Genomic DNA, 72089 nt, shown 5'->3' with positions numbered 1-72089 from the left:
GAGAATATATATTATTGATGTGACTACAGTATATTATTACCAATGGTTTATATCTTTTATATTGTTTGTTTTTTTTTAATTATTATTATTCCTTACACAATGTACAACATGAAACACTACTTTGTATTAAAATACAGGAGAAAGTGTTCAACAATTTGTATCAGTGCTTCCTAATAAATATTGTCAGAATACGCTCCTTTGCTTCAAACTATAATTTGGTATTGTTAATAACAACATTTATTTTAAGAAAACCTGGAATTATAAGGGCACCCACCTCCTTCAATTTTCTGCTACCATGTCTTTTTGGTTATGAAACATTTAATTATGTGTGCAAAATGTGAATTTATGACCAAAAGCAACATGTACCTCTATATATTTATAATCTCAGCGTGTTAACCACAAAATATGAGACATCAAAACAGATCAGGTTATTAGTTTGGACACAGCTACTATAAATGGTACCGAGTTAAAAATGAGCAAACAAAAAACAATCACTTTGTCAAACTGTTGTGTTTGAAAATGACAATAAAGATCAGTATATGCATGTTCTCTCATCCTGGGTTTTCTTATACACTGATTCTATAGTTGGTTAAATATATATATTTCTAAAATGCATAAAGTGCATGATGGCATGCAATGACCTACTGCTGTACGGAACAATGTACAATCTGAGTAAAATGGCCAAAAAGCATTTCAGAATGACTGTGTGATGTTTGACATTGGCTGAGTGCTCTCACTACAACTTTGCATTCAAAACACATTTGTTTAATAAAAAAATAGACATAAAGCACTATTTGAAAGACACAGGAATTCTTAAAAAGTCCAACATCAAACTAAAAACAGCACCCAACTGAGAGTATTGGACTTGCATGTAGTTTAGTCCATATGTGACATTAAGCATATTATACATCATCATCATCATCATCCATTTGTGCTGGTTCAATAATTTTCAAGCACTGATCAGCAAACTCCACAAACAGTGGCTCCTGCATGGCGTTCTTCACAGCTTTGGCTTTATCTTCAGCCGAGTCCACTGACATCATTACCTGTCGGAGATGCGGATTCCACAACAGAGCCTTCAGCGCCTCTGACTCACCTGAGTTAAAAATAAATAAATAGAATCTATGAAACGACAAAGTTTTAACCAAATGTTTGAGATTGGAGGGATGAATCTGCTTTTGAAAAACCCATATCAGTTGACCACTATAAATACTGATTTCCTCGTGTTCACTCACCTAGTTGCTGAAGTTTCTGTAACGGCACTTTGTCACTTTGACTGTCTTCATCAAGGAGATCATCAACAGTCCATGGCTGTTCAGCTGACACACATTTGCATGTAATTGCATAAATAAGTGAATACTGAGTTGCAGCTAATATCCATCCATCAAATGGGTTTCATATATATATATATATATTATATATATATATATACACACACACACACACACATATGCATTATTACATACTTATAATACATTACTAACCATGGCTCACAGGTGTTGGGGTGCTGACAGGTGGTGCTGTTTCTTTGAATGGGTGACATGAATCTGACAGGCAGGATAAACAAAAACTATTAGTTTATAATGTTAACAATCACATGTGGTTATCAATAGAATGTTGCAACAAGCAAGTCTTACCATCATCTTTGTGTCTCTTAAAGCAACTCACTGAACAACTGCAATGAAAAGAAAAACAGACGATGCCTGATTATTTGCTTACAAAACCAGGTGAGCTGATAAGGCCTATAGTATTACAACTCACTAAAGTGACACGATTTACTGCCATTAAACTTACATTACATTAGTAGGGTAATTTCTACAATTTGATGCCTTTTAAGTCCCCAGTGCAAGTTATGGCATTTGTAATGTTCAATTGCAACCTATTACAATTTTAGCCCTCCTATGGTATTAAAAAATTGCACCTTCCTTTGGTATTTGTGGTCATTTCTGACCGGAAGATTTAGATGTGTAACCCTCTTTTTTTTGTTTTTGATGATGATAATCATAATTTTTTTTCTTCCCTGAAGAACAATAAAATAATGCATTTCTTTGGGGATTTTATGCTATTTTTATCTTATTTACATGTATAATTCTACATTTTACCATTAATTTGCATATACAAATAAGCACATTAATGGTAAATGGTAAAAAAGTTTAAAATTCAGAGCCTACACTTCTATAAGTTGAAACATGAAGAAAATATGAGAATGTGACTTAAATTGGAGGCAGATTACTGCCATCTGGTGAACAAAATATAAATAACATGACTTGAAAACCATGTCATGCCAGTAACAGCCAGTAGATGACTGTAGACACATACTGTGTAGTCTGATGACTTGTTGTAAACTAATTTTATATTTTATCACAAGATGGATATATATATTTAGACATTATCAAACTATTATTTGTCAAAGTTTAACATTTTAAAATGGATTTGAAGTGTCAGTTTTTGCAGTTAATGTCATTATGCTTGCAATCAAACCTGACCATGACGTTACAAAAAGAAAACACAAAATAAGCATTTTTCTACCAATAATTTATTTCAAAAATAAAAATGTAATAACTCAAAAGTATAAGTAAAAGCAAAAAGTAAAAGCATAATAACATCAAGAAAATGAACATTAAGAAACTTAAATCCAATTTGAGAATAAAACAGAAAAATAAAAGTAAACATTTTGCAATTTCAAACTTTCTATAGTAAAAATGTATTTTGCACACTTGTGTATGTGTGTGTTCTGCATTGTGAGTGTGTTATGGTCTCAGCCCTTCATTTCAGACTGTGTTTGTTTAGCATTGTGTCTGCTGCTGATTTTATTGGTTTTATTTGACAAATGTAGAAAATAAAATAATAATAAAAAATAAATAAATACGTTGTGTCATAGGCTCACCAGTTCATTCTTGTGTGTGTTTAAGTGTGATTGTGTGTGAGTGGCAGTGGTGGAAAGAGTACTGATTTTTTTTTTTACTTAAGTAAAAGTACTGCTACTGAAGAAATAATTCACTTAAGTACATGTAGAAGTACTGAGAAATATTATGACTCAAGTAAGAGTAAATAAGTAGTTTGCCGAAAAACTACTCAAGTAAATACGTTACAAGTTACTTTATGAAAATTATATTATATACAGTATATACGCTTCCATTTTTAGAACACAAAGACATTTTTGTTCTTGAAAGAAATGGATGCTTCCTTTCACCATGGATGCATTACATTGATCAAAAATACTGCCAAAATCATTAATTGCTAATTATTATTACGGTTTGAAATAATTGTTTTAAGTGGTATTTATTTAATTTTTTCTTTACCCTTGATGGCAAACATGTACTGTGTCACCTATTCCTTACAAAAGTAGTCTAAAGTGCAAATCACAATATAGCTGAGGTACTGAGTTCTTACAAGTTGCTTTACACGTGCAAGTCAAATTTTGGTTTTAAAAATAGGCAAAAAGAAACACATTTCTCCTGAAATTCTATTTTCTCCTAAAGTCTATTGTTTTAGAGAGATGAAGGCTATTCCATGCATTACTGTTTTGAGGATCTCTAACCAGGATAGAGAGGGAAGTGGACGGCCCAGATGCACAAACAAAAAGACAAATAAATCACAGTCTCTATTTTGAGAAACAGACTCCTCACAGGTCCTAAACTAGCAGCTTCTAAATGCCAAAGACCTGCATTGCTGCAAGAGGATTCTTGGACAAACAGAACAAAAATAGCATAAAAATAAATTGTTTATAATAAACAATAACTTTCTTTTGTGGGATCTGACTCAAAATACCAAAAGATAATATTCTTTAAATGCATTAAAAATGTATGCAAGATATTATTTGTAATAAACATACTAATGGAATGACCAAAACAAATGGAAAACAGTCTTGGTATAATTCTGGCAAAAAGAAGCATTTCGTGTCAGTACTGAATTTCTTTCAATTGTCCACTTTGTTATGTCATGACCGGAAGTGACATCACCAATTAAAGGTGCACTCAGTAATTTTTTTTTTATGTTATCTTGAGCTTACACGGACACTTAGCAGCTTGGATAAAGCATAATTTAAAATCAATCGTTTTCAGTTGCCATCGTAGAAATTCTCTATTCACAGTCAGTCATGATTACTTTAATTAGTGAGTGAAAGTGTCCAATAACAAGACGGTTACTGAGATTAAGCAAGTAGTATTCGGCTGGTCATGTGATTCTAACATGGCAGCCCCCATGAGGAGACCCTCTCCATGTAGAATAAAACAGCTTTTATAAGGTTACTGATATGACTGGAGTCATCATCTTGTGTGAGTGCTTACGATTTTATACACGTTTCAAAATATCTATTAATTTCTTTAGACGTAAAACTTTTTAAATAAGGAAAAAAATAATGAGTGCACCTTTAAATCTTTTATTTATGTTTCCTTTATTTTATAATGTTAGTCATATGTGGTCAAGCATAACAAGTCCACCCTGTTATGAGAATATATAATGAAAATTAAAAATTAATAAGCTAATTTTTTTAGTCACTGAAGGCATTTAATTTTTTTTTTTTTTTTTTTTTAAGGCGTTTCTGATTTTTTTCCCCCCACACAATTTTACGTCATTTAGACGTATAAAATCTTTAACATGTCTTTTTAGGAAACATAAAGATACTTATAAAGGTATGTTTTAAAAAATAAATAAATAATTAAAATCGAAATGCCACCAAAATGTAAGAATGACAAAAACACATAACTTACTATCTTATTCTGCACGCAGGACATCTGTATTTTGGAACCTGCTCGCTACAAACTCCACAAAGCTGCATGTCTGATAATTAAAATAAATAAAACAAAATCAGCAATCAGAAATATAAAACAAAGTAAATATTAATCTGCTCGTAAGAACTGACTTTAAACTCGAACGGACCACATGGTTACGACGTTGACAAAGTGAAGGACTTTTAACTCATTTCCGGTTCTCTTTGACGAATGCTTCCGGTGTAAAGTGCCGAGGTCACGGTGTCCTTCCCCACGTGTTTGTCAGCGTAATCCGCGATCATTCGGGAAGAGCCGCTCTCTGTCTGTCTGTTACCAGGACTGTGAACCGATCCGACCCGCAGTCATGCTGAAGTCTCTGAGCCGCGCCGCTCACCTCGCAGCCCGTTTCTCCAGCAGAAGCGCTTCTGTTCCCGTTACTCCTGTCATCAGATCCGCGTTAAATCCCAGCAGCAGACCCTTCACCAGGTCCATCTGGAGCATGTGTCATAACGGAGCGGCATCAGGGTACAGGCCGAAGCTGCTCACTTCTAAGGGGCTTCTTCCTTCAGCGTCCTGCGGCTGTGGAGGTCTCCACACAGATGGTAAACATCTAATACACAACTGTATTATTAGTTTTTTCATAAGTTAACTTGGTGTTTACCGCAAACAAAAAAGTACAATGGTTGTATTACTGTAAATACTTCATGTCATCATTCAGAAGCACGGTACAGATCAAAGTAACGCGCGCTCTGATACCGTCACTGTACCGTGTAATTTCCAGGCTGTAAAACATGTAAATTAATAGAAAATTAAAAGTTATGTGATTTTTATTTTTTTATTATTTTTGTTTGTTTGTAATGCATTTAAATTTCTCTAGAATTGCGCAGGTCTGAAGTATTTCATCAGCGAGGAATTGCTCTTTTGTGAATGCACTCTATATAAAATATATTAAAATTCGTATGCTGTAAACGTTAAAGGTGCATTCAGTAATTTCTTTTTCCTCATTCAAAAAGTTTTACTTTTAAAGACATGAATTGTAAGTTTTAAACGCATGTATAAAATCACGCGAACTTACATGAGATGAAGACTCCAGTCATATCAGTAACCTTTTAAAAACTGCCATGTTGGCAGGGGCGGAGCTAGGGGGCAGCCAGGGGTGGCCGTGGACCGAAGCCTGGCCATCCTATTGGCCACCCTACTGGCAATTGCCATTTTGGTAATTTGCACCCCACCCCCCACCACGATGATACGATCAACACACCCCTCTTCATCCGACGACATGAACAACACCCACCCCCTCCGTCCTTCCAACGATACGAATAACAACACATTCACCGCTATGACGATACAAACAACGCCACCATCCAACGATACAAATAACAACACCCCACCCCCCCGTCCGACGATACGAACAGCACCGCCCCCCCCATGTCCGATGATACGATCAACACACCCCTCTTCATCCGACGACATGAACAACACCCCCCCATCTGTCCATCCAACGATACGAACAACAACACATTCGCCGCTATGACGATACAAATAACACCACCCCCCCGTCCGACGATACAAACAACACCACCCCGTCCGACGATACGAACAACAACATCCCCTCACATCCGACGATACGAACAACAACATCCCCCCCATCCGACGATACGAACAACACCTCCCCCCACGTCCGACGATACGAACAACAATACCCCCCCGTCTGACGATACAAACAATAACACCCCTCCATCCGACGATATGAACAACACCACCCCCCCATCCGCCAATACAAATAATAACACCCCCCCATCCAACGATACAAACAACACACCCCCGAACCACCCCGTCCAACAATACGAACAACACCCCCCTTCGTCCGACGACACGAACAACACCGCCCCCCCCCGTCCGACGACATGAACAACACCGCCCCCCCCCGTCCGACGACACGAACAACACCGCCCCGCCCCCCCCCCCCCCCCCCGACGACACGAACAACACCCCCCCCCGTCCGATGATACGAACAACACCACAGCACCCCGTCCGACGATATGAACAACAACATCCCCCCCCCCCGTCCGAAGATACGAACAACACCACCCCACTGACATCTGATGCAGTACTTGCATTTTGTGAAACAAAGTTAGATATTTTCATGTGTTTTTGATCAGGAAACAAACAAATGACCTTGACACTGAATGACAAATGTCAGGAGGACTTAAGGCTGAACTTCAAACAACCAATGAAACAACATCCATTCAGCATGGTCAAAATGTCTACCACTAGTGACATTTTGAATTCTTTTGTCATTTCAATTTGACATTTTACAATATAAGTTATACTGTTATCATAACAGTTTGAGTAAAAAGTGAAATTGAAATATTGACATTCTAGAATTTCTTAGTACTTGGTATGTTGCCCCTTTTGCACGCACTCAAGCTGGCATGGAAGATTGTGTAAAACCTGATGATCATGTTACCCAGCATGATTTGAGAGTTTTCCAAGAGCATCTTGTGTGATTTAGTGGAAGCAAGAAATTCTTCTCTACAAAGTACTTAACATGATCAATGTTTGATAAGTGACCTTGAAATAGTCTTAAATATTTCTTAATTTTACGTAGGGCTTGGCGATTATTTTTGATTTGATCAATTAATTCAAATTGACATTTTGAAAAAAAAAATCTTAAATCGAGGAATTGAAGTTTTTCATTAAAAATATTAGCAAATGCCATCCCCAATCAGCTGCATATGTGTGCATGCTCCAAATGAACATAACAGGTTAATGACATGGAGACTGATATGAAAGACACCGGTAATATTTCCAGTGCGATTGTTGATTGTAGCTCGACTTCGTTTATAATGCTTGCATAGACCGGCTTAATCAGACCGTAACTGGCCTCGGTGTTGTATGCATGCTGATGAACAAAATTGGCTCCTTTTCTTTAAATGCTCATAATAAAGCTTAATTTATGTGACAGTTACTGGCGCTTCATATAAAATCATATGGATAGGCTATAAATGTGAGAATCAAATATTCACCGCTCCTCGTTTTACATTGATGATTTAGATAGATCGCTAATTATTGCTTTGACCTGTGATGTGTTTCAAGTGTACTGCAAATATTGCCAACATTTGGGAAGCGATCATTTTGACTAACTTTGCAAGAGTTGAATTGTAATAATTGTCATTTGAAATTGCTGCGCTGCTCAGGGTGTACCACAAAAACCCACTAGAGGGTGCCGCGTGCTCACACAGCGCTGACTGAAATGGTGAATGCAGATTATCAGATTTTAAAATGCAGCCTTTTGCTGTTTAGCAATCACACAAGGCCATATTGCGATTTCAGTCTTAATTTAATAAATCATTCAGTCTTAATGGGTACCATATCGATGTCTGCAGGTTTTATGGCATTTTGTTTTGTTCCTTTTTCCATATCCATGAAGCAAGTTCATTTCCCCATTTCTAAACTGGATAAAAACTTATCTTGACTGAATTTTTTCTGATGTCTGGACTCTATCTGCAGGGGTTTGTGATTATACATACAAACTGTTTGATGTACATTGATTTATTTCTAGATAAACGTAATAATTTTAGAATCCGTGCATCTTATCACGTGGCTTGTTGAGCGCGTTGCCACGGAGACATAGCGCGTGTGGAGGCTTCACGCCATCCACTGCAGCAACGCCGCTCAACTCACCACGCGCCTCACTGAGAACGAACCACATTATGATCATTATGGTTACCACGACCACGAGGCTGGTTGCCCTCCCTAGCAACCAAGCCAATTTGGTTGCTTAGGAGACTTGGCAACTCCAGGGGTGGTAGCCAGCATCTTTACCACTGAGCTACCCAGGCCCCCTAGATATTTATTTCTATAAAACTTTCTAGATGGACTTGGTTTAGATAAAAAAAAAAAAATAATAATAATAATAACTACGTTGGCAAGAAGTATTTTGCAGTTTTCTTATTTTATACTACTATTTCTGAACATCTTGGCTATTTTAAATAAATTTGATTTTAATTGAATTTCCATTTACACTATGTTGACAACTTCCAGTTTGGTGTACTTTTGTTTTGCATTTTTTTGCATGTTTTTTTTTTTTTTTTTTTTTGCATTTTTCTTGCACACCTGTTTTCTGTAATGGATAGAATTGGATTTGCTAAGTGTTCTCACTGTACACACACACACACACATCCTTTCAACCAGCCACTACTAGTATTTTGTTGTTGGTAAAACTGTTGTTTTTTTATGTTGTAACGCTGTTTTTAATGTATGTTGATTCTGTCTTTATTCTTCAGGTGATAAAGCTTTTGCAGAATTTCTCACGGACGAACTCAAAGAAGAAAAGAAGATTCAAAAGAACAAGACACTTCCTAAAATGTCTGGCGGGTGGGAGCTTGAACTGAACGGCACGGAAGCTAAACTTATCCGCTCAATCGCTGGAGAAAAGTAAGGATGAATTACAGACAATCAGAATAATATATTATTAATTAAAAAAATATATATATTGGGGGCCTGGGTAGCTCAGTGGTAAAATACGCTGGCTACCACCCCTGGAGTTCACTAGCTCGCTAGTTCGAATCCGGGGCATGCTGAGTGAATCCAGTCAGGTCTCCTAAGCAACCAAATTGGCCCGGTTGCTAGGGAGGGTAGAGTCACATGGGGTAACCTCCACATGGTCGCTATAATGTGGTTCAATCTTGATGGGGTGTGTGGTGAGTGGAGCGCGGATGCTGCGGTGGATGGTGTGAAGCCTCCACACGCGCTATGTCTCCGTGGCAACGTGCTCAACAAGCCACGTGATAAGATGCGCGGGTTGACGATCTCAGACGCGGAGGCAGCTGGGATTCGTCCTCCGCCACCCCGGATTGAGGCGAATCACTACGTGACCACGAGGACTTAAAAAAGCACACTGGGAATTGGGCATTCCAAATTGGGGAGAAAAAGGAGAAAAGAAAAAATATATATATTAAAATTAATTTATTAAACAAATAGTTCCAGGATTCATTTGATTGGACCAGATTTATGGGATCCGCTTAAGAACAGCCATTACCGTGGTAAAATTACTGTAAATCACCGACTCTCGTAGCTTATTGCTTTATTTGCATTCTGCTTTTTTCGTATCTTACAGTTTAAGTGGATAATATTGGCCCAGGGATTTAGTCATTCTTATGGTACATTGTAATGAATAATACTAAAATGTTGTTTTGTGTCGTTAGAGTCACCATCACTTTCAACGTGAACAACAGTATCCCACCACAACTGGAGGAAGAGCCTGAACAGACACAGAAGGGACAGGAGAACGAGGTATTACTGATTCACTGATTCATGCTGGAAAAACTTGTGACAGAGGAGGATTCGGAGATGACTGCATGAAACGTTTGTCTAGTTTTGAGCACAGAAGTGTAGTGTATACTCACACTATGCTATAAATGTGCAAAATGGTAATGAGCAACAGGATATGATGTCATGCTCAAGTGCTTCTGTTTCATAATAGTTTAAGTTTTAAAAGAAACAAATGGAACAGATTCTATTGTGAGTGCCCCTTTAAAAGTGGAGCAGATTTCTAAATTCATGTAGTTTGTAGACTGATATATTGTTTACTTTATATCTGAGTACACATAAAGTCACATTAGATTAATGACTAGCTCTGTCTGTTTCTTCTTTGGCATTTTAATGTTTTTATTGTTTGTGTTTTAGCCTGAAATTGTCTCAACACCTAACTTTGTGGTAGAGGTGACAAAACAGGGAGCAACTAATTCACTAGTGTTTGACTGTCACTTTCCTGAAGATGAGGTGAGTTACCGCAGGATACTTTTACCTGATTGTTGCATGCATTTTGTGTGTGTGTGTGTGTGGTTTGACCATGTGTCCAGCAAATAGTCTGTGTATTATCGTCTCATTATAAAGTGTCACTCAAGTATTGGACATAATATCCAAAGTTCTTTGTGTCTGAGCAGACCAGTCACGGTGAGGGTGAGGAGGAGAGTGATATCTTTGCCATCCGTGAGGTCAGTTTTCAGCCGGAGGGAGACACAGAGTGGAAGGAAACCAGTTACACACTCAACACAGACTCTCTGGACTGGGTAAGACTTTATATTTCTCACTTAAAAAGACGCTAAAGAGCTTGTGTCATTAAGTGTTCAAACTGAACAGATACATCTGGAGGTTTTGATAAATTAACTTTTTTTGCATTGACAGTTGACAAATATGGATTTTTCAAATATGATTGTGTGTGTGTATATATATATATATATGTAGTATGTAGTTATTTAATTTTCATTAACCTTTTGAGGTCAGATGGGCCTGTCGAGACAAAAATAGTTATCAAAATATTAATAACTACAGTCTTGACCAACACAAAATAGGTATCGTTTTAAAGTTTAGAAGCTCAACTTTCCAATGCATGCAGGCATTATGACCAAAACTGAACAAGTGCGTTGAAATTTGCAGATAAATCAGAAGTGTTCCGTTTTTATAATTTATTTAAAAAAAAAAAATCTGTAAAAACATCGAACTGATCAAATAGTCATGTGTCATATGTTGTTGGAAAGCTCCCAAAGAGTAGAATACAACCAGCCTATTTGTTTTACTCTTAGACACAAATATAGACAGTAATAGCTAAGTATATGTCTTTGACATACATGTTACATATAAACAGGTGTCGCTTATAACGTCAGAAAAAATAAACGGAACATAAAATATCACATAGCATTGTTTAGAGGCGGCGATTATCTTTCAAACGAGTCCACACACAAGATAATCAGATGCATAGATCATTAGATAATCCACATGAAGCACAATGTGTACACATCACAATGTGCTATCTGGGTAAAAACACGTTAGCTTTCCTGGATCTGATGACTTCATCCGAATTGCTGAAATTAAAAGAACACTTGATGTGCACCCTTTGTATAGCGTGTGCTCAGAACACTGCAACGACCTCTGACCCCTTTGACTCTCTTAGGCATTGTATGACCATCTGATGGACTTTCTGGCTGACCGCGGCGTTGACAACACGTTTGCTGATGAGCTGATTGAGTTGAGCACGTCACTGGAGCATCAGGAGTACATCAAGTTCCTGGAAGATCTCAGCAGCTTCGTCAAATGCAAATAATCTGTGTTGTTTTTGTACAGTCTAGATTTATCCCAAACTTTGTGATGCTTCTGGTTCATGTGGGTCTCTAATGTGATGACTAAATGAAGAAAAAGACAAACATATTTAATTAAATTTTTCATGTTATATCAGCGCAGGATATGCACCAGGCTGTTAGTTGAGTTTTCAGGTCTTGACAGTCAGGAATTTAAAAATAGCGCTCCCAAACTGAACATTTTTCAGAATTGAGCCTCATTATTACTCAGCCAAATTAATGGGAAAACATCACATGTATATTGATGTTTGTCCTGCTTTACTTCACATTTAATGACAGTCTTTCTAATAAAAGCCATTGAAAAGTTACTCAAATGTTGCATCCCTTTATTCAGAAATATCATGTCACGATTCCAGTTTTGTATGATACATTGTGTGTAGTTTGTTTGTTGCAGAATTACACACTTGACTATAAATGAAACGAATGATCGACCATGTGTGTGGCAAACTAAACATAAACATACACAACATTTCTGGGGGGGGGGACCTACTGTTGATTGTGGCATTACATTTTGGTTATATCAATTAAATTATATATTCTGATTAAAACAATACAGTAATACAAAAATGTACATCTGCATAAAGGCAGGAAAACAAAATACAACCACCATTTAACTTGAGAATTTTGTTTTTCTTTTTTTTCGTTCCCTCGCAATAAATTTACCATGGTTTTACTACAATAATATTTTAACGGTTTTACTATACAAACACCATAGTATAATAATGGTTACTGTAGTAAAACCATGGCTTTACTATAGTAGTAACTACGACAGTTCCATTTTTTTTGGCAGAAACGATGGTTTTAATACAGTATACTATATCCATATAGTCACCATGGTTTTACTGTAGATTAACCATGGTTAATCTTGTGGTTACTATGGTTTTACTACAAATACCATGGCATTTGTAGCTGAACCATAACCACAAAGATTTTTAGTACCATAGTTTTCATTTTCCTGCATTATTACTATGGTTTTACTATGAATATCAAGGTGAAAATATGGTTACTGTAGTAGATCCATGGTAAATTTATTGCGAGGGCATGCAAAACTATTTCAGAAAAAGTCCTCTCAGAGGCTCCGTACTTTCTGGTAGTTTTAAAACACACAAGCTCATTAACTGATCCAAAACAATACAAGAGAAATAAAGAAAAGTTCAGTTTTTTTAATAACAGTTACATGATTAAAGCCATTTTTATTTATGGTTTGCTTAGAAACAAACAAATCAGTACCCTAGCGTAGTGAATGCTAAAGATTAAAAATAAAGTCTTTATTATTTCAAGGAAATAAAATATTCGATACACTTAAAAATATCCGCCCAGACTCTGTAGTGCAGATGAACCGCTCACAGGACAACAGACAGATAGTCACACACCTAAATCAGAAAGATAATACAAAGATTCATTCACAGTGAACACAGGAATCTAACTTTGGCCATGTTAAAACGCACTGTAGTGAAAATGCCTGTGAACTATATTAATACCTTGCAGCTGATCATGAGGTTTGGTGACCCGTCAGTGTTAAAGGCCATTGAGAACGTGGGGTTGTGAAGACAGTCCTCCATGTGCTCCGTGACGCGTCTTTCAAGGAGATTCTGCAAAACCTCCGATGTGATGTTCCTACCCTGGGGAGACATGGAAACAGAATCCCATTTTAAACTATTGTAGTTTAACAGGCCAAGCTACTATTAAACATTGTTGCTGTTTCAAACCCGTATGGCTTTCTTTTGTGGAATACAAGAGTAGATGTTAGGCACAATGTTACCATCAGTCACCATTCACTTTCATTGTATGCAAAAAAAAAAAAAAAAAAAAAAGCTACAATAAATGTGAATGGAGACTGAAGTTAACATTTTCCCTAAACATCTCCTTTTGTGCTGTAATAACTCACAATTGTGTTGACGTAAAGTCCACATGGACATGATGTAAAATGGCTGTTTACGGTCAGATTATTCCTGCAAAATTGAGAAAACCACAATGAGATCATATCAAAAACATAAATATAGCTGCAAGCAGCGATTAACGGGGTTCAAGCATTCTAAGGCCTTTAAGTGCATGTGATTAAAGATCTCTCATAATTAATATGGCCTTTTTAACATTTCTGACTGTTATAGCATCGCCTGTTGTCTGATCTCCAGCAAATTTGGGACACTTCTTCAGAATCACGTCACATTTGTGTCCTAAATTTGATGAAAATCGCATTTGTCGTTTAGGAGTTATAAGCTTTTGTGTAAACTACAGTGCATCCGGAAAGTATTCACAGCGCTTCACTTTTTCCACATTTTGTTATGTTACAGCCTTATTCCAAAATGGATTAAATTCATTATTTTCCTCACAATTCTACAAACAATACCCCATAATGACACCGTGAAAGTAGTTGGTTTGAAATCTTTGCAAAGTTATTAAAAATAAAAAATGAAAAAAATTACATGTACATAAGTATTCACAGCCTTTGCCATGACACTCAAAATTGAGCTCAGGTGCATCCTGTTTCCATTGAACATCCTTGAGATGTTTCTACAACTTGATTGGAGTCCACCTGTGGTAAATTCAGTTGATTGGACATGATTTGGAAAGGCACACACCTGTCTATATAAGGTCCCACAGTTAACAGTGCATGTCAGAGCACAAACCAAGCCATGAAGTACAAGGAATTGTCTGTAGACCTCTGAGACAGGATTGTATCGAGGCACAGATCTGGGGAAGGGTACAGAAACATTTCTGCAGCATTGAAGGTCCCAATGAGCACAGTGGCCTCCATCATCCGTAAATGGAAGAAGTTTGGAACCACCAGGACTCTTCCTAGAGCTGGCCGCCTGGCCAAACTGAGCGATCGGGGGAGAAGGGCCTTAGTCAGGGAGGTGACCAAGAACCCGATGGTCACACTGACAGAGCTCCAGCATTTCTCTGTGGAGAGAGGAGAACCTTCCAGAAGAACAACCATCTCTGCAGCACTCCACCAATCAGGCCTGTATGGTAGAGTGGCCAGACGGAAGCCACTCCTCAGTAAAAGGCACATGACAGCCCACCTGGAGTTTGCCAAAAAGGCACCTGAAGGACTCTCAGACCATGAGAAACAAAGACTGAACTCTTTGGCAAGCGTCATGTCTGGAGAAAACCAGGCACCGCTCATCACCTGGCCAATATCATCCCTACAGTGAAGCATGGTGGTGGCAGCATCATGCTGTGGGGATGTTTTTCAGCGGCAGGAACTGGGAGACTAGTCAGGATTGAGGGAAAGATGAATGCAGCAATGTACAGAGACATCCTTGATGAAAACCTGCTCCAGAGCGCTCTGGACCTCAGACTGGGGTGAAGGTTCATCTTCCAACAGGACAACGACCCTAAGCACACAGCCACGATAACAAAGGAGTGGCTCCTGGACAACTCTGTGAATGTCCTTGAGTGGCCCAGCCAGAGCCCAGACTTGAACCCGATTGAACATCTCTGGAGAGATCTGAAAATGGCTGTGCACCGACGCTCCCCATCCAACCTGATGGAGCTTGAGAGGTCCTGCAAAGAAGAATGGGAGAAATTGCCCAAAAATAGGTGTGCCAAGCTTGTAGCATCATACTCAAAAAGACTTGAGGCTGTAATTGGTGCCAAAGGTGCTTCAACAAAGTATTGAGCAAAGGCTGTGAATACTTATGTACATGCGATTTTTTTTTTTTTTTTTTTTTTTTTATAAATTTGCAAAGATTTCAAACAAACTTCTTTCATGTTGTCATTATGGGGTATTGTTTGTAGAATTGAGGAAAATAATGAATTTAATCCATTTTGGAATAAGGCTGTAACATAACAAAATGTGGAAAAAGTGAAGTGCTGTGAATACTTTCCGGATGCACTGTAGGCCAGGCCCATATTTTTTTTAATAGCCAAGCCAAATAAAAAAGGTCAACATACTATTAGGACTAGTTTGCATAAGTAGGTTTCTTCAATAATCTGAAATATTTTACGAACGATTAGATTGACACCAACTGTTCTCGAGGCAAAATCTTTCAAAATGGTGAGCTCTAAAGAGTTTAAAACACCGTAGATTATACAACCGTTTACACACATGTAAAACACGAGCGCCTCGCAGTGGCCAATTTTTTTCAATTTTGTACAGACCTCTTGGGCCAAGAGTCAAATAGGCCCACCATGTTTTATTCCAATCGGCCTTTGTAAACCTTGTCAAATAGCTGCTGACAGTTAATTGGTCAATGGCGGCCATGTTTTTCAAGATATGCGACTGTCCTCATAAACTTTGATGGCACCTTGGACAAAGTTTCAAGTCGATCGAACTAATGATTCCATAGTTAGAGCTACTTTTAGGTTTGTCATTGGTATAGCGCCACCACGTGGCAGAAGTGCACAATTTTTTTATTGTGTCCTCAGATTGAACCCATACACAAGTGTCCCAAATTTGGTAAAAATATCTCATTCTGTTCAAGAGTTATAGTCATTTAAGTAAAAGTGGCCACACACACACTTCTAACGGTTTGGCGTAACGTTGCGACTGTAAATCGAAAGTTAAAAGGATGTTTTTTGATAATTATTTATATTGGGACCCCAGCAAACACCCTAGTACTACACTGAAAAAGTAGATTTGCCAAAAATCCAATACAACAAATAGTTTATTAATGAAATCGGAGATATACATTTGAAGTCAGTAGTTTACATACACCTTCGGCAAATACATTTAAACTCAGTTTTTCACAATTCCTGACATTTAATCGTAGAAAACATTCCCTGTCTTTGGTCAGTTAGGATCACTATTTTAAGAATGTGAAAAGTCAGAATAATAGTAGAGAGAATGATTTATTTCAGCTTTTATTTCTTTCATCACATTCCCAGTGGGTCAGAAGTTTACATACACTTTGTTAGTATTTGGTAGTATTGCCTTTAAATTGTTTAACTTGGGTCAAATGTTTTGGGTATCCTTCCACAAGCGTCTCACAATATGTTGCTGGAATTTTGGCCCATTCCTCCAGACAGAACTGGTGTAACTGTGTCAGGTTTGTAGGCCTCCTTGCTCGCACACGCTTTTTCAGGTCTGCCCACAAATTTTCTATCAGATTGAGGTCAGGGCTTTGTGATAGCCACTCCAATACCTTGACTTTGTCGTCCTTAAGCCATTTTGCCACAACTTTGGAGGTATGCTTGGGGGTCATTGTCCATTTGGAAGACCCATTTGCGACCGAGCTTTAACATCCTGGCTGATGTCTTGAGATGTTGCTTCAATATATCCACATAATTTTCCTTCCTCATGATGCCATCTATTTTGTGAAGTGCACCAGTCCCTCCTGCAGCAAAGCACCCCCACAACATGATGCTGCCACCCCCATGCTTCACGGTTGGGATGGTGTTCTTCAGCTTGCAAGGCTCACCCTTTTTCCTCCAAACATAACGATGGTCATTATGGCCAAACAGTTAAATTTGTTTCATTATACCAGAGGACATTTCTCCAAAAAGTAAGATCTTTGTCCCCATGTGCACTTGCAAACTATAGTCTGGCTTTATGGCGGTTTTGGAGCACTGGCTTCTTCCTTGCTGAGCAGCCTTTCAGGTTGTTGATATAGGACTTGTTTTACTGTGGATATAGATACTTGTACACCCGTTTCCTCCAGCATCTTCACAAGGTCCTTTGCTGTTGTTCTGGGATTCATTTGCACTTTTCGCACCAAACTACATTCATCTCTAGAAGACAGAATGCGTCAACTTCTGACCCACTGGAATTGTGATATAGTCAATTAAAAGTGAAACAATCTGTCTGTAAACAATTGTTCCATGTGGTCTGATGTGTCCTGATTTACCCTATTCCAAAGTGATTGGCGCATCAGGGTAAGAAGGGAAGCACAAAGCGATGCATTAGTCATGCATAGTGCCCACTGTACAAGCCTCTGGAGGCAGTGTTATGATCTGGGGTTGCTTCAATTGGTCAGGTCTAGGCTCAGCAACGTTATGCAGCAATAAAATGAAGTCAGCTGACTATCTGAATGTACTGAATGACCAGGTTATCCCATCAATGGATTTTTTTCTTCCCTGACGGCACGGGCATATTCCAGGATGACAATGTCAAGATTCATCAGGCTCAAATTGTGAAAGAGTGGTTCAGGGAGCACGAGGAATCATTTTCACACACGAATTGGCCGCCACAGAGTCCTGACCTTAACCTCACTGAAAGTCTTTGGGATGTACTGGAGAAGACTTTACAGAGTGGTACAACTCTCCTGTCATCAATACAAGATCTCAGCCAAAAATTAATGCAACTCTGGATGGAAATAAATGTTGTGATGTTGCATAAGGTGAATGCATGCTATAATCAAAGCTAAAGGTGGTCCAAGGAAATACTAGAGTATGCAACTTCTTTTGGCCAGGCAGTGTATGTAAAATTACTTTTTAAGGTGTATGAAGCACACATGCACCTTAAGAAATATGACAATTTATATGACAATTAATCGTGAAAGCCCTAAAACAGACAATTAATCGTCATAATCAAACTTATTTGTATGACAAGTAATCCTCAGCCAAATTTCATAATCATGAAGGCCTTAGACGTGTCCATGTGAACAATTTTTGGAAAAATTACTCGTGCCATGCACAAAGTAGATGCCCTATACAATTTGCCAAAACTATAGTTTGCTAATATTAAATCTGTGGAATGGTTAAAAAAAAAAATTTGTTTTAATGACTTCAACCTAAGTGTATGTAAACTTCTGACTTCAACTGTACGTTTTGTGTGACATAAGGTTCAGCAGTTATGGCACAAATTGTGTGATTTACTTGATACTGTACTTCGTGCTTGAACCCCTAATAATTTTTTCTAACAAGCCTGAAAGCTTACGCGTGACATATAGGACATATGATCCCTCCACACTGCTCCATTCCCTCCAACACTGAATTTAAATACTGTTCTTCATACTGCATGCTGTTCTGATATTCCTCAAGAATCAAGAGCTCTGAGGAAGAAAAGAGCAAAGTAGAAATAGAGAAAAGTAGAAGTCTCTCTGATATTTTGGGATGCATTTAACAGGTTTCCACACCTTTTGACCAGCAAATTTCCATTCTTTGTTCAGTCATTCTTCACTACTGGATAAGGATTTTAAAAATCATTTGGATTCAGACCAATTCACTAATAAATAATTCAGACTGATTTGTGAACAAGTTTTACTGAAAAGAACCAACTTTTACTCTACACAAATATAACATTTTCGCCAATGAAATTATTTAAGCAGAGCATTACAAGAAAACTGTATATTTACTATAGAAATTTCAAAATGTATTTAATTTCAATGACTTTTCCAGTTTTGGAAATTACATTAAGATTCCCTGATATTTCCAGGTTTCCCTGACCGTGATTATCCTAATATAATAAAAGATTAAAGATGTGTGTAGGCCTGTTGCTATTATTAAATAATCGTCTGATCACAGTTATTTGATCTAACTGCGGATAACAGCGATTATTGTGCACTTGAAATTTCAAACACATTTTAATGCCCAAATAAGGGCATTTCAAGCTAATATATAAATGCCAAAAACGGCGCATTTGTGTGTAATTTAGTTGAACTCAGAGCGTCACTGAGCCGCACCGCAGACGTCAATCAGATCAACTCCTGTCCGGAAGAACGCATGAAGCGACTTGCACCAAACTACTGCGAAAATATAAACAAACAAATATAAACTTTGATAGTGAATTGTAGGGCTGCAACTAACGATTATTTTGATAATCGATTAATCTAACGATTATTCTGCGATTGCAACGATTAATCATTAGCTCAACCGATTATTCAGCTTGTGCCCGACTTAAGGTATTAAACGTGCTTACTAACAATAAAGAGGACAAAATCATCTTTTAAAAATACCTCTAAATAACATTTAAAGGTAAACATTTTAATAAGAAAATACTTTAATAAGTTTTATTCAGTAAAGAAATTCACTACAAAAAATCCTATTGTTATCAAGTGTTTTCGTCTTTTTTTCCATTAAAAATGGTCAAAAAATCCTAAAAACAAGATACATTTACTTAAGAAGCAATATAAGATATTTAGACTTGCTTTAAGAGAATGTATCTTAAATATAAGTGTATTTTGTTCACTTGGTTATACATCTGTGAGTGCAGTAAAGACAAAATACACTTATATTCAAGATCTATTCTCTAAAAGCAAGTCTAAATATCGTATATGCTGCTTCTCAGGTGAATGCATGTTTTTGGAAAGGTGGTCCAACAAAATACTAGAGTATGCAACTTCTTTTGGCCAGGCAGTGTATGTAAAATGACTTTAAGGTGTATGAAGCACACATGCACCTTAAGAAACATGACAATTTATATGGCAATTAATCGTGAAAGCCCTAAAACAGTCAATTAATCGTCATAATCACAATTATTTGTATGATGAGTAATCCTCATCCAAATTTCATAATCATGAAGGCCCTACACGTGTCCACTGAATAAATGCACTAACCTTGCGCTATGAGTTCCTGCTGAATTTCTTCAAATGCTGCCAGTTCATCGAATTCGTGCTGGGCTGTATACACCTGCAAAGTGAAAGTACACCATTAAAGGGATGGTTCAACCAAAAAGGAAAATTCTCTCATCATTTACTCGCCCTTATGCCATCTCAGATGTCTATGACTTTCTTTCTTTTGCAGAACACAAATGAAGATTTTTAGAAGAATACCTCAGCCAGAGGCATAGCTAGACCTTGGCTGATAGGGCTGAAGCCCCGGATCTTTTGTTAATAGCCCCGAATGTTTTTTGTGATGAGAAAAAAGAAAAAAAAAGTAAGGCTTAATGTTAATTGCATCAGGGTACAAAAGCAATAAGTTAGGCTTCAATTCTGGCTTCAAATGTAAATTAATTCCAATCAGTGAGCCCAACTTGCATTAACTGACAGTTCACACTTTGACTTTTATCTGCTGTTTGTGCTCAAGTTCATCAGACATGTTACGAACGCCTCGTGTGGGCGCTTTCTGTTTTCTCTCACGGGGGTGCAGCTTTTCTGTATCAGAGGCACTGAAGCCTTATTTCTAAATATATAATCTATAAGCCTCATTCCTAATCTTCATTTGTTTTTAACAATCCACACACTAAGTAGATTTTATTGCATGCACCAGTCAACTTGTTCGGTTATTCGGGTTTAGTCGGGAGTCGGTATGTGGGAATAAAGAATGTTTATTGCAATGCAAACGCAACTCAAAATAGCAGCACAGTGAGCTATAAGCGTAAATAGCACAATACATAGGTTTTAAAATGATAAAATCTCACATTAAAGTCAAACAAAAATGATCAAACACTTACCGTTTATCAAGCGTTGAAACTTTGCTTTGTTAAAAACAACCTGGAATCATGTTTAATAACAGTCATGAAACCCAACGCAGGTGTTTCATGATGCATTTATAAAAATTAAAGTTTTTTTTTTTTCCTCCCCAATTTGGCATGCCCAATTCCCAATGCACTCTAAGTCCGCGTGGTGGCGTAGTAACTCGTCCTCCGCCACCCAGATTGAGGCGAATCTCAGAAACTGGCAATCCGCACATCACGTGACTTGAGCGCGTTACCGCCGAGACGTAGCGCGCGTGGAGGCCCACGCTATTCTCCGCAGCATCCAGCCAATTTGGTTGCTTAGGAGACCTGGCTGGAGTCACTCAGCACGCCCTGACTCCAGGGGTGGTAGTCAGCGTCAATATTCGCTGAACTACCCAGGCCCACAATTAAAATAATTTTTTTTAACTTTACTCTGTGATCCCAAAATAGTGTTTTATTGGCACTTTAAATAATAATAATAATAATTTAAAAAAAAGATTTCGATAATAAAGCCGGAATATTTTGCAAATAAAATAAAAATGAGAATAATCTTATAATGCTGCAACTGTAAAGTCGTAATAGTTTGAGAATAAAATTGTAGCATTATGATATTAAATTTCATATGAGAACAGTCAAAATTATTAGAATGAAGTCGTAGCATTGTGAGAATAAAGTAGTATATTGTGTGAATAAAGTAGAAATATTAGAGAGAGAGAAAAAAAAAAGTCAATATTATGCTAAACAGAGCGTCATTATCACAACGACAGAACGGACGCCGAGCCAGCAGCTTCATTAATGCAAGAGATGGATTTGGAGGATATAGTTAAATCATACTTTAGGATAGGATTTAGCAAAAAATAAATCCTTGGTCTTTTGGCACATCAGCACAGAGTTATTCGGACTCTGCAGCGGTTATATAGGAAATTTAATTTATTCAGGAGAAAGAACCAGACAGACTCGAGCAGTCCAGATCGGCGTTGTTTTTGGGTTTTCCTCTCTAAAATAATACTGTATACTGAGGGGATATTATCATATACAATATCTTGATATGGACTTATATAACTCACAGCAGTTTCAATTATTTTTCGCTTCACTTGAGTGCGAGCCTATATCTCGCGCCTCCCTTGACAGACGCCCACATGTTGAAAACTCCTGTACTGATGCACACCTCATTCATTAACAGAGAGCTCTCAAAAACTTGTGACCTGTGGCAGGTCCAAAACTTTGAAGCTCAATAAAATCAGAATCAGAATGAGCTTTATTGCCAAGTATGCTTACACATACAAGGAATTTGTCTTGGTGACAGGAGCTTCCAGTGCCAACAATACAAAAACAGCAGCAAGACATAGATAATAATAAAAAATTGTTATACACATACGTACATACATACACACACAGACACACACATAAATACATACACATACGTAGTGCAAATCTAATATAAATCTGTTATCTGTTATGTACAGTGCAAAACATTTTTGTTTTGTTTTTCCCCAGAGGAATGTAATGGCAGAAGAGGTTGGATGTGTTGGATATATAAGAAAGACTAAACTGTGTATTGCACATAATTATTGCTCAATGGGGCAATTTAACCGTTCATGAGATGGATAGCCTGAGGTAAAAATCTGTTCCTGTGACTGACGTTTCTGGTGCTCAGAGCTCTGAAGCGTCGGCCAGAAGGCAACAGTTCAAAAAGGTAGTGGGCAGGGTGAGTGGGGTGCAGAGTGATTTTTTCCAGCCTTTTTCCTCACTCTGGAAGTGTATAGTTCTGGGCAGCGGGCAACCAAATAATCCTCTCAGCAGTCCAAACTGTCCTTTGTAGTTTTCTGATGTCTGATTTCGTAGCTGAACCAAACCAGACAGTTATTGAAGTGCAGAGGACAGACTCAATGACTGCTGAGTAGAACTGTATCAGCAGCACCTGTGGCAGGTTGAACTTCCTCAACTGGCGAAGGAAGTACAACCTCTGCTGGACCTTTTTCACAATGGAGTCAATGTGGGTCTCCCACTTCAGGTCCTGTGAGATGGTAGTGCCCAGGAACCTGAATGACTCCACTGCTGCCACAGTGCTGTTTAGAATGGTGAGGGGGGTCAGTGTTGGGGTGCTCCTCCTAAAGTCCACTATCATCTCCACCGTTTTGAGCGTGTTCAGCTCCAGGTTGTTTTGACTGCACCAGACAGCCAGCTGTTCAACCTCCCTTCTGTATGCAGACTCATCGTCATCTTGGATGAGGCCGATGACAGTGGTGTCGTCTGCAAACTTCAGGAGTTTGACAGAGGGGTCCTTGGCGAAGCAGTCATTGGTGTAGAGGGAGAAGAGTAGTGGGGAGAGCACACATCTCTGGGGGGCACCAGTGCTGATTGTACAGGTGCTGGAAGTGAGTTTCCCCTGTCTCACAAGCTGCTGCCTGTCTGTCAGAAAGCTGGTAATCCACTGACAGATAGATGTGGGAACAGAGAGTTGGTGTGGTTAGTCTGGAGTATAGCTGGGATGATGGTGTTGAAAGCCGAACTGAAGTCCACAAAAAGGATCCTTGCATATGTCCCTGGTCTGTCCAGATGTTGCAGGATATGATACAATCCCATGTTGACTGCATCATCTACAGACCTGTTTGCTCGATAAGCAAATTGAAGGGGATCTAGAAAGGGTCCAGTGATGTTCTTCAGGTGGGCCAACACCAGTTTCTCAAATGATGTCATGACCACAGATGTCAGGGCGACAGGTCTGTAGTCATTAAGTCCTGTGATTTTTGGTTTCTTTGGGACAGGAATAATGATCAAACGCTTGAAGCAGCATGGGACTTCACACTGCTCCAGTGATCTATTGAAGATCTGTGTGAAGATGGGGGCCAGCTGGTTAGCACAGGATCGAAGACACGCTGGTGAGACGCCATCTGGGCCTGAAGCTTTCCTTGTCTTTTGTTTCTGAAAGACACGGCTCACATCATCTTCACAGATCTTAAGTGCAAGTTGAGTAGCAGGAGGGGGGTTGCAGGAGGTGTTGGTGTTAAAGCACATAAAGGCAGCATAAAAGTAGTCCATATGATTCCAGTGGTTAAATCCATGTCTTCAGAAGTGATATGATAGGTGTGGGTGAGAAACAGATCAATATTTAAGTCCTTTTTCACTATAAATCTCCACTTTCACATTCTTCTGTTTTTGGCAATTGACAATCTTCATGCATATCACCACCTAATGGGCAGGGAGAATTTATAGTAAAAAACGACTTCAATATTGATCTGTTTTTCACCCACACCTATCATATCACTTCTGAAGACACTGGAGTCGTATGGATTACTTTTATGCTGCCTGTATGTGCTTTTTTGAGCTTCAAAGTTTTGGACCCTGTTGACTTGCATTGTATGGACCTACAGAGCTGAGATATTCTTCTAAAAATCTCCATTTGTGTTCTGCTGAAGAAAGAAAGTCAAACACATCTGGGATGGCCTGAGGGTGAGTAAATGAAAGAATTTTCATTTCTGGGTGAACTATCCCTTTAAATTTGGTCTATTCCTCACACAAAGCTACTGTGTGATTTCAGAAAACTTCGCTACTTTAATGATATTTGTTGATTTTTTTATATATTTTTTTTTAGTTTGAAAGCCCCTGATGACTGTATGTTTTCTTCATATGATAAGAGCAGCGTGAACATTCTGCTAACTTTCTCCTTTTGTGTTCTACAAAAGTCAGTCAGTCATATAAATTTGGAATCACATGAGATTGAGTAAATAATAATGAAAATTATGACAATGCAGGCATAAACACACGATACGCACATCTCTGATACCGTTTCCGTTCCACAGCGAAGGGAGACTTTGGTTAGACGACTGCAAGGCGCTCCATTCCTCCTCCATCACCTCCTGGACCAGCAGCGAGCTCTTAGATCCACCTGTACCATCTTCAATCTGTCTGAACTTCTCCAGTAACTTTGACCGGCTGTTTTTTAACCGCTCCACACAGCGCTGAGGACACACATAATACAGATTTGTTTTAATTCAAAACAAACTAAGTGACTTGACCGAGTCACCTGGAGTGTCTTTGAGGACACAATGAATGTAGTTCTTGGATCACTCCATACTGGACTCGAACCTGCAACCCTCTGGTTGTAAGTCCTGAGCCAACACACTAAGTCACACCATCACATCAAACCAGAGCAACTCCGACAGACTTCTAACATCACAATATTGCTCCTATATTAAAATGTTTACCTTAAGATCATAATTAAAACCAGAAGAGTAGAGTAAACCCATGATGCATATTTATGTATTGTCAGTATTACAGGTTTCAAGTGTAAACAAACCAGCAGATCACAAAACACGCGGATTTAGTGTTAAAGTCACTATTTTTATGTGCGTTTACTGAAATGACAGGGCTAAAATGAGAGTTTGGTCTTGTCCTTGCTGGTAAATAGTTTTATTTAGGGGTATTATATATCACCCCTAAAGAAGAAATCGCCTCTATTTACAAAACATGATCTTTACCTTCCTGTATGTTTCTTTCCATGGTGGAGTCGTGCCTTTGTACATCGATCTGTGTCTCTGAACCGCGTCCATGATTCGAAAAGATTAATTAAAATCTAAAGACTCGTGCAGCGAAATTCAATCACTGAAAACAATCAGCCATTTTTAACCTTCCGCTGACGTCAGAACATCGCGACGTTATTTCGAGGCTCAAGGGATTTGTAGTCCAGAAGCACTCCAGCTGAACTCAAAGTTTTGTAGTCTTAAATCTTATTTATTTATTATTCAGGTTAATGTTTTATTTAAGTTATTGTATGTTTATATTATTTTTGTTGTTGTTGTTGTTGTTGTTGTTGTTGTTACATTTACTTATTAGGAGTCCATTTATTTAATTCAGATGAATTTATTTTATTTTATGCATTATATTTGATATGCATTGCATTGTTGTTAATTGTTTTTAAAGCAGTACTTTGTATGAATAATTTAATAATGAAATTTAAAATAAATATAGGCATCAAAATAAATTGAAAACAACCACTCTGGCCACACTTTTGATGACACATTTATTGTTAAAGTTATTTTGTCTCAGTCTAATTTTATTTAATGCATTTTTTTAAATTATTATTATGAATGGATCTTTGTGATTTAAATGTATTCCAATAAATAGATAGTTTCCAAACTTATATATATATATGTTTGGAAACAATATATTTATTGGATTACATTTACATATATTCCTTTGCATGGAAAGGATATTTATTAAATATTTATTAATTAAATAAATTGGAAAATTGGAAAAATATCAAATGGAAGTATTATTTTTAATAAGAAACCTAAGTTTAAAATGTGAAAGTAGATTGGAATTTCTTAAAAACTGTTCTACTGTAACATGTATAGAAGATTTTTTTTTCTCTTTTTGAAACTAATTAATTAAATATAAATGAAATTAAGACATGATACTTCATTAGATATTATATGAAGAAGTGATATCTAACTTTTTAGAATTTTTGTATAACTCGTAAATAAATTAACTTTATACGATAATATATGGAATAGGTAAAAAATGTATGATTATACAAAATGACAGCCTGCGTGTAATATTTATTTATTTATTTATTTAAGTTTCCTTAAATGTTTTTGATGATTGGTGCATGTATGCTTTGTATTTGTCCTAAAAATTAAAAAAAAAAAAAAAAAAAAAATATATATATATATATATATATATATATATATATATATATATATATATATATATATATTATTTTTTTTATTTTATTTTTTTACTGAGGTAACTGAATATATATATATATATATATATATATATATATATATATATATATATATATATATATATATGTGTGTGTTTGTGTGTGTGTGTGTGAAATAAATATAATATATTTGAATACATAAATATCTTATTACAGTAGCAACATATTTAAAATTTTAACGTTCATACAATTTTTACTTTAAATATTAGAAGTGCTTTTGTCTATCCTATGTCGTACGCATTAAAAAACACCATAAGATTAGAACACAATAGGTCAGAATTTAAAGCAACAGCGAAATATTTACTAATCAAATAGCACTCGACTAAAAATAGCTGCTCAACATGTCACTGCGGATCAATAGTTGGGACAGAGATCAACTCTTACATAATTTGTGTGCGAGTTTAGACCGCCCTTATGCTCAACTCTCAGACAACTCACTAATACTGTCTTAATCAGTGAGTTTTTATCGTTATATCATCTGGACACGTTTGATCTTTGACCTGCAGCTATGCAGACTGAGTTGAGGTGTGGTCTGTCATACTCCTCAGATGGCATTTCTCTCAGAGATCTGCATTTGAACCGCTGGAGAGAAGAGAGTAACATTAGACCAGCTGCGATGGCTAAAGCGGAACACCCTGAGACTGCAGAACCGAACCAGATCGGACCGGATTCAGAGTCTGATTCGGATCCGGATGACCATTTGCCTTGTGTGGATGCAGCAGCGAGATCCGGAGCAGTCCACCTGACTCAGGTGATCCACAGCGGGCACTTCATGGTCTCCTCGCCGCACAGTGATTCCGTGAGAAGGAGAAGTGTGTGTGATTTCGGCACAGTTAATAAACCGGGCTGCCAGATCTACAGTTTCGGTCCATTAAGCTCCAGACGCCTCAGCATTGACCCCTCTCTCACCCGCCTGTTTGAATGCATGACACTGGCCTACAGGTAACAACTCAAACTCATCTCACTGCAATGTTTACATACAGTATCTATATAAAACTATTAAGGACACAAGTTTTACTACAATGGCATTTGAGTGCCACGTTTGAAAAAATATTATGTTTTTTTAAATTAAATAAAATATAATGTTATAATTTTAGAATAATATGTTATTTAAATATAATAATTCAGTATCATGACTTTAATTTCAGAATGCTACGACTTGATTCTCCTAATTATGACTGTATTCTCAAAATATGATGTTAACTTTATTCTCAAAAAATTAATACTTTATTCTCAAAATCTTAATTTCTTTTTTTTTTTTAAACGTGGCACTAAAATTCCATCATATTATTTAGAAGGAACACAAAACGCGAACTTATAGTGAGGGAACGCAAAACTTATTGTTAGGGAACGCAAACTAGTGCGAATGAACGTTAAACATATTTAGAGGGAGCGCAAACTATTGCTAGGTAATGCAAAACTTACTGAGAGGGAACGTAAAACTTATTGCGAGGGAACACAAACTATTGCGAGGTAATGCAAAACTTATTGAGAGGGAATGTAAAACTTATTATGAGGTAACTGAAACTATTACGAGGAAACGCAAAACGTTTGCGAGGGAGCGCAAACTATTGCGAAGGAACGTAAAACATATTGCAAGGGAACTCAAACCAATGCGAGGCCACACAAAACTTATTGCGAGGGAACGCAAACTATTACGAGAAAACGTATTGTGAGGGAAAGCGAACTATTGCGAAGGAACGTAAAACGTATTGGTAGGGAATGCAAAATAGTGCGAACAAACGTTAAACATATTGCGAGGGAGCACAAAACTTATTGAGAGGGAATGTAAAACGTATTGCGATGGAACACAAACTGTTGCAAAGGAATGCAAAACTTATTGTGAGGGAACACACTGTTGCAAAGGAATGCAAAACTTATTGCAAGGGAACGCAAAACTTATTATGAGGGAAATCAAACTATTGCGAGGGCACGCAAAACTTATTGCAAGGGAAATCAAACTATTGTGAGGGAATGCAAAACGTATTGCAAGGGAACGCAAAACTTATTATGAGGGAAATCAAACTCTTGTGAGGGCACGCAAAACTTATTGCAAGGGAAATCAAACTCTTGTGAGGGAACGCAAAACGTATTGCAAGGGAACGCAAAACTTATTGCAAGGGAAATCAAACTCTTGTGAGGGAACGCAAAACGTATTGCAAGAGAACGCAAAACTTATTGCAAGGGAACGCAAAACTTATTATGAGGGAAATCAAACTATTGTGAGGGAACGCAAAACTTATTGCAAGAGAACGCAAAACTTATTGCAAGGGAAATCAAACTCTTGTGAGGGCACGCAAAACTTATTGCAAGGGCACGCAAAACTTATTGCAAGGGAACGCAAAACTTATTGCAAGGGAAATCAAACTCTTGTGAGGGCACGCAAAACTTATTGCAAGGGAAATCAAACTCTTGTGAGGGAACGCAAAACTTATTGCAAGAGAACGCAAAACTTATTGCAAGGGAAATCAAACTCTTGTGAGGGCACGCAAAACTTATTGCAAGGGAACGCAAAACTTATTGCAAGGGAAATCAAACTCTTGTGAGGGCATGCAAAACTTATTGCAAGGGAAATCAAACTCTTGTGAGGGAACGCAAAACTTATTGCAAGAGAACGCAAAACTTATTGCAAGGGAAATCAAACTCTTGCGAGGGCACGCAAAACTTATTGCAAGGGAAATCAAACTATTGTGAGGGAATGCAAAACGTATTGCAAGGGAACGCAAAACTTATTATGAGGGAAATCAAACTCTTGTGAGGGCACGCAAAACTTATTGCAAGGGAAATCAAACTCTTGTGAGGGAACGCAAAACTTATTGCAAGGGAAATCAAACTCTTGTGAGGGCACGCAAAACTTATTGCAAGGGAAATCAAACTCTTGTGAGGGAACGCAAAACGTATTGCAAGGGAACGCAAAACTTATTGCAAGGGAAATCAAACTCTTGTGAGGGAACGCAAAACGTATTGCAAGAGAACGCAAAACTTATTGCAAGGGAACGCAAAACTTATTATGAGGGAAATCAAACTCTTGTGAGGGCACGCAAAACTTATTGCAAGGGAAATCAAACTCTTGTGAGGGAACGCAAAACGTATTGCAAGGGAACGCAAAACTTATTGCAAGGGAAATCAAACTCTTGTGAGGGAACGCAAAACGTATTGCAAGAGAACGCAAAACGTATTGCAAGGGAACGCAAAACTTATTATGAGGGAAATCAAACTCTTGTGAGGGCACGCAAAACTTATTGCAAGGGAAATCAAACTCTTGTGAGGGAACGCAAAACGTATTGCAAGGGAACGCAAAACTTATTGCAAGGGAAATCAAACTCTTGTGAGGGAACGCAAAACGTATTGCAAGAGAACGCAAAACTTATTGCAAGGGAACGCAAAACTAATTGCGAGGGAACACAAACTATTGCGAGGGAACGCAAAACTTATTGTGAGGGAACACAAACTATTGCGAGGGAACGCAAAACTTATTGTGAGGGAAATCAAACTATTGTGAGGGAATGCAAAACTTATTGTGAGGGAAATCAAACTATTGTGAGGGCACGCAAAACTTATTATGAGGGAAATCAAACTATTGTGAGGGCACGCAAAACTTATTGCGAGGGAACGCAAAACTTATTGTGAGGGAATGCAAAACGTATTGTGAGGGAAATCAAACTATTGTGAGGGAACGCAAAACTTATTGTGAGGGAACACAAAACTTATTGTGAGGGAAATCAAACTAATTGAGAGGGAAAGCAAACTATTGTGAGGGAACGCAAAATTTATTGTGAGGGAAATCAAACTATTGTGAGGGAACGCAAAACGTATTGCAAGAGAACGCAAAACTTATTGCGAGGGAACGCAAAACTTATTGTGAGGGAAATCAAACTATTGTGAGGGCACGCAAAACTTATTATGAGGGAAATCAAACTATTGTGAGGGAATGCAAAACTTATTGTGAGGGAAATCAAACTATTGTGAGGGCACGCAAAACTTAATGCGAGGGAACGCAAAACTTATTGTGAGGGAAATCAAACTATTGTGAGGGCACGCAAAATTTATTGCGAGGGAACGCAAAACTTATCATGAGGGAAATCAAACTATTGTGAGGGAACGCAAAACTAATTGCGAGGGAATGCAAACTATTGCGAGGGAATGCAAAACTTATTGTGAGGGAAATCAAACTATTGTGAGGGAACGCAAACTATTGTGAGGGAACGCAAAATTTATTGTGAGGGAACGCAAAATTTATTGTGAGGGAACACAAAACTTATTGTGAGGGAAATCAAACTATTGTGAGGGAACGCAAAACTTATTGTGAGGGAACACAAAACTTATTGTGAGGGAAATCAAACTAATTGAGAGGGAATGCAAACTATTGTGAGGGAACGCAAAATTTATTGTGAGGGAAATCAAACTATTGTGAGGGCACGCAAAACTTATTGTGAGGGAACACAAAACTTATTGTGAGGGAAATCAAACTATTGTGAGGGAACGCAAAATTTATTGTGAGGGAAATCAAACTATTGTGAGGGAACGCAAAACGTATTGCAAGAGAACGCAAAACTTATTGCGAGGGAACGCAAAACTTATTGTGAGGGAAATCAAACTATTGTGAGGGAATGCAAAACTTATTGTGAGGTAACTGAAACTATTACGAGGAAACGCAAAACGTTTGCGAGGGAGCGCAAACTATTGCGAAGGAACGTAAAACATATTGCAAGGGAACTCAAACTAATGCGAGGCCACACAAAACTTATTGCGAGGGAACGCAAACTATTACGAGAAAACGTATTGTGAGGGAAAGCGAACTATTGCGAAGGAACGTAAAACGTATTGGTAGGGAATGCAAAATAGTGCGAACAAACGTTAAACATATTGCGAGGGAGCACAAAACTTATTGAGAGGGAATGTAAAACGTATTGCGATGGAACACAAACTGTTGCAAAGGAATGCAAAACTTATTGTGAGGGAACGCAAAACTTATTATGAGGGAAATCAAACTATTGCGAGGGCACGCAAAACTTATTGCAAGGGAAATCAAACTGTTGCGAGGGCACGCAAAACTTATTGCAAGGGAAATCAAACTATTGTGAAGGAACGCAAAACGTATTGCAAGGGAACACAAAACTTATTGCGAGAGAACGCAAAACTAATTGCGAGGGAACACAAACTATTGCGAGGGAACGCAAAACTTATTGTGAGGGAAATCAAACTATTGTGAGGGCACGCAAAACTTATTGCGAGGGAACGCAAAACTTATTGTGAGGGAAATCAAACTATTGTGAGGGCACGCAAAACTTATTGTGAGGGAAATCAAACTATTGTGAGGGAAATCAAACTATTGTGAGGGCACGCAAAACTTATTGCGAGGGAACGCAAAACTTATTGTGAGGGAAATCAAACTATTGTGAGGGAATGCAAAACTTATTGTGAGGGAAATCAAACTATTGTGAGGGCACGCAAAACTTATTGTGAGGGAAATCAAACTATTGTGAGGGCACGCAAAATTTATTGCGAGGGAACGCAAAACTTATTGTGAGGGAAATCAAACTATTGTGAGGGAACGCAAAACTTATTGTGAGGGAAATCAAACTATTGTGAGGGCACGCAAAATTTATTGCGAGGGAACGCAAAACTTATTGTGAGGGAAATCAAACTATTGTGAGGGAACGCAAAACTATTTCAGAATCCTGCCCTGTCCTCTCATAGGGCTCCATAAAACAGTTAATGAACAGATGAATTACATTTTAAACCAAATTCTAATTTTTTGTTGCATGGAGTTTTATTTCAGCTGACATATTGCATTTGGTTCTTTATGTTTTTGTTGGTTGTTTAAATCTGCCTGAACTATATGGCAATTATAATTTGTTATAATCCACTTTTAATAATAGTTATTGGTAATTGCAAATATTTTGCCAAGCCTGTGCCACTACAATGTGTTTTATTTTCCTTCAGTACTTCCAAGTAATGATTATTTATAATTACATAATGCTGAACAGATCAATATAAAAATATCTCTTATTTTAATGTAAATCTAAAGTCTGTTAAGCATTATTAATCCCCTTCTGTTAAAGAATACATTAATTCCATAGGCTGGGTGAGTAAGGTACAGTGAAAATAGGTTAAATTCAGCATATCCCTTCAAAACAGCTGTGAAATCCTTGACTGAGTAAAAAACCCAGCTGGACTTTGACAGGAGTTGGAAGACAGACGAGGTGAGAGTTACAGAGTAACCCGTGCCACTTTCACCAAATGGCTGTTTTTTTAAAACTGTGAATATTGCAACATGTATTTTGTTAGCCATCTCACCCCTGACTGATATGTTCTCCACTTCTGAATGTCTCCTTTAATACATTAGTGTTCAACTGAGTCATTTATTTAGGTATATCTTATATCAAACTTTGTATTACTGGTTCCTTTTTATTTTCTTGCACGTTTACATGCACACCAATATGCTGATTACTTTCAAAACTTAGCTTATTTAAAGGAACCGTCAAAGCAGAAAATCCACATTTACATGAGATCTGTAAATAATCGCGATATTAACCGTGAAGAGTTAATAAGCCGGTAAGAATGCCGGTAAAGGTGTTTACATGAAATGGGTAATGGGTAAAAATCTACCCGTGTCGATCAGTATATTTTTACGCTGTTTATGACCTTACACCGATAAAGGAACAGCGTTTAATGCATTTACATGACCACACACTTGTCGGCTTATTAATCACGATCAGTGTAAGAGCATGCATGTAAACACGCTATGTTTGAGTTTAATTGCATCGAGCATGGGTTTTCAGGAGCGCAAGTATCTATCGTAACTTTCTATCGTGACCTGCAGCATAATTTTGCTGCAATAGTGGGGTTTGCCTCTCACCTAAAACTCTGGGATTCCCCCGGTGTACTTGAACACATATACACAGACATAAGGCACAGTAGTAAATATTTTAAATTGGTGTGTATAAATGAGTATAGTTTGTAGTGTATGTGCTTTTCCCACTGTACTCCTTGAAATGTTAAATTCGGTCCGGTGAGTTTACTTGTTGTTGGGCTCCATCTTATGACGTTTGTTATCTGGTCTGTTCACGCATATGCGCAATCCTTACAGTCTTGTAAGAACGCCACTAATGTGTTCACATGGCCACATAAACCGCTGTTTTTGGAAGAAACTTGGGTGTGTTAAACCGCTTTCTCTTAATCCCTTAAAAAGCCTAAGGAAATTGGCATTCTCATTTACTTGACGTTTCAGAACGACTCTTTCTGATAAAACCCTGGAATAAACCGTTTTCTTAAGTGCATGTAAATGTGGTCATTGATTCAGCTGATTCGTTAGTTGTTTAAGGCCAAAACAATGGCAGTTAATGAGGGCAATTCGTTCACTCCAAAGATTTGTTCAACAACAGCAATCCGTTCACGTACGAAACACTTCTAGTGTTTTGAAAACAGAAGTGAAAAAGATTGGACAAAAAATAATGGAAGTATGACACAGTACATAACATATGGATTCGTGTATGCTAAATAACAAATGAAGTCCACAGTGTGATGTACTGTATTTTCAGAGTTGCTTGCAAATGACAGTTTGAAACCTGTGAAACTAATAAGACACTTCTAAACCAAAAACCCGATGTTCAAAGATAATCCTGTTGACAAATCAAAAATGTGTGATAATAAAGCTTTTGAGGTCATTTGAAAAGTTATACTATACACCTATGCAAAGTAATCCTGACTATTAAAAACATTACAGCCAAACATGACTATAACATTATTACTGTTGTGTTTTTAACAGTCAGATAAACCTACTGCGACATCAAAAAACAGACGGAATGTTCTCTGGAATAATACGTGGTGTTTGCTAAGGCAAGCAACATTATTGCTGTTGCTCACATATGCTATGGTTTGTGATTTGAACAAACCCCTTACTCAAAGTTATAAACTTTGGCTCATAATTCGCTCTGCACCATTTTCTTAAGTGCTGTTCATGCTGACAGTATACAGGAAAGAGGAGCGGACAATTTACTTATATTTTCAGATCAATGCCGTACTCTCAGTGTTGGTTTCCCAACACTGTTTGGTGTCATTTCAAGCCATTTCCAACATTTTAGCAATCATTCTCAACTGGCTCTTAGCAACAGAGTGAACACAACCCTCTCTGCTCACTTGTCTCGTGTTTTTTGAGGTTAAGTGCACAAGAATGGTCAGTACATGGTGGAAAGTGCTGTCAGTATGTTGGCAGATGGGCAGCTGTGTCGCAGCATTCGACTGATGAAATAATTCCGACTGCAAACACAGTTCAATGTTCCTGCCACATTACTGACATTGGATGAAGAAAAGAAAAACATTTTTACGTAGCCAACAGGGTGAAAAGGGAAGATTTCACCATTTGTCTGCTATGTCCACAAGACCCAATATGTATTAGACTATCTTCTTTGATTTGAATATAAAGATGGTATAGATATTTTTAAGGATGCGATATGAAAATGTTTGACCTATACTGATTTTAACAAAAAGCCATAGGCCGATGCCGATACCGATATTTTGCCACTTACCTTATTTTGTCATGAAATCACTGTTTTACTTTGGAAATATGCTTTAAAAATGTGCAAAGATGTACAAAAGCTTTTCACATTTCCACTGAACATGGATTGGATCTGGACAATTTTTTAAGAGAGTCACAATGAAAGATAAAAAGAATAATTGTGATAGCATGATGATTGATATGAAAAAAGGATATTTTGTACTTCTAAAATATTTTTGCACGTTTTTTTTAATTTAAAACAACAGAACTGTAATGTACAGTATATGATAGAATATTACAAATTCATTCTATGCATATGTTCCACAGAAATGTCAAACATATCATGGAAAAATAAAAAGTTTAAACCAAAGGAACAAAACCCCCTTTCAAATTCTGTATTATAGTGGTAAATGGATAATGCCATCCAAACCGCTAGAGGGCGCCACTTGCTCACACAGCACTGAATGCAGAAATAAAGCCTTTTAAAGCTGAAGTATGTACTTTATGTGAAACTAGCGCCACAGAATGGAATTGCAAAAATAAACAATGTTTTCAAAACCGTTTTCTGAATACAGCCTTCACCTTCCATTGGTCAAACAAAGAGATAGTTCCACCCCCAACTCACGCCATTGGTTAAGTAACGTTGTTGGGTGGGGTCAAAGCGGGCCAGTCAAAACAAACAGTAATTTTAAAATTAACCTATGAATGGCTTACTTATAGTTGTTTCTGCATGTTAAGCTGGAATTGAAGAAAGTGTTTTAACACTGAAAAGTTACATATGTCTGCTTTAAGGTTTAGTAATCGAGCAAGGCCATATTGCAATTTCAGTCTTAATCAATCGTGCAGCATTACTTGATATCATAAAGATATCTCAGAAGTCAAAGTCTGCAGGTTTCAAAGCGTTTTCACAACTGTCATGTCGGTTTATGGCATTTTTTCCGCATTAACCCTATCATTTGGTGCAAATATTAAGGAAACCTGTTTGAAAGCAGTCCTTATTTTTTAAATTAGGTTTGGTGATGCTATAGGTGCCAGAATGACAGTAACATAATTCTGTTTTAAAGTTGCTGTAAGTGACTGTCATGGAAAGGTATGCAAAAAATGTTCCTACTCCCTGAAAGATATTTATGAAATAAGTGTTGCGAGATATCTCACCAGTCTCTGTGACAGATCTAGACTCTGTAAACAGCAAACAAAAATGTATCCGCCGGCCGCGGTCTCTGACGCTTTCTGCCTGTCAATCATTTTGCGCATTTTCATAGTATTGAAGTTGCAGCTAGTTATTGAGGCATAATGCATTTTAATGCCATGTTGTCCATAACAGTTGTCAGTTGAGGGCGCTATTTTGCTGCTGTTGTTTTTAACAACCATTTCTGCTCTCAATAAAGCTCATTTTGGTATCTCAGCCATGGCTCAGTCTCGTCGAAGAAGAACAGCTGAAATCGTTTACAGCAACTTTAATTATGGTATTTAATACATATGCATTGAGGACCAAGTTGGTCCATTGATTATTTTATTTTTTTATGAACTGGACTGAACTGATATAAGCTTCATTTTTGTGTTTCTTCTCAGTGGGAAAATTGTGTCACCAAAGTGGAAGTCTTTCAAAGGCTTGAGGCTGTTGTGGAGGGATAAAATCCGGCTGAATAACGGTATCTGGAGGGCTTGGTTCATTCAGTGTGAGTCTCCTGCTCTTTATAGTCTTGTTACACCCTGGTTAGTTAATCTTACTCTCTTGTTACTTACACACTACTTCAAATCAATTTCTCATTCAAATGTGTTTCTCAAAGCAAGTACCAGTACAGTAACACATATTTTGTTATTGAGCACTTTGATCTGTGTTGGCCCTGACCCTTACATAAAAGTACTATTTTGGTACCATGGCACAGAGATTGCAATAGTGATTGACTGATAGTGGATTTTGCCTATACATACTGTAACAGGCATAGCAGTTACAAGAGTCTAAAAAGAATAAAATCCCAGATGCAAGTTATTGTTCAACCAAAATTTGGCGCTTAATGCGGGACTTTGAACAAGCCCGAAACACACCGGGACTCTTATTTTGAAATGATGGAGACTTTACTTTGTCACAATACTCTATATTTAAGTACTTACCAAATTAAATGAATTTAAATGCTCTATATTTAAGTTTTTACCAAATAAGATGGTTCCAAACAGCAACTATCGGCACCGATTAATCGGTAAAACCGATATATCGGTCTACCTTTAGATGGGAATACCATGGTACTTTAATGTATAACATGGTACAAAATGAAAACCATATTCATATACCATTGTAATTGAATTGGATTCCAAAGTACTTCAACAAATACCATGGTATTCACATGGTACTTGTCCAAAAACATGATATTAACATGGTTCATGTTTAAAAAGTACATGGTATTACCACATTATCATGCGCAGGAAACCATAGTAATTCCGTGGTACTTTTTGGTACTTATTTGTTAGCAAAGGCTATTGTCTGAAAGACACTTTATTCTTGTATCTTGTACTTGATCATTGATTAAAGAAATGTATAATGAACTAAATTAATGAAATATGCTATTAAATTGTTTTAGATGTGGAAAAAAGGAAGAACCCTGTGTGTGGGTTTGTCACGCCATTGGAGGGTTCGGAGGCGGATGCCCACGGCAAACCTGAGGTGAATCCGATATTCAGACCTGACAGCTTTTCACAGACATGTCCATAAATATAGGATAATCCTATATCTGGCTGTTGTGACCCCCAATATGCCTAGGATTATAAAGGGTGTAACATTGAGAATAAGTTATTGTTGTGGATACTGGGTACATAAAAGACCAAGACAATAGAGCTATATTCCAAAACAAAGTGGTTTATTTGTATACAAATGGTAGATGCTGTGAATAGTGAGTAATGTGCAACAGGTGAAAATGTGAAGTATTTACAATATTTACAGTACCGATAGAAAAACAGAGAGGGAAAAGTGGCCGTAAGCGGTGCCAAATCAAAGAACAGAACAAAACAAAAACCTAAAGAAAATGTGAAACTAATCTTCAGCGTCAAGACGCCCTTACTGATCTGGTCTGCCTAACACAAACACAAAATTTGGGGTGGCACTCATTCCTTAACTAGTGTTTCTAATACAAACAATGTAACTACGTGTGCATTATGTAAGTCACGTGACATACTTACCTGTCCTCTTTTCCCCGTGTTGACACACACAGTGTCACAATTTTGGAACAAGCAATGAACAACGAGTGACAAAATGCAGAAACAACAGGACAGCACAATGATACACAGCGACCATTTTACTATTTTTAATTAGAGCAGATAACACACAACGGCATGGTAGAAAACGGAGCCAACAACAGACTGGCGACATTTAGTTTTGGACGGGCTTTTAAACAGTCGGAGTGATGGTGGATTGGCGGAGGTAGGGTGATGTCGTCAGACAGGTAACAATGATTGACACTTCGATGATCCAATGGCGAGTGTCTGCGAGCATGATATGTGGAGACGGGAGAGAGAGAGACAACACAACAACAAACCAAATCACAGACACATGTATGGGACGTAACAGCGGCATATCCTATAAGTGCATGTTTCAGTCTCAATGGTAGTTTTTAATATTTGTTACATGTAGTTGTTTAACATGAATGTGTTTATGTGTGCTGTTCTCAGGCGATTGTTCTGGAGGGAAGCTACTGGAAGAGACGGATAGAAGTGGTAATTAAAGAATATCACAAATGGAGAATTTACTATAAGAAAAGAGTGAGTAAATTCTCAGATATTGAACCATCCTTGTCCCATTAAAGATATGGTGCTTTTTCATTATTGTAAGGTCAGATCCTTACTGATTTTTAATATTCATTATCAAAATTTTTTTGTATTTTTTAGCTTCAGAAGAACAAAGACCTGCTTTCCATGCTGCAAAAGGTAAGACATGCAAATGTGATTTATAGGGGAATTTGTTCATGTATTGATAGTCTTGAAAAGCCTTAGATTGAAAGTTGCATTAGGAAAAATGCATTACAGTGAACATAAAACAGCATTAGTTTATTTATTTATTTATCTATCCCTTTTTCTCCCCAATTTGGAATGCCCAGTTCCCACTACTTAGTAGGTCCTCGTGGTGGCGTGGTTACTCACCTCAATCCGGGTGGCGGAGGACAAGCCTCAGTTGCCTCCGCTTCTGAGACGTCAATCCGTGCATCTAATCACGTGGCTCATTGTGCATGACACCGCGGAGACTCACAGCATGTGGAGGCTCATGCTACTCTCCGTGATCCACACACAACTTACCACGTGCCACTGAGAGCGAGAACCACTTATCGTGACCACGAGGAGGTTACCCCATGTGACTCTACCCTGCCTAGCAACCAGGCCAATTTGGTTGCTTAGGAGACCTGGCTGGAGTCACTCTGTATAGTCAGCGTCAATACTCGCTGAGCTACCCAGGCCCCATAAAACAGCTTTAGGAACCTATTTTGCTTTTGTTAAGTGATGTATTTGCAAGTTAATCGACAAGAAATGTTGAAATATACCACTTATGAAAGGACGGGAATTGATTTTTTATCCATCAGAAATGTGAGATCAGGTTCACCCTCCAGAGCATGTCCACATATATCTAGTTTTTCAAATCTTTAATTATTTGCTGACATTAATGTGCTTATATTACCATTAATTAGTTATTTGTCAAAAACAAACATGTTTTTCTTTTGAAAGAATAAGAGCAGTAAGATAAATAAAGAAATTGGGTGAATTATGATTTTTGACTTTAAAACCCCTTAAACACTATTGACCCATATGCAGGTCCAAAGGGGGGCGCTGTATCACGAAAAACGTTTATGCTTAAAACGTTAAAGCCTCCCTATACGTAAGTCAGGCATATGAGGTATCATTTGAAAGCTTAGATTATGAACTTTTCAGAGATAACCATAACTTCTGCATTTATGTTACTAAAATAGCAAAATAAGGCCTCAAAACATTTGTGTTGAAAATTAGTGCCCTCTAGAGGTAATGGGGTAGAAATATTTATAGGAAGATAAAAGTCCTTCACATACTACCTAAATAGACAAGTCATATATCTAATGAAAGCTCTCATTCTCAGGAATGTGACTGTACAGTTAATTTTGTTGCCCTAATACCACAGATCGAAAGATTTTCAAAAGAATCACAAAGTGAAATATGATTTCTGTAAGTCATCAAATGTAAATGTCTCATTTATGTGCCGATCACTGCTGCTGTAAGCCCCAAATAGCCAAAAACTTTATATCTGCTTTTACCTTAGGAATGCTTCTAAAAAATTAGCCATTTTGTTCTTGTCTGTGAGTTTGCTTGTGTAAATAATCTAATGTTATATCTTAGATGTCCAGAACAAAATATGCCATCCAGCAGGAAAAGCATGCTGAACAAATAATCAGAGAAATATAATATATGTTTTCAATATATGATGACAAAATGTTATATATCATTGCAATGGGGAAGGTTTTAGCTTTGTAACGACACTTAGATTGAACTTGTAGTCCACTCAGAGGCCGAGATATTTGATGAAATAACGATGGTGGTGCATGAACTGAAAATTAGACCGAATGTCTATGGTTGAGCACTAAAATATATTAGAGCGCCACCTACATTTCAGATCTGTATATTGTGATGGAATGTGATTGAGAAAAAAAATATTTGGAATAAAATGAGACTTTTCAAAGTGAGAGAGTGAACAGAACCAGAATTACATGCTTACAAAGTTAGGACAAAAAAAAAAAAAAAAAAAAAAACATTTCTGTTTATCATAAGATTATAAACACACAATATTATTTATTAATAATTGGAGTTTTTATTTTTATTTGAGGGGGTTTCTGAAAAAATGAGAATTTTTTTAGTATTTTGTCCACAATATGTGTGAATGGTGAGCTTTTAAATGTGAGTGTGGAAAAATTGTGGGTGACAGCTCAAAAATGCACCAGAGTTTAAGGGGTTTTTAAGGGGTTGATATTTGAGAGTAATGTTTTGGCTGTAACCAAAGTGAGGCAGCATTGTCTCTGTTGGGGACTGATGATGATTTGACATTTTTGAAGGCCTCTTCCATCTAGCGCAGCTCTGCTGATGTCCTTGTGTAAATCATTCATCTTGTAGAGTAGTGTTTACTTTAGTAAGTTAGCAGTACAGGTCACATTTACACAGCTCAACTGCATTTCTATTAATAGTCCTCCCTCAGATTTGATTTTCCCTGCTGGCCAAAAAATAAAAAACTGACAGTGTAAGAAAAACGTGAGAAAACGTAGGTGCGTGGGTTCATTGGCGTCACAGCCACTCTTATTGGTGAGAAAAGTTGGCTTTAGTGATAAAAGTGCTAATCGTCCCTTCTGTTCTGTGAGGCGGTCAAAGACGCACATTCAGAGTTTAATGCCGTTTAATCAAATCTGACCCACATACTGCGAGATGTGCAGCCACAGCACATTTTGTTGTTGTCAGAATGCATCTTTCTGCCTGTTCTGATTTGTGAATGTGAATTTTATTGACTGATGTGATGCCCCCCTTACAAAAAAAGTACTGTGGTGGTACCATATTGGGTGATTCTCACAGAACCTGTCAAGAAAATGTTCTGTTTATGTCCATATTTAACCCCAAATCATTACCAAAAAAATAAATAAATAAATAAATAAATAAATAATATTTAAGACACACAAGCACATATTACCCCCAAATTCTCTTTACCGTAATGTGTCCACCACACCTTGTATTTACTATTCACTTTGTTTTCAGTGATGATTCTCATTTCCATAACAGTCATTAAAATCATGGAAATGAGCCAATATGAAAGGCAGTACCAAGACAATTCCACTATGATATATAAATACTTCACAATTTAAAGAATGTTGCATTGATCATAATGACCATCTTCTTTCACATTGTGGTGATGAGAATTGGTGGGGTAAAATGAACTGCCTTGAAAATACAATGTCACAATGTAAAAAATCTGAATGACCCTAAAATAGGCTTCATTTTCTGTATGCAAAATATAATTTCTCATTTGTTTCTTTTGATTTTGGAGTAAAATAGGAACAGGACATTTTCATGACAGGTCTCTTGAGAATCACCCTAATGGTATCATACGGTAATATCATGGTACTTTGATACATACCATGGCACTGATTGATTACCGTATTCAAATACCATGGCATTTCTGTGATACTCTAAGGTACTTCAAAGAATATCATAGTATTTGCATGTTATAACCATGGTATGTTTTGCAAACAATAACAAAACATTTTCAAACATTTGCAATCAAGCAACTGACAGTGACTGAGCTAGTTGGTGCGATATGAATCTCAAATACTTTGGCTAAATCAAATGAAATTTCTACTATTTTTTTATTTTTATTTATGTGTTTAATTAGTTGTGTTTGGTAAACATTACTATTACCATTGCCCATAATGTGGGTTAGTGATTTAACCCTTATCCACTGTTCGGTCATTTTTGACCGAAATCAATTTTGTTTCTTTAATAAAAATGGTATAATTCGAGTGGCTTGAGGCTTAACTGACTTTACTTTTGCCATCTGATCTAAAAATAATAAAATAAAATTTGACTGGATTTGATGAGTTTAGGCCGTGTGACAAAAAATGTTCATTGTGTGGCAGGGTGAGCAAGAGACAGACACAGTGGGTGTGGCGTCAAGCCTCGGAGAGGCATTTATTGGAAACAATAATAAACGTAAAGGGGTAATAAAGTGTCCAAGTTCATGTTCATAATAAAAGGGGGAATCTGGCATCCTCGCGGTGAATGGGGCTCCGTGAAAGGGGCGGGGTAGTGTTCATAGGAAAGCCCAGGCACGGGCTGGGTCAGTCGGCCGCTCAAGTCCACGGCGGGTGGGGCGGCGGCGTCACTGGCGGCCTGTCTTCCCAGGCCCGTGGCGAGCATGAGGGGATGGTGGCCCGGCATCTAGCCCGTCGGCGGCAACGTGAGCAGTACACCCCCGGCGACTCATTACGGCGTCCGGGGGTCCGAAGAACGGGTCCGGCAGCGCGTCCACTCGTCCAATCGCTCCCAGCTCTGGTCCTGCGCGTGCGAGGATGCCAGTGTGTGCACACATGGAGATTTGAAGCCGGCTCCCTGAGAAGAGGTGCGCTCTGCGTTTTAAAGACAGCGGTGATGAAGCATTATCCCCATCAGGTGTGCTTCATGCACCTCTTCTCGCTCTCCCACCCAACTCCCATCGTGATCCTGGCTGAAGGGCGGCCCTAAGAGGCGGGGCAACGATGACGAGCAGAGGGGCGGATCATTCCGCCACAACGGTCAAATTTGACCGATCATAGGAACGAGACTATAACACAGAACAATTTTTTGAGTTTGTCAGATAAAATCAATAGTTCAGCCACAATGCAGAACACACAGACAGAAATGAAATGGTGAGGCTATAACACATCCACAATGCAGAACACATGTGCTCACACACACATACACACACACACAGAGAAATGAACGGGTTAGACTATAACACAGAGCAATTTTTTGTTGGAATTTGTCAAATAAAATCAATAATTTAGTCACAATGCAGAACACACACACACATAATTCTTGTTACAACCAGGAATGAATGGGTGGATCTCTGCAGCCATCTACTGATTATTTTTCTCATGTACGATTTTCAAGTCATGTAATTGTTTCTTTTTTGCTCCAGATGGCAGCAATCTGCCCCCAATACATGACACGTTCTCATATTTTCTTCATGTTTCAACTTATGAAAGTGTAAGTTTTTACTGTAGTGAAATTAACATCAATTTGCTTATTTGCAGATGCAAATTAATAGTATAAGAGTCTAAGTTAAATAACATAATATCTACTAAAAAATGCACAACTTTAGTGTTTTTAATTAGTACATTTCTTTAGGGCGGCATGGTGATTCAGTGGTTAGCACTGTTCCTTCACAGCAAGAAGGTCCCAGGTTCAAGTCCTAGCTCAACTGGGCCTTTCTGTTTGGAGTTTGCATGTTCTCCCCGTGTTTGCGTGGGTTTCCTCTGGGTACTCCAGTTTCTCCCACAAGTCCAAAACATGCAGGTTAATTGAACTGGAGACTCTAAATTGCCCTGTAGGTGTGAGTGAGAGTCCCCCAGCCACTGAGGGTTGAGTCAGGAAGGGCATCTGGCATAAAACCTGTGCCAAGTCAAATATGTGGATCACGGATGGTCCGCTGCGGCGACCCCTAATGGGAGCAGCCGAAAGAAGAAGTGTTATTACATTTCTTTCAAAAAAATAAAACAATTACGTTTATTGTTTTTGGTCAAATTTGATCTCGAACAATACAAGTGTGAGTCAAAAACAAACAGTGCACAAGGTTTAAATAAACCCCTAACTCTAAGTATTAAAGTGTGTAATTTCTGCGCCACTAGCTCCAAACAGAAATGCAAAAATAAACATTGTTTTCAAAACGGCTTTCTGAATACACCCCCGTGCTGTTTTTCAAACAAGCAGATAGTACCGCCCCAACTCATGCCATTGGTCGATTCTGTGTTGTTGTGTCTCATGAGATGGGTTGCTCAAAAAAACAAAGGAATTATTCAGGAGTTTACAGTTTTCAAGAAAATTAACCTTATAGTTAACCTTAACTTAACTCCCGCACTGTTTGCGATATGATACCTCAAATAATATATGTATGGTTAAATTGACTGGAATATGTAATTGTGTCCAATCAGTACCTGTAGGGTGCAGGTACCTGTACCAATCCACCTGTAGGGTGCAGCATGTCATTGTGCCAGTAGGAGGCAATGTGTTTGCTATCAGACTCCACACGTGAGTTTGACCATAGGAACTGGGTCAGGAACAAAAGAGCCAGCCGCCTTCACTGAGAAAGTGCTAAATGAAAACATAATAGGGTCGTACAGGGGTTTCTGCCTTTTACACATTTCAGTTAAACTGCTGTCATTAAGAGCTCACACGTAAGCATGGAGACCCACGTACACAAATTCACTAACCTCATTTCTGATTACAAACACACTCCAGAACCAGTATTATTATTTACCATCTTTGTGTGTTAGAATAAAGAGAAAAACAATGTAGATAGTTTCCAGGAAAGACGTAATCATTGCCACTTCTGTCTGATTCTGGGTATCCCTATAAATATGAGGCCCGTGCGGAGCATTAGTCTTTGTAGAGTAGAGAAATCAGCAAGACTGGAGCTCTCCAGAAATAATAGGCAGAGATGGGATTTTTCCAATAAAAGCTGTGAGTAGAATGTCAAATCTGCCTCTGTCTCTGTATGTATGTGTGTTTAACTGAAATTGTGTGTTAACATCAAAATTTTGTTTCATAATACATATTTCTGGTCTTATTTTGCAAGATTCATACATTGCGTTATTCGTCTGATGTCACCTAAGCCATGCAGGCTATAAAGCACAACAGTCTGTTTCCGAAAGGAAAAAACTATTCATTTTATCCATAGGCGAATTGATTATTAACGATAACTTATAAACCTCTAAAGACTGACCTATCTTGAGCTCAGAGGTTGTTAATCGATGCTTCTGTTGAAGCTATCAGTCTGCAATGTAAACCCTAATAAGTAAGCAGAACTCTGAATTTGAGGCAATCAGTTACATAATTTTTGTAAGTTAATAAACTCCCAAGTTTAGGTTAATAGAACTTTCAGATTTTGATTTTGTACTACACATGCATGTTAATTGCTCTTAACTTGAAATACTGAGTTAGCTAACTCATACATTTTGATAACACTTAACAATAAATGTAACTATTTGTAGTTCTGAGTGGTCGCTAGGGCGTTGCTAGACAGTTGGTAGGGTGTTCTGAGTAGTCACTAAGGCATTGCTAGATGGTTGCTAGGGGGTTCTTGGTGGTTGCTAAGGCATTGCTGAGTGGTTGCTAGGTGGTTGCTAGGGTGTTCTGGATGGTTACCATGGTGATACTTAAAAGGGTGCTTGCTAGCCTGAGTCTAAAGGGCCCACCCCCATGTCTCAGTGATGTTCTGTTGCTGAAATATGGATGTTGCAATATGGTTGCTAGGGTGTTCCATGTGGTTGCTAGGCTGTTACCAGGGTAATACTACAAAGGCTGCTTTACAGCCCGTGTCAATATAGCCAACCTCCATGTCTGTCCGATATTCTGATTTCGAGATATGGCCGGAGCATTTTGCCATATGGCTGCTAGGGTGCACTGGATGGTTGCTAGGGCGTGGCTAGGCAGTTGCCAATGTGATACTTATAGGCAGCTTGCTAAGTAGAGCATTAGGGTTTATAGTGTGTTATTTCAACTACACTACAATACCCATGATCCTGAAGGGAACGATTCACCAATCAGAGATTTGTGGCCAACAAAGCACGAGTTGGTTCTCCCGCAGCTGGAACCAGGTTCCAGAAGAGGTTAGATGTGCCCCAACAGTAGGCACATTTAAATCCAGACTGAAAGCACATCTGTTTAGCTGTGCATTTTCTGACTGAGCATTGTGCTGCACTTATTGATTTCACTGAATCATTTTGCTTTTGTCTTTCTTTCATTGTAATTATTCTATTTTATTCTTTTTATTTTATTTTTCTATGGATGATGTTAACAACCTAGTTATCCTCTGCTGTGCCAGGGAAGGTTGAAAACAATCAAAGTGTGTATCAACAATTTTTGGTTATCCTCTGTTTAATCAGGGAAAGTTAAAAACAGTTATGGATGGTGTTAACAGTTGAATATTATTTTTCTTCTTATTCATTTTAATCATTAAAAAAAAAAATCAAATTTATTTTATTACTTTTAATCTTATTTCATGTTCTTAATTGGTTTTTATTTTTTTATGTATCTTGTACTTTCTTTAAAATGTAAATGTAAAGCACTTTGAATTGCCATTGTGTATGAAATGTGCTTCATAAATAAACTTGCCTTGCCTTGCCTTCACTCTCAAGCTACTTTTTTATATATACACTGATGAGCCAAAACATTATGACCAATCACAGGTGAAGCGAATAACGCTGATCATCTCCTAACAAGGCCACATGTCAAGATCTGTGTAGATTAGATGGTAAGCGAACAATCAGTTCTCATAGTTAACGTGTTGAATGTAGGAGAAATGGGCAGGAGTAAAGACCTGAGCGACTTTGACAAGGGCCAAATTGTTATGGCCAGAGGACTGGGTCAGAGCATCTCTGAAACAGCAAGGCTTGTGGAGTGCTCCTGGGCGGCAGTGGTGAGTACCCACCGATAGTGGTCCGAGGAGGGACAAACCACAAACCGGCGAGAGGGTGTTGGGTGCCCAAGGCTCATCAGTGCACAAGGGCAACGAAGGCTATCCTGTCTGGTCTTAACCGACAGAAGGTCTACTGTGGCACAAGTCACAGAAAATTGTAATGATGGTTATGGGAGGAATGTGTCACAACACACAGTGCATCGCACCCTGCTGCGTATGGGGCTGCAGAGCCACTGACCAGCCCAGAGTGCCCAGTCAGAGAGCCCCTGTCCACGATCAAAAGCACCTACAAAGGGCACGCAAGGGTCAGAACTGGACCTTGGAGCAGCGGAAGAAGGTCGCCTGGTCCGATGAGTGTCATTTTCTTTTACATCACGTGGAAGGCCGTGCATGTGTTCGCCGTTTACCTGGGGAAGTGATGCACCAGGATGCACTGTTGGAAGACGACAAGCCGGTGGAGGGAGTGTGATGCTCTGGACATTGCGCCCTGCCACACTGCACACATTGTTCGGGAATGGTTTGAGGAAAATGATCAAGAGTGCAAGGTGTGGCCCTGGCCTCCAAATTCCACCGATCTCAATCCGATTGAGCATCTATGGGATGTGCTGGACCAACAAGTCCGATCCACGGCGGCTCCACCTCGCAACTTACAGAACTTGAAGGATCTGCTGCTAATGTCTTGGTGCCAGATACCACAGGACACCTTCAGGGGTCTTGTAGAGTCCATGCCTCAGGGGGTCGGCACTGTTTTGGCGGCACACGGAGGACCAACAGCATATTAGGCAGGTGATCTTAATGTTTTGGCTCATCGGTGTATATATTGTCTTTTAGTCTGTTAGAAAACTCTTGCTTCAAATCAAAGTTTGTAATCTTGTGACTCATCTTGGAGCTGGCTGGTTTTGTTTCATGGCTTACAACTGTTATGAAGAATTTTATTAAACCCCTTTTGGAGAAATGAATGAGAAAATACTTCCGGAACCAAGACGGCTAAAAATAGTGAGCGGGCACTATTGTGCTCTATTGGTTAATGTTAAACAATAGTCAGATCTCTTTTTAGACACTGTTGTAGGTTACACTTGTGGTGATGTAGCCTTTCTAAAATCATTGCAAAAGTTGACACAGTAGAGTCTCCAAATCCCGGTCAAAAAGCCTCCTCAAAGGTGTCATTCTGGTCTGTTCATTTTCTTAACAAGATTCGCAATGTTTTCAGGCTTCAGACAAGAGATTGTTACGCATTTGCAGCATCTGTTCATTTTACAACACATGCAAAACACCTAATAAGAAAAACAGTATGAACCACTTTTATGCATGATTGCATGTTTCAGTTGCACTAATATTAAAGTGACAGATTTCACTATTTAAATACCTATTCAACTCTCTGGACCTGCCGACGGGTCCAAAAGGGGGCGCTATATTGTGAAAAACGTTTACGTTTAAAATGCTCAAGTCCCTGCATACACAAGTCAGGCATATGTGGTAACGTTTGAAAGCTTAGAATCGCAACTTTTCATAGATAACATCACTTCTGCATTTATGTTATGTAATATAACAAAATAAAACAGACCTTAAAATATCCGTGTCACAAATAAGCAGCACCAAGTGGTTATTTGGTACAAATAAAAATAAAATAGAACTTAAATAGACAAATCATATACCAAATGAAAGCTCTCATTCTCAGGAACGTGATTGTATAGTTTATTTTGTTGCACTAATACCACAGTTTGAAAGATTTTCAAAAGAATCACAAAGTGAAATATTATATTTGTAAGACATCAAATACAAATGTCTCTTTTATGCACTGATAAAAATAGCTAAGCCACAAATAGCTAAAAACGTTATATCTGATTTTATCTTCGGAAGTTCTCTAAAATATGAGCTATTGATTACTTGTCTGCGAGTTTGCTTTTGTGAATAATCCAGCGTTATATTTTAGATGTCCAGAAAAAAATCATTATTCCTGCAGTCCTGCAGGAAAAGCATGCTAAGCAAATCATCAGAAATATATGTTATCGAGTATTAATGATAAAATGTTACACATCATCACAAAAGTGGAGGATCTCAGTTCTCTGATGACATCTAGATTGAGCTTGTAGTCCACTCAGAGGCCGATATATTCAACGAAACAATAAGGGTGATGCATGAACTGAAAATTAGACTGAATGTCTATGGACGAGCACATCTGTGAGGACTAAAATGCGTTATAGCGCCACCTACATTTCAGATCGGCATTTTGTGACGAAGGTGATAGATGAAAAATTATTTTTTCTAGTGCTTGCTGCCATCGAGTGGAATAAAATTAGACTATTTGGAGGAAGACAGGGTGAACAGAACCAGAATTGCATGCATAAGTTAGGACAAAATATATATATATATATTTTAATTCTATTCATCATAAGATTGTAAAAATATTATTTATGAATAATTTGAAAAAATGAGACCAATCTTTGGCAGTTAGTCCACAGTATGTGTAAATGATGAGCTTTTAAAATTGAGTGTGAAAAATTGCTTGCAGCAGCCCAAAAATGCTTCAAAGTTGAAGAGGTTAAAGGCTTTTAGGGGCATGTGTAAAACTCTCATTTGTATCTTTGTACTTATTCCTTTCATATGAATGGTATGAATGGTAACTAGGGGGTCAATTACGTACAGTGACTATTTATTTCTGTATGTCTGTTAGGTAGGTTTTTACTATTTGGGTTTTTCTGTTTTCAACAGAGGCCTATCTGCAGGACAGGGCTGGATAAATGGACCAATCAGATTTATCCAGTGCCCGAGGCAGCATCAGAGGAAGTGCACATGTTTGACTTGGACTGCTTCCTGTCGGATATCTCAGACACGTTGTTCACCATGACCCAGAAGCCCAGCCCCTGGAGTGGAGAACGCCAAAACAGTGAGCACTCCACACTGAGTTCCAAATAAGCACATATCATGACAGATTCATAAAGATAGTCTGTATGACTTAAGTGCATCCAAGTTTTCTGAAGTCCTATGATAGTTTTGTGTAAGGAACATACAGGAATTTTAATACAATATTCCCTGGGAACTATATCCTCCACCATAGCCACTGTTTGCAGATGACACTTGTTTTAAAATGTCTGAATGTCATGTGCATTAGATACAATATCAAAGTGTGGATTTCATAAATGAGTTTATACAATACATTCGGGATGGACACCACACCCTAAAATAAGAAACTTTATATGAATAAATGCACAAACATAGCTGTGTTAAATACACACATCCTCACAATATGTCTCATCTCAGCTTACACCAGTAATGCGGACATGATCCAGCCCGGTTTGACACCACTGCAGCCCAACTTAGATGATCTGATGGACATACCAGGTGAGTCAGTATTCCTCCATCTGTGTAATGATTTCTTCATGGCAGCCTTTGTCACAATGACAACACATCCTTACAGCTCATTGTTTTACATGTTGTGTATCGCTTTGCTCTCTGTTCTGGGTACCTTAGGTATACATGATTTTAAACCAGTGTGATGTGAACCTATGAAAATAGAGGAAGAAATGTAAGAAATGTGATATTAACATTTATTAAATATAATAAAGAAAAATATAATAATCTAAATAATAAAACGTATAATTTCTTTGTAAAAATAATAAGTACATTTAATTCTAATAATTAATATTAATAAATTATTTATTAATATTTATTTTATGTTTTATATTATTAAAATGATTATGCAAAATTAATCTGATATTTTTAATCTCAAAATGTAACTACTAATCTTAAATGTTGGATGACACATCCAGATGATATATATTTGGATGATCCATTTAAAATGTTGTGCATTGTAATGCATTCTTTTTTTTACAATAACAAGAAAGTAGTACCATGTCTTTTTTAACTATAATAATATAAATAATAATACTGTATAATAATATCATTGTTTTTAATTAATACTTTTAAAACATAAGTAAATTTATTTATAACAATTAACATTTTTTTTTTTTAAAATACACATTTTGTCCCAGAAATGTTTGTAATTGTCATTTTCCTTGATAGTGATTCTCATTAAATTCTCATTATACTGTAATACAGTACTGAAAATCATCCTGTCCTGACATTAAAAACAAATAAATAAAATCAGCATAAATTCAAGGCAGTAATTTATGCTGTTTTCTTTATGCAAAATATAACTTTTAGTTTTTTTTTTTTTTTTTTTTTTTTTTTTTTTACATTTGATTTTGAGGTGCATGACCCCCATATATTAGATGTGTATCATTTGTTGTAAGGGGGTTCAGTGGAAAGGAGGAGGCGAGAACCGGCTTGACAACTTAAATAACAATTTATTAACCAAAAAACACAACCAAAACACACAACTAAAAACACACAGTACAGCTGTCTGCAATTCTCTCTCTCTCGAACTGTCGTCCCCGGCCGCCTTTATCTCTCGCGCGCCCCATCAGGCTGATTGGGGACCGGGTGTGTCTCATTCCAGCCCGGCCCCGCCCTCCTCGGCTCTACATTTGTAGTGTGTAAATGTGTGATTCTTTTTGTTCCTTGTAGTTATGGTGAAGTTTGCTAAGACAAGCACCATTAATACAATTTGAACAAATCCCTAACTTTAAGTATTAAACTTGAATATGTGAATGATCCTGCATCGTTTGTGCTAAAGACATGAATGATAGACTTTACCTGACTCGGACCTGGGGCTGTTTGCACCAGTCATGCGTAAGTTACAACTTAGATTTGTAATAGCTTGACATTTACAAGAGAGAACATTGTGTAATAAAATGACTTCTTAGCTGCTCGTCAGCATGAAACCGAACTAAACAGTGCACTTTCCTGCGAGCGTCACACGGTGTCACTGGCATGCCACGTTTAAACACACACAAACTAGATAGGATATTAAAATGGACTAGTATCCATTTGTTGCCAATTATTTATTTTAGATATTTTTATTATTTACATAATTAGATACACAACTTTTATATTTACTTATATTTTGGAAATATATTGTACCGCTGACAGTTACGTGAGACAAAAAATGTTTTTGAAAATGAGCTGTAATAAAATAAAACTAAAATGCATGCCATTTCAGCACTTTATTAGAGGAAGAAGTAAATGCCATATTATGAAACTACACATTACTTTATGGAAAGCTTACGACCAACTTACTAGCTAAGTCTTGCATTAAAGGAATATTCTGGGTTCAATACAAGTTAAGCTCAATCGACAGTATTTGTGGCATAATGTTGATCATCAAAAGAAAAAGAAAAACAATAATTTCTAATCGTCCCTCCTTTTTATTAACCCTTTAAGATCTGAAGATGTTTTTAAAGATTTCCTGTTTCAGTGGCATGCCCAAAATTAAGGCTTATAACTCAAAAAACAAACAAAACAAAAAACAAACAAGTGTTTGGTATCATTGTAAAGAAAACTTTTCACATTTTTAATGAAATAGATTATGATACATTCTGAGACTCTCAGCCTAAGAAACTGCTGAAAAATCACAACAACAAAAAAAATTTTGTAGCCAAAAATGTACATTTGTTCTTATTTTTCTGATTTGACATTATACATCTCTGTGTGTAAATAAGATGGCCCTGAAAAACTGCTTTTGTTTTGTTCCCAATCATGTCAACTGAATCTGAGAAAACTTTTGTGTTGATACGCAAAGCAATCACAAGTTATAGCATTACAAAAACTTTATTTATCATAGTGTCCAAAAACGTCTCCAAACAAATAAAACATAATAATTGTACATAAGAACTAATTACACATGCAAACACAACAATGACTAAAGGTTTGCATAGCATGGAGACATGATTTTAGTAATGAGATTTCACAGAATGAGTTTCATTCTGTGTCATTTGAGTCATCATTGAGTCTGTGTCATGTATTTGGCGCCATCTCCTGGTGGCCATATGTAACATTGTGCTTCATGTGGATTATCTAATGATCTATACATCTGATTATCTTGTGTGTGGACTCCTTTGAAAGATAATCACCTCCTCTAAATAATGGTATGTAATATTTTATGTTCTGTTTATATTTCGTGAAGTCATAAGTGAAACCACGGCATATAAGCAACACCAATATAATTCTCAAAGACATATTCAGCTATTACTGTCTATATTTGTGTCTGTGAGTAAAACAAATATGCTGGTTGTATTCTGCTCTTTGAGAACTTTCCATCAGCATGTGACACATGGCTATTTGATAAGTTTGATGTTTTTACTGATTGTAATCGTATGTACCGTGCAATTTGTTTTTTATTAATGATCAAAACAGAACACTTCTGATTTGTCTGTAAATTTCAAAGCACTTGTTCACTTTTGGTCATAATACCTGCATACATTGGAAAGTAGAGCTTCTAAGCTTTCAAACGATACCTATTTTGTGTTTGTCAAGACTATAGTTATTAATATATTGACAATTATTTTTTGGCGGGCCCATCCGAGCTTAAAGGGTTAAAAACCCTTTAAGCTCGGTATTGAATAACTGCTTGAAACTATTTTTACTGGGAAAAATAGCTTTCCCAGTAAGCATTCTGATTGGTTGTCAGGATGGCAGGATGGCATGTTGAGTTGGCAGGTCTAGGAGAATAGTTTAGCTGCTGTGAGGGACTTAACCATTGCTGACTGCTTTTACTGGAGACATTAGATTCATTTGACACGTCTTTGATGTGTAATTGGAAATAATTTTTAATTATTCCAATAATTAATGCATGCATAAGAGCAATAATATAACCACATATTCAGGATTTGGTGGGGGGGGAGGCAAATGTAATAATTTAATGATCAACCATGGAAAAAACCCATATCAGTTGACCACTATTATGAATATTGGGGGGGACATGTCCCCCTCAATGTCTGTGGTGGTTACGGCCCTGCATAGGAGTTGTTTTGCCACTTTGCATGCTAGGTGGTTTCTACACTGTTCTTTGTGGTTTTTAGGTGGTCGGTTTTACCAATCCCAGGTCAAAAGTGTCCACCTGTAAGTCTCTATTATATTCTGGTCTCTATGGCTTCCTGGTTCCTGCTTCAATGTAAGTGTAGAGGATTTTTTTGCCCATCTTTGTGTCCACCAGGTGAAAATCTGATAGATCTCTTAGTAATAGCACACCTCTCCTCAACAAGCTTCTTGATTTGAAGAATCATTCATGTCTGTAGCATGAACGGGCTTGCAAAATAGTAATTGGCATAAAATTAAATACAACATATATAGTTAAGTCAAATCCAAAATGCACATTCTCAAAGCAGCTTTACAGAAAATCATGCTGTAATGTCTAATATATATTTTCCAGACATCTTCATGAGTTACCGTGGGCAGTCGACAGACCACGTTGGTTATTTTGACTGTGGCTTCTTTGAGAGTTCATCTAGTGCTGCGTTTCCTTCAACTCCTGCCCCTGCGGTCACCACAGCACTGATACATACTGGACCTCTGATAACACAGGTGTGTAAGTGTGTAATTTCTGCACCGCTAGTGTCATCAAACAGAGTTGCCATAATGACAATTTTCAGACAGGCTTTCCTTGGCCTGTCGCGATTGTTAAATAATCATCTGATCCAAGTATTTGATCTAACCACGGTTATTTGAGATAATCATAATTATTGTATAAATAATATACTGTAGATAAATGTCATGAATGGTGCATTTGTGTGTCTTATCCAACTGAACAGAAGAGATTAACCGCTTATAAAGGGCTCTGATGCGTGCGCAATCTGTGGAGGTTCGCGGCAAAATGTAAACAATGATTTTGATAGTAAACGCAAAGTGCTCCAGTTTCACATTCGTTTACAGTTTGTGTAATGGCAAATGTTCTTGGCCATTGGGCTTCATACACACAGTGTTAATGACACGCAGTGTAGATGATAGAATGAAGAAACAAAGAATCTCAAGGGTCTTCCTTCATGTGAAATAAGGTCTCATTGGTTTAATCAGAGAGCCTTAAAATAACGTGTGAAATTAAAGAAGTTAGTACATATATATTTCACTATAATATAATATAATGTAGTATCGTAATGTATTATATTGTATAATATAATATACTATAGTATAATAGAATATAATATAATATAGTATTGTATTGTATTGTATAATATTATATAATATACTGTAATATAATATTGTATAATATAATATTATATAATATTGTATAGTATAATATAGTATTGTATTGTATATAGCATAGTATAGTATGGTATAACATAGGATAGTATAGTACTGTATAATATAATATAACATAAAATTATATAGGATAGTATAGTATAATATAGTATAATATAATATGATATAGTATTGTATAATATAATATCGTATTGTATTGTATAGTATAATATAGTATAGTATTGTATTGTATAATATTATTTAATATATTATAGTATAGTATAATATAATATACTGTAGTATAATATATGTAGTATTGTATTGTATAATATAATATACGGTAGTATAGTATAATATAATATAATATTGTATAGTATAATATAGTATAGTATTGTAATGTATTGTATAATATAATATAATATAATATAGTATAGTATAGCATAGTTTATTATCGTATAATATAATATAATAAAGTATAATATGATATAATATAATATAGTATTGTATAAAATAATATAATATAATATAATATAAAATTGTATAATATAATATAGTATTGTGTTGTATATAGCATAGTATAGTATGGTATAATAAAATATTGTACAGTATAATATAGTATAAGATAGTATAGTATTGTATAATATAATATGATATAGTATAATATAGTATAGTATTGTAATGTATTGTATTGTATTGTGTTGTATAGTATAATATAGTATAGTATTGTAATGTATTGTATAGTATAATATAATATAGTATAGTATAGCATAGTTTATTATCGTATAATATAATATAATATAGTATAATATGATATAATATAACATAGTATTGTATAATATAAAATAATATAATATATAATATAATATAATATAAAATTGTATAATATAATATAGTATTGTAATGTATATCATAGTATAGTATGGTATAATATAATATGATATAGTATTGTATAGTATAATATAGTATAGTATTGTAATGTATTGTATAGTATAATATAATATAGTATAGTATAGTTTATTATCGTATAATATAATATAGTATAGTATAATATAATATAATATGATATAGTATTGTATTGTATAATATAGTATAGTATTGTATAGTATAATATAATATATGATATAGTATTGTATAGTATAATATAGTAAAGTATTGTAATGTATTGTATAGTTTAATATAATATATTATAGTATAGTTTATTATCGTATAATATAGTATAGTATAATATTTTATAGTATTGTATTGTATAGTATAGTATAATATAGTATTGTATAATATAATATAATATAGTATTGTATAATATAATATAGTATAGTATAGTATATATACTATAGTATAATGTAATATAATATAGTATAGTATAATATAATATAATATAATATAATATAATATAATATAATATAGTATTATATTGTATAGTATAATGTAATATAATATAGTATAGTATGGTATAGTATAGTATAATATAATATAATATTGTATAGTATAATATAGTATAATATAATATAATATAATATAGTATTATATTGTATAGTATAATGTAATATAATATAGTATAGTATGGTATAGTATAGTATAATATAATATAATATTGTATTGTATAGTATAATATAGTATAGAATTGTATTGTATTTAATATAGTATAGTATAATATAATATAATATTGTATTGTATAGTATAATATAGTATAGAATTGTATTGTATTTAATATAGTATAGTATAGTATAATATAGTATAGTATTGTATTGTATAATATTATTTAATATAGTATAGTATAGTATAATATATGTAGTATTGTATAGTATAATATAATATAATATTGTATTATATTGTATAGTATAGTATAGAATAGTATAATATAATATAATATTGTATAGTATAATATAATATAATATAATATAATATAGTATTATATTGTATTGTATAGTATAATATAGTATAGTATTGTAATGTATTGTATTGTATTGTATAGTATAATATAATATAATATAATATAATATAGTATTATATTGTATTGTATAGTATAATATAGTATAGTATTGTAATGTATTGTATTGTATTGTATAGTATAATATAATATAATATAATATAGTATAGTATAGTATAGTATAGTATAGTATAATATAATATAATATTGAATTGTATAGTATAATATAGTATAGTATTGTAATGTATTGTATTGTTTTGTATAGTATAATATAGTAAAGTATTGTAATGTATTGTATAGTACAATATAATATAGTATAATTTGATATTATTGTTGAAGTTGACCAAAAAGTGAGACAGATATTTTAAGTATTTGAAAATATTTTTATATTTATATTTATATCCCTATTTTATTATATGATTCCCAGTTAAATATTAATACATTTAAATGGTGTTGGGAATGCTACATTGAAACTGTAGTTTGACAAGCTACTCATAATTTAAAGTAGTTAAGCTACAATAAAGCTACCCTTTTGAAAAAGTAGTTAGCTACTCTACAAGTTACTATCAAAAAAGTAGCTAGCTACATTGAAGCTACTTAATGAGCAATATTGTTTTACAATGTTACTATCAAACCAATAATAACAATAACAAAATTTGCACTAATAACATTTATAAATTAAGAAGTGTAATTAATAATTGTATTAATTAAATACATTTAATGTATTTAATTAATTGCATAAAATGTATTTAATACATTAATAAATAGTAACATTAGGTATAGCCTACTTCCCTAAAGATCACATTTTTATGACAAACTGTCCTTGGGTTTGTGCTTGTCATATAATATTTATTATGGATAATATGTGAATAGAGATGCAGGGCTTTCTCCCCTTACATGTGTTCTTGTTCATTGTATTTTCTGACTTTTTTGCCATTGAAACGCAAGTGCCAGCTTTACAGGTCACATCCAGAGGTTGTAAAATTTATTTTGTGGTTTATTTGTATCCGTCATATTAGTTTAAATATCCCTGATACATAGTATATTTGATGTTGTGTCAATATTGTCAACATTTGCAGTTAAAAATCACTGTGAGGTAAACGCTTACCTAGTCTGATAAAACAGGTGTTATTTTTAATAATATGTAGAGCTGGGGAACCTACTTTTAAAAGTATACTTCTGGCTGAGAGTGGCAGAGCACATCTGAACGATCTCTTTCTTGCGCTTGCGCACATAGAGCACGCGTGCGAGAGAGAGAGAGAGAGAGAGAGAAGAGTATATTGAAAGAGTGGGCGCTCTGCCACTCTGAATAATCACATAAGGACACGTATACACACGAAAACTGATGCACAGTATCAAATGCAGAGATTGTATGATAGTCCTCATTGTGGAGAGCACATCAATATAGTCAAAGCTAAATCTTGGACATTTAGAGGCAATTTTGAAATCCCGGCCAGATGCTTTTTTTCAGGTCCAAAAAAAGAGGACATGTATGGGAAAAAGAGGATGTATTGTCACCCTATAAATGATAGTCACATAATAATACATGCCATAATAAATTATTTCTTTAACCAGTAATTTGTTTATTTAACATGAAAATAATAGTTATGCATAATAGGTCTGCTATAATAATCGCTGCTCCCAATAACGCACAGATAATGAGAAACGAAATAAACATATTCAGAACAAAAAACAAATCCCTCAAAAGGCAAAAATAACTTATTGAATTAGTTTATTTTAAAAAATAAATAAAGATAAATACCCTGTTGTGTTGTCTATTAACAACAAAGTGTCTGAAACATTCTTTGTTTCATAGAATAAAATGGTGTTCTTTAATCATTTTCAGATTTGCCCGTCCTTGCGTCTTGTTAAAACAAACTTTGGTTGGTCGCTTTACATAACCATCAGACCCTTGGCCTATGTCACAAATCAGGATTAAGCAGCTTTGTGACATAATTTAAACTTAGTTTAAGCGAACTCTGAATTAGCGGTACCAGTAAAGTGGATAGGCTTTCATTGGGGTTCCTCACCATAGTAACACACTAATCTTCTAACCTGCTCCTGGGCAGGTTATGTTCCCGATCAGAGATCTCATCCAGATTCTGGACCAATCAGCTGTGAGCAAAGTGACAGTCACTCCCCTCAGTATCTCTCACTCCAATTTAAAGTGCACTTCAACAAGACAGTTTTAGAAATGTACAAAATGAGCTAATTATGATCATTATTTATTGCAAGAAATATATTTTTGGCAGTCTTGCATTTGTTTAAAGGCACTTAAATTTTCCCCCAATAATTTTCCCACACTGGCCATAAAATATGAATGAATAAATAAACCTAAAACAATGATATAATTTCAAGGAAGATATGAATACAATATCAATAATGATCAAATGACTTTAAAATATAAAAACTTAAAACTGGGGGGGCGTCGTTTTGTGGCCCGTTCTGCATAACGTGGCGGCTCATTTCAGCTTATCGCGGCCCATTCGGCCCATTTCGCGGCCGGCCGGCCCGGTTCTCCCGATGGCCAGTCCGCCCCTGATCGGCCCCAAAGTGCATCGGCCCACCGGGAAAATGCCTGGTATGCCAGATTACCAGTCCAGCCCTGCATGAACATACATTATTTCACTTGAAGTTCAATAAAAGCACACTAGCATACCAAATATGTTTTTACTGTGTCTTATGCTGCTAGAAAGAAAGAACAAATAAGTCTTTATTAGTGCATACAATCTACTCATTTTCCAATTGCTCGCATTTTTATTATTCGAGAGTGTATTAATGTCTAATAGTGTTAAATGATATTAAGTTAGTAATTTTAATTAATACTAAAGCTTTTCATTTCAATTTTTTTAATTTCAAATTAAGATATTAAACTTAAAATTACAAGCCTGAATGTTCTTGTTGTGGACCTGTATAAAGTTACTTTCACATCGATATATTAGCTATTTTTATATTTTCATCACATTCATATATTTTTTCATGCTCTAGCAGCAGCAGCAATGTTTGTTCTTGCTGTGTAAATTCCTTTAAATTCTTTATCATTTACTAGTGATCCTCTGTGCTGTGTGAATGTATTATAATTATTCATGATTTCATAGTGATTATTCATGTTGTGTAAATCTGTTTTGATTGATCATATTTTTTTAACACCCTCTTGTGCTGTTATAACTGTTTATATTCTTATAATTTATCATACTTTTCATAAACATCTTCAGCAGAGAAGTAAATCTCATGAGATGTGTCTCGCACGTGATTGGCTGTTCGCTTCATTCGTGTGAACGCGCACGTGAACTAATCATAACCTCGGGATCAAACTCTGAATGTAAAGAGAAAGGTGGTAAGGAACGTCTTGATGAAACCTGATTGGATTTGGTGAGTTTTGTCAAACTAAACTCCTGGAATCCAGAATTTGTTCAGCTTTTCTTGTGATCATTGGCACCTCTCTTCTTATCCAAGTGAGCTGTAATAAGCTGCCTGATGTAACAGTAGATGCACTATATTTGTTTGTGATCTGCCGTTTTAGGCGAAGAAGAAGAATAAAGACGCTGCCTGATTCTGAGCAGCAGACAGAATACGCTGCAAGTTCGTCAGACGTTTTGCCGGTAGAAGTTTGGCTTCTACGCAATAAAGAAGGCTATTTGTTATAATCTGACCAAAACATGATGTAGCGTTTGGTCGCGTTACACAGCTACCTGCTGGAAAATGTAGTTCGCTACTGCAAGAGCTACACTGTTTTAAAAGCAGCTGAGCTACTGTCAAGCTACTGAAAATTGTAGTTAAGTTAGTAAAGTTAGTAGCGTCGCCTTCTTGTAGTTAGCTACTCCCCAACACTGAATTTAAATAGGTGTATGAAGCACACATACACCTTAAGAAGTATGACAATTAATTGTCATAATCTTGAAAAAACAGGCAATTAATCGGCATAATTGCAAATATTTTTTACGATTAATCGTCAGCCAAATTTCATAATCGAGACAACCCTATAGGTTTTCCAAACACCTCCATCTGTCATTGATCAATGAAACAGGTAGTCCCGCCCCAAACGAATGCCATTGGTTGAGCCAGTGGTTCTCAAACTGGGGACGTGGAGAGTTTAAAAGGGGGGAGTGAACACACACATGACGTGGTCCAGGGCAGTGGTGGCTCAGCAGTTAAGGCTCTGGGTTACTGATCAGAAGGTCGGGGGTTCAAGCCCCAGTACTACCAAGATGCCACTGTTGGGCCCTTGAGCAAGGCCCTTGACCCTATCTGCTCCAGGGGTGCCATATCATGGCTGACCTTGCACTCTGACCCCAGCTTAGCTGGGATATGTGAAAAAAAAGAAATGTCACTGTATATATGCAAAAAATGTATAATGTGTGACAATAATAAAGGCTTTCTTCTTATTATTATAAAAAGAAAAAAAAAAAAAACTTGCATTTTGGTCCAAAACTCCTCTTAACTACAAAATGACAGCATGAAAAACACATGAATGAACATCAGATGGGATGTTGAAAGGCACAGAACCATATCTCATAATCAGAAAATAAGTGTTTCAACCATGGAAATTCAATCATTAATTTATCTCATGAGATCTTTAGAAAGTTTTACATTTGTTTTCATTTTCAGCCCACAATCTCAGCTGAAAGTTTACCTCAGCCCTCCTCATCTGTAAATCTATCTGGACCCAGTTACCCCCACCAGACCCTAAACCCTGACCTGACCTTTATCCCCAGTGCTGAAACCTCAGAACCCAAGTTCAAAGGGCACTCAGAGTATATCAGTGAATTCCATCACTCTCTGAACCCTTTGTCTGGCATAACTTCTTACGGACAGCGCGTGTCTTTCAGCGGCCACACCGCTGGCATGGCAAGCACAGAGATGCCAGGCGCCATGGCACAGGATACTCCTTACTCGTACCCAACAGCCTACCTCAGACACAGACATCCATCCAGCCAATCACGGACCAGCACGGCTGCCAAGTCCACCGTTATCACCCACATGGGTTCTGCTGCGACCGCTCTGCCATTGGACACCCAACACGGGCTCGGATACTCCAGCATGGCAGAGATGTTTCCTCCTGTAACCTCTTTAGGATACCAGCCCTCACACGGCCTCTCTCACTGCTTCTCCGTGCCGCAGCAGATGGGCGTGGCAACAGTCAGAGGGAAGCACAAACAAAAGCCTGAAGGAGTCCAATTAGTTGGCACGGTGATGAAGTCATCAACAGCTCCGCCCACACAGACAAGCTGCCTGGCCAATCTGCTCTCTTCTAGATCTCAAGAGCGTATGTACTGTAGATGTTGAGTATTTTGATTTGTTTGTTGGTTTTCCAGCTTAGTTTCGTCCATTAATTGCAAATGAATGTCTGAATGGTTAACACATTTTTGAAAATCTTTTGTCATTAGGAAAACCTTCATTGAATATTGACTCTTCTATAACTGGGTCAAAGGGCCATACAGCAGCGTCACCTATTTCTTCTGTAAGTGTTATTGTAAAATGTAAACTTTTGTATGTAAAAGGTTTTTCCAGTACAATCTTAAAGCTGAAGTATGTAATTTCTGTGACACTAATGCCACCAAATGGAACTGCAAAAATAAACAATGTTTTCAAAACATTTCTGAATACGCCCCTCATCTGCCGTTGATCGAACTAACAAATAGCCACGCCCCCAACTCATGCCATTGGTTGATTAATGTTGTTGGGGCAGGTCTAATTTGGTTACTCAAAACAAACAGGAATTTTCATAGTGCCACAGAGTCACATTGTTTACAGTTTTCGAGAAAATTATCCTATGAATGGGTTACTTATAGTTGTCTCTGTATATTAAGCTGGAATTTTATGCATATTTAAGCTGGGAAGTATTTTAACACTGAAAAAGTTACGTACTTCAGCTTTAAAACAAAAAGATAAAAAAATCTAGTTTAAAACATATTTTTCAAGTTGATAGGAATGTAATATTTGTGTCCATGTTGGTTTCATAAATGTTTAAAAAAAAAATTTGTTTTTGCATTTTCTTAAAAAATACATGTATTGAATAACTTTAAAAATATAAAGTGGTGTAACAATCAGGTAAAAGGTATTAAAATACTTTTCATGCTCCTGAATACACATGAGTGTGCTTAACTTAATCATTAATTTTAATTCAAGAAATTTTAGGCTAAAATAAATAAATAAATAAAAAACAAAACTATATACACTGGCGGCCAAAAGTTTGGAATAATGGACAGATTTTGCTCTTATGGAAAGAAATTGGTACTTTTATTCACCAAAGTGGCATTCAACTGATCACAATGTATAGTCAGGACATTAATAACGTGACAAATTACTATTACAATTTTAAAAAAAAATTCTTAAACTACTTCAAAGAGTTCTCATTAAAAAATCCTCCACGTGCAGCAATGACAGCTTTGTAGATCCTTGTTATTCTAGCTGTCAGTTTGTCCAGATACTCAGGTGACATTTCACCCCACACTTCCTGTAGCACTTGCCATAGATGTGTCTGTCTTGTCGGGCACTTCTCACGCACCTTACAGTCTAGCTGATCCCACAAAAGCTCAATGGGGTTAAGATCCAGAACACTCTTTTCCAATTATCTGTTGTCCAATGTCTGTGTTTCTATGCCCACTCTAACCTTTTCTTTTTGTTTTTCTGTTTCAAAAGTGGCTTTTTCTTTGCAATTCTTCCCATAAGGCCTGCACCCCCGAGTCTTCTCTTTACTGTTGTACATGAAACTGGTGTTGAGCGGGTAGAATTCAATGAAGCTGTCAGCTGAGGACATGTGAGGCGTCTATTTCTCAAACTAGAGACTCTGATGTACTTATCCTCTTGATTAGTTGTACATCTGGTCTTCCACATCTCTTTCTGTCCTTGTTAGAGTCAGTTGTCCTTTGTCTTTGAAGACTGTAGTGTACACCTTTGTATGAAATCTTCAGTGTTTTGGCAATTTCAAGCATTGTATAGCCTTCATTCCTCAAAACAATGATCGACTGATGAGTTTCTAGAGAAAGCTGTTTCTTTTTTGCCATTTTTGACCTAATATTGACCTTAAGACATGCCAGTCTATTGCATACTGTGGCAGCTCAAAAACAAACACAAAGACAATGTTAATCTTCATTTAATGAATCAAATATCTTTCAGCTGTGTTTGATATAATGGCAAGTGATTTTCTAGTACCAAATGATCAATTTAGCATGATTACTCAAGGATAAGGTGTTGGAGTGATGGCTGCTGTCTAGATTTGATCAAAAATGACTTTTTTCAAATAGTGATGGTGCTGTTTTTTACATCAGTAATGTTCTGACTATACTTTGTGATCAGCTGAATGCCACTTTGGTGAATTAAAGCACCAATTTCCTTCCGAAACAGCAAAATCTGTACATTATGCCAAACTTGCCTGTGTGTGTGTATGTATATATATATATATATATATATATATATATATATATATATATATATATATATATATATATATTAGGGCTGTCAATCGATACATGAATTAATTACACAGTGTGCCGATTAATTAATTGAATTAACCGCAATTAATCGCATTTAAAAAAAATTACTGAGAAAACCCCTCAAATAACAATTGTTTATTTCCATATTACTGAACATGAGCCAATCATTGGCCTACAGTTCACAGCAATTCATTTTGCAATTGAATTCATCAGTCAGTCTGAGATTTATTATGAGGGCTTGTTGTCAGCGTACACCTGCGTCAGACAGACGCTTTTGGAGCGTCTCACTTTGGTTGCGTCACGTCATAAACACAATTTTTAGGTTGCTGTGTCAAGTTAAACATAGTTTAATACTTAGAAAAACACGTCTAGATATCCCAAAATTCTGATTTGTGCTCCATCAAGTTGTTTTGAACGCAAGAACGTGTCCTCGTGTTGTGCCGTCTGCTGAAGGGTTGGTTTGTTCTCTGTATAAGCTGCTCGTTGCCTATACAGCTGAAGTTTCACTTACTGCCCCCTGCAGAAAACAGGTGGTACTACAAGCTTGAATTGCTCAGGAATCTTCCTTATTACGGTCCGGGGACAAACTGTACAAATTTTTAGTGTGAGTTTACAGTAAATTCCTGGCTACTAGTTGCATGACTTTCACAGAATATTTTACAGTAGTATTTCTACAATTTATTACAATTAAAAGACAACTGTATACTGTGACTTCACAGTGAACAGCAGTGCTGTGTTGTAGAATCACAATGATCATCTGTATTTTTTATCTACAGTGTTTCTTAATTGTCACCATCGTTGAGTTTTGTTTACTGAGTTTTGATATCTTGCGTGCCTGATTGACAACTCATGATGAAAAGTTAATGAGCGATAAAACCAACCAGATTATAGCCTAGCTTTGCAAACTTCCCTTCCTAATTGTTCATTTAAAATGATACTATTTCTTTACTTTCAAATGTATCATTATGGTTTAGTTTATACTTCATGGGCCGACATAAAGTCATCCACTAAATTGATTATAAATTGTGTTCTTAAACACAGTTGCACCAACTGGGAGAAATATAATTAGAAATAAGATCCCATCCAAAGAAAACACTAAACACCATAATGGTGACTTCAAACAAAACACCATTTTCCCACAATGCAGTGCGATATTCAAATGTCTTTTTTCACATTAATTTGTTGTGTTGTGACAGAAAATGACCTAGCCTGCATTGATTTTACAGTAAAACATTGAGAACAGTATTTTTTTTAAGAAATTATCGTTAGATCTTGTAAAATCCTGGAAATGTTTTACAGTGCATGATTAATTGCGTTAATTTTTTTAACACATTATTTTTTTATATAATTAATCACACTGAATTAATGCGTTAATCAACAGCCCTAATATAGTATGATTAATTGCGTTCATTTTTTTAACACATTATTTTTTATATAATTAATCACACTGAATTAACACGTTAATCAACAGCCCTAATATATATATGATTAATTGCGTTAATTTTTTTAACACGTTATTTTTTATATAATTATTCACACTGAATTAACGCGTTAATCAACAGCCCTAATATATATATATATATGATTAATTGCGTTAATGTTTTTAACGTATTTTTTTATATAATTAATCACACTGAATTAACGCGTTAATCAACAGCCCTAATATATATATGATTAATTGCGTTAATGTTTTTAACGTATTTTTTTAATATAATTAATCACACTGAATTAACGCGTTAATCAACAGCCCTAATATATATATGATTCATTGCGTTAATTTTAACACGTTATTTTTTTATATAATTATTCACACTGAATTAACGCGTTAATCAACAGCCCTAATATATATATGATTAATTGTGTTAATTTTTTTTACACGTTATTTTTTATATAATTAATCACACTGAATTAATGCGTTAATCAACAGCCCTAATATATATATGATTCATTGCGTTAATTTTTTTAACATGTCATTTTTTTATATAATTAATCACACTGAATTAACGCGTTAATCAACAGCCATAATATATATATATATATACTGTACATACATAATTATTTTTTACAAATATCATGAATTTTTAAGTCACAAATATAAGTCAAGAAGTTTTCTTGGGGTTACTCAATTTGACTAACTAAATGTGCTTTTTCATAAAAAATATCTGATATTTTTATGTTGGCATGTTGGTTACACCATCTGATTTTGATTTGGTGACAAAAAAAAAAAAAAAAAATCAGATATTTTCCACAGCTTTAATAAAAATAAAAAAATAAAAAATGCATAATAGTTAAAGATTTTTCCAAAGTACTTACGCCTGTCTTTTTTCAAGAATTTGAGCTTTTATTGAAACCTTTACGTATTTGTTTTTTACTTTCTCCGGACGGTTACACCACTTCCCCCCAAAAAATCAAAATGACTTTGAACTCTATAACTGAAAACCTGATAATCATAGTTGAGGTGTATTCAAGTAATCCTATTGTGTGAATTGCATTTTTAAAATGGCTTTGAGCAATTTGAGCATCATGTCATTGATGTCATCCAAAACACCAGATATCTCTTATATCACTCTCATATTACACTTTATTTCTCAATAACAGCCAACCGGCAGCAGTCAAGGGGGATCACAGATTTCCCACAATTCCCCCTGGGCTTCTACATCACTGTCAGCGTTACACTGTCAGATGGCAGTGTCAGGTCACACCCACAGTGGCACAACACAGGGAAGCACCATCTCCTCTCTCCTCATGCAACAAACGCCACTCCTGACACCCAAAACAGAGAAACTCTCCCCTGTGCAAGTGCACGCTACAGAGAGGACCAGTTTAGCAGGTGTGTTGATATTGGATTTTAATGGGGTCATATAGTGAAGAGTTTCCCTCATCTTTTGGTTAGGATTAGGGTCTTAAAGATGCAACATCAAAAAACAGCCTGTTTAATTTTTAGGGGGATAATAATGAAAAACTAAAAGATGGTGCTAAAAACTTGAATTACATTATATGTGGACCTTATGATGAGGCAAAAACATAAAATAATAAAAAGGATGATTTGAACCTTTAAGGCACCTCATCATAAAGTTTGTTGTTTTATTTCAAAGTCAAAGATAATGATATGCAAATGTATTTTCAGTGAGTTTTTCAAGAAGTGTTGGACAGACCTCCCCGACAAATCCACCGGAGAAAAACCCAGAGTCATCATACTTCTTACCCAGACAAGCCAAGGTGGATTTCACACAAGTAAAAACACAATTTGCAACTACACAGTTTGTATTGTATTCCTCATAGCGTGTTGTCTTGCAGACCGATACACGGCGGATCACACACATCTCTGCTGAACAGAAGAGACGCTTTAACATCAAGCTTGGGTTTGACACGTTACACAGTCTGGTGAGCACTCTCAGCTCACAGCCTAGTATAAAGGTAATACTGGTTTCATTATATCAGTCACAATAACAACAGATATATAGACAATAGTGATGCATTCGTAGCCTTCAGATGAATGTGTCGAGTTATTCATCATTACACAACTGATAGATGGAGGGATAGATCCTGTTTCCTCAGCTACCTCTTCTCTCTGTTCCTGTCTCCTCTGGTTATCGTGTGCCTCAGATCAGTAAGGCCACCACACTGCAGAAGACAGCGGAGTACATCGGTAAGATGCAGCAGGAGAGAGGTCAACTTCACGAGGAAGCTCAGAGACTCAGAGATGAGATACTAGCACTCAACTCGGCCATCAAGTGAGTGTTGTACAGTTTATATTCTATGTATGCACTTTATTCCAAGGTATAACTTTATGTGGTGGGCATTGTGTGTATGAGTTTGTGTGTGACAGAGGGTGTGATTATATTTGAATTGTGTGTTCAAATGTGTGATTGTGCTTTCTCTCTCTTGTCTAGCGTGTGTCAGCAGCAGCTTCCTGCGACGGGCGTCCCAATAACACGGCAGCGTTTTGACCTGATGAGGGAGAAGTTCAGAGAGTATGTGAGAGCTCAGACGCTGCAGAACTGGAAGTTCTGGATTGTATCCTACAGTTCTTTATCTCAAAACCTGAATCCAGTGAAATTAAACTGTTTTTACTGTATTGTTGTTGTTGTTTTTTTGTCTTTTGTTTGGTTTCATTAGTTTTTTGTTGTTGCTTTCTTTGTTTTGTTTTTGACAGGGTTTGTTTTATTTTTTTATTTTTGTTTTGGTTTGTTTTAATTTAGTTTCGTTTTCTTTTCAATTTGTTTCGTTTTCTTTTTGGTTGTGTAGTGTTGTTTTATTTTAGTTTTTTTTTGGGGGGGGGGGTTGTGGTTTTGTTTTGTTGTTTTTTCTTTTCAGTTTTTTTTGGGGGGGGTTGTGGTTTAGGTTTTGTTTGTTTTTGTTTCGGTTTGTATTTGTATTTTATTTTGTTTAATTTTGTTTTGTTTTTGTGGTTTTGTTTTATTTCCTTTGTTTTTTCTTTTCGCTTTTGTTTTTGTGGTTTTGTTTTATTTCCTTTGTTTTTTCTTTTCGTTTTTGTTTTTGTGGTTTGATTTGTTTTTTATTTTGTTTGTTTTTTCTTTTCGGTTTGTTTTGTTTTTTGTGGTTTGTTTAGGTTTTTTTTTGTTTTGGGATTTTATTTTATTATTTCATTTTATTTTGTTTTGATTTTTGTTTTGTTTTATTTTATTTTATTTTATTTTCGATTTGTTTTGTTTTTGGTTTGTTTTGTTTGATTTGTTTTGTGGTTTTGTTTTATTTCATTGTTTTTGTTTTGTTTGTTTTTTTGTGGTTTGTTTTGTTTTTTCTTTTCATTTTTTTTTGTTGTTTTTTTTGTTTTTTTTTGTTTCATTGTTTTTTTTTCTTTTCGGTTTGTTTGGTTTTTTCTTTTCGTTTTGTTTTGTGTGGTTTTTTTTTTGTTTTTTTTTAAAGCTATGGTTTGTGACCGAAAAGACAGACTTGAAATTCCTGGTAGGTTTATGGTGGTAAGCACTGTTTAAGCTTGTAAATCATTATAGCCATAATATTTACAGCATGGTTGTTGACCAATGTAGTCTTGCTGGTTAAACTGATTAAGAAGCCTGGTATGGACACCAGCTTCCAAAACACTGTACATGCTGGAGGCCAGCTATTTTGGTCTTTTTAGCCAAATTAATTTTGTTTAAATGCATGTATTCTGGTTTCCCATATTTTCCTGAAGCCATTCTTTTAGTTCAGTGTCATAATTGAGCCCCTGTTTGAATCGTATAACGGTATGGTGTCCACAGCCAGTGTAGAGGATCTGTGTCGTACCACTCTCTCCTGGCTGGACCAGCACTGCTCTCTGCCCACGCTCAGACCCAGTGAGTGTACCAGAACCTCTTTCACTAAACATCTATTTATACTGAACTTCCTAATCTTTCATATCGTATTATTGTGTTTTTAGCTTTATTCACACTGCCCACAATTCTGATTTTTTCACACTGTTCATTTAGCAAGTGATGAAATCGGATCCATATTTTGAATCTGTGTCTTCAATATACTGTGGCCCTAGAAAGTATTTGGACTTTTAAATTGCACTTAAAAATGCTTAAATCTCATTTCATAGATAAGTTGGTCAGTATTGTTAAAACAGTTTTTTGTCTCTCTCTGTTTCTAGCCATTTTGAGTTCACTTCGTCTGCTCAGCACCTCCACGTCAATCCTGTCAGACCCAATTCTGATTCCTGAACAAGCCATGCAAGCTGTCACTCAGGGACATTCATCCCACAGCTACAACCACTGACAACATGTTGTATTCTCTCAAAAGTGCAACCAATCATATCATCTATCCCATAGCTGCAAGGGTCCATGATGGTTAGGATGCTGCCATAAAAGGCAAGGCAGGTCACTAGGTTTTGGACCAGAGAGAATGACAGCACACTCTATATAATACTGCAGCCAATCATATCATCTGTCTGACAGCGGCAACCAATGACAATGCAACATACTCTCTCAAAACTCTGGCCAATGCAATGATATCACGCCTTCTAGACTTGCAACCAATGACAGTGCTCTTTTTTCTACTCTTTTTGAATTATTTTGTTTTAGTTATTTGTGTAGTAGTTTGTTTTGTTGATTTTTATTTTATTTTTTTTGGGGGGGGGGGGGTATCATTATTTATATTACAGTCGAGAGACGAAAGGAAATTATGGTTAGAAGAGAGGGGGAACAGGATCGAGATATGATTTGAACTAGATTCAAACTCACTTTGCCCACATCAGAGCACCACAGCTCAATTCATGTATATCAGAGCACTAAGCTTAGATTACTTCTGTGCAGTTCATCAGTAGTTTTTCACATGCGGTGAAAATGTTTTATATGCCTTAGTGTTTATGCCACAGCATATGTTCTCAATGGAGGCTGCGCTTTTCTTCCCATGTTATTGTTTTATAATTCCTGTAAAAATATTAAGGAATGTGAGTGTGATACAGTGAAACACCTAATCTATGACTGTTCTGTGCCTTGTTTACATTAAGACATGTGATTTCAGCTTTAAAATACACAAATAGTTGGTCTTTTAAACAAGGTGTGAATTTGTAGGACATTACTGGTTCAAAATTCAGCAATAAATGTAAAATGTGACCGTGTTTTTCCTCATTTCTTTCAGATGTTATTAAGTAACCAAACAATTTTCATGTACTTTCATGGTGTATTACTAAAATTCCGAGATGTTTGCAAGTCACTAACACCGAGTCCAATTCAAGTCTTAAATCTATTTTGGTAACACTTTTCTATACACTGCAGCAGGGTAGTTTTATACAAACCCTGTTGCAGGACAATTAATATCATGTAGTTTCAAAAAATGTATTATTTCTAGTGATTTCTTAGAAAAAGTGAGCCAAAGGCTGCACATCTTTCTTGGAAGAAGCAACAGAGAGTGCCTGAGATGCTCATTTGTATCTAAACAGTGTTACAAACTCAGATAAAATATTGATCTTTGTAGACAAATAGACTTGTGTAGTTAACTTGTGTGTGGCTCTAACTTGGAGTCAAAATCAAATTGATATTTTTTTTAACTTATGAGCAACTCTAGTCCAAGTCTCAGACTCAAGTTCCTCTACAGAAAACTCAAATATTGTTTTTAATACTTATAATAATACTTATTATTATTTAGTACCCTAGCACAATTTTTTTAGAAAAGAAC

At 36.4% G+C, this 72089-nt stretch overlaps 5 protein-coding genes across 7 annotated transcripts in view; 3 read left to right on the top strand and 2 right to left on the bottom strand.

Moving 5' to 3' along the window:
• The window catches only part of LOC127423274 (unconventional myosin-XIX), a 28584-nt gene extending 28040 nt beyond the window's left edge, over positions 1 to 544 (top strand). Inside the window, exon 23 of the mRNA XM_051667434.1 lies at positions 1 to 544. This exon is cut by the window's left edge and continues 613 nt beyond it. The gene's annotated coding sequence lies outside the window, so the exon portion shown is untranslated.
• znhit3 (zinc finger, HIT-type containing 3) lies at positions 357 to 4924 on the bottom strand. 3 transcript variants are annotated; one of them, XM_051668311.1, is made up of 6 exons: positions 4865 to 4924; positions 4713 to 4782; positions 1638 to 1675; positions 1485 to 1547; positions 1236 to 1319; positions 357 to 1096 (listed from the first exon to the last, which is right to left on the bottom strand). In XM_051668311.1, the coding sequence occupies exons 2-6, from the start codon at positions 4778 to 4780 to the stop codon at positions 903 to 905; spliced, it is 447 nt and encodes a 148-aa protein (XP_051524271.1). In that variant the 5' UTR covers positions 4781 to 4782; positions 4865 to 4924; the 3' UTR covers positions 357 to 902. The 3 variants fall into 3 exon arrangements, with proteins under 3 accessions (XP_051524271.1, XP_051524279.1, XP_051524265.1); XM_051668319.1 differs by having other exon boundaries at positions 4882 to 4909; XM_051668305.1 differs by having other exon boundaries at positions 4713 to 4923.
• A 42-nt stretch (positions 4925 to 4966) lies between these two features.
• c1qbp (complement component 1, q subcomponent binding protein) lies at positions 4967 to 12162 on the top strand. Its single transcript, XM_051668032.1, has 6 exons — positions 4967 to 5314; positions 9002 to 9152; positions 9923 to 10010; positions 10404 to 10499; positions 10664 to 10789; positions 11671 to 12162. The coding sequence occupies exons 1-6, from the start codon at positions 5077 to 5079 to the stop codon at positions 11818 to 11820; spliced, it is 849 nt and encodes a 282-aa protein (XP_051523992.1). The 5' UTR covers positions 4967 to 5076; the 3' UTR covers positions 11821 to 12162.
• A 138-nt stretch (positions 12163 to 12300) lies between these two features.
• On the bottom strand, positions 12301 to 25767 carry rpain (RPA interacting protein). The gene is made up of 7 exons (XM_051668147.1): positions 25619 to 25767; positions 24914 to 25099; positions 20296 to 20368; positions 18678 to 18792; positions 13743 to 13806; positions 13336 to 13476; positions 12301 to 13227 (listed from the first exon to the last, which is right to left on the bottom strand). The coding sequence occupies exons 1-7, from the start codon at positions 25688 to 25690 to the stop codon at positions 13198 to 13200; spliced, it is 681 nt and encodes a 226-aa protein (XP_051524107.1). The 5' UTR covers positions 25691 to 25767; the 3' UTR covers positions 12301 to 13197.
• A 1560-nt stretch (positions 25768 to 27327) lies between these two features.
• On the top strand, positions 27328 to 71532 carry LOC127423279 (carbohydrate-responsive element-binding protein). The gene is made up of 17 exons (XM_051667449.1): positions 27328 to 27807; positions 36938 to 37044; positions 37945 to 38027; positions 39029 to 39118; positions 39245 to 39283; positions 50241 to 50415; positions 50790 to 50870; positions 54799 to 54950; positions 62140 to 62797; positions 62919 to 62992; positions 67566 to 67797; positions 68095 to 68186; positions 68265 to 68384; positions 68574 to 68701; positions 68861 to 68984; positions 70138 to 70267; positions 70564 to 71532. The coding sequence occupies exons 1-17, from the start codon at positions 27374 to 27376 to the stop codon at positions 70686 to 70688; spliced, it is 2844 nt and encodes a 947-aa protein (XP_051523409.1). The 5' UTR covers positions 27328 to 27373; the 3' UTR covers positions 70689 to 71532.
• The last annotated feature ends 557 nt before the right edge of the window (positions 71533 to 72089 follow it).

The sequence above is a fragment of the Myxocyprinus asiaticus genome, chromosome 3, assembly GCF_019703515.2.
Source record: "Myxocyprinus asiaticus isolate MX2 ecotype Aquarium Trade chromosome 3, UBuf_Myxa_2, whole genome shotgun sequence".
Lineage (NCBI taxonomy): Eukaryota > Metazoa > Chordata > Actinopteri > Cypriniformes > Catostomidae > Myxocyprinus > Myxocyprinus asiaticus.
Note: the sequence above shows the minus strand (reverse complement) of the source record. Positions and strands in the feature narration are given on the sequence as shown.

What these genes read in the sequence shown, in the direction of transcription:
- znhit3 (XM_051668311.1), bottom strand. Translation starts at nt 4,780, where the DNA reads ATGCAGCTTTGTGGAGTTTGTAGCGAGCAGGTTCCAAAATACAGATGT. An exon ending in CCCAACACCTGTGAGCCATG is followed by an intron (nt 1,320 to 1,484) that starts GTTAGTAATGTA and finishes AATGTGTGTCAG; the next exon opens with CTGAACAGCCATGGACTGTT. An exon ending in ACAGAAACTTCAGCAACTAG is followed by an intron (nt 1,097 to 1,235) that starts GTGAGTGAACAC and finishes TTTTTAACTCAG; the next exon opens with GTGAGTCAGAGGCGCTGAAG.
- c1qbp (XM_051668032.1), top strand. Translation starts at nt 5,077, where the DNA reads ATGCTGAAGTCTCTGAGCCGCGCCGCTCACCTCGCAGCCCGTTTCTCC. An exon ending in CGCTCAATCGCTGGAGAAAA is followed by an intron (nt 9,153 to 9,922) that starts GTAAGGATGAAT and finishes TTGTGTCGTTAG; the next exon opens with AGTCACCATCACTTTCAACG. An exon ending in ACACAGACTCTCTGGACTGG is followed by an intron (nt 10,790 to 11,670) that starts GTAAGACTTTAT and finishes TGACTCTCTTAG; the next exon opens with GCATTGTATGACCATCTGAT.
- rpain (XM_051668147.1), bottom strand. Translation starts at nt 25,690, where the DNA reads ATGGACGCGGTTCAGAGACACAGATCGATGTACAAAGGCACGACTCCA. An exon ending in GGAAAGAAACATACAGGAAG is followed by an intron (nt 25,100 to 25,618) that starts GTAAAGATCATG and finishes GTGTGTCCTCAG; the next exon opens with CGCTGTGTGGAGCGGTTAAA. An exon ending in ATATGTCCTATATGTCACGC is followed by an intron (nt 13,807 to 18,677) that starts GTAAGCTTTCAG and finishes TCAATTTTGCAG; the next exon opens with GAATAATCTGACCGTAAACA.
- LOC127423279 (XM_051667449.1), top strand. Translation starts at nt 27,374, where the DNA reads ATGCAGACTGAGTTGAGGTGTGGTCTGTCATACTCCTCAGATGGCATT. An exon ending in ATGCCCACGGCAAACCTGAG is followed by an intron (nt 38,028 to 39,028) that starts GTGAATCCGATA and finishes TGCTGTTCTCAG; the next exon opens with GCGATTGTTCTGGAGGGAAG. An exon ending in AGAGAGGACCAGTTTAGCAG is followed by an intron (nt 67,798 to 68,094) that starts GTGTGTTGATAT and finishes ATGTATTTTCAG; the next exon opens with TGAGTTTTTCAAGAAGTGTT.